We start from the raw sequence: 71062 nt of genomic DNA, 5'->3' as shown, positions 1-71062 counted from the left end.
AGTTCATTTTGCTACAAAAGCGTGTTTTTAAACTATTATTTTATTATGCACTATGACTATGTAGCAGTATCAAATAGAATTTAAATTTCATGTTTTGGTATCCAAAATTGGTTGCTGGGCTAACATTAGGGGATGTCCATAAATTGTTGCACTTGTTTCCCCCCTCCTTCCCCCTTGTCATAATTTCACAAACCCTCTCCTCCCTTGAAAGCAGGACATCATTTGTAGCCATCCCCTAGTCTTACTTGTGTTACAAGAATATTTTACTGGTGCCATTAATTCATTATAGTTAGAACACTAGAAATAAAATAGTTCAATTCCACCCTTGTGACTTATGTAACTTGCGTTGAATTTGGTTCCTTTTTCTTTTCATTCCTACCACATTCTTGATTTTTGGACTTGAGTTCTGGAAAGTTCTTCATTTTTATTCAAGGACGGATCCAGCTTTTGTTGTGTCATGTTTAAGCATTGGGGGGAGGGGGGGTTCATGATTCTCCCCCTCTGGGTCAAGGCAATCTCTTCAGTGTTTTCCAAAACAAGTTTTTCACTAAATATTTGTTAGTGTTTAGTTTCCTCTACCTGACATCATAAACAACTGAAATGCGATTCATTACTGCTTAGTTTCCAGGCAGGTCTCAGCAGAGCATTCTTAAAAGAAATAAGCATTAGAACTTATGCATATTATTCTATCCTAGATAGTTTTTAAATGATAGAGGAAAGACTGACTTCTTGCCTTGTTGAGGGCTACTTAAATGATAAAATTTTCTTCTATAAATGTGTAACCATCCTTTGTAAATAGTATTTAGATATACCTTATCTAGCGAGTGAAATCAAAATTTTGTGAAACAAATATTTATACCAGAGGCCACTCCACGGACACCCTGTACCAAACTTTCTCTGGGGGGGGTGGGGGATTCTTAATTTGATCAATGAAATTCCAATGATGGAATACGAACATGCATACATATATATGACATTTTATGAACATTAGGCATCCTTTAAAAACAATTTGAAAAGGGAAAAAGAATATCAATGTTGTGAGTGTGTAATATTGTTGCCAAACTTTTTTTTTAAAGGAAATTTTTGGGGTGTCTGGTTGATTCTGATCATGAATTTTATTAAGCAGTCTTCAGTTCCTAACTGCAAGAACATAAATTGATGATAGGAATGTTTTCTTAAAGTCATAAAAAACTCTTTCAATGAACAGTATTTAGTAAGTGTACAGAACGTGTCTAGGGTTTGTCTGAACAATGTCGACTTTTGTAACTTTTAGTTCCACAAAAATAATTTAAACGAGGTTAGAAAGTTTAAAGAGAAATGCTTCCGAGGTTTTTCCGTCTGGGAACATAGTCTGAAAACTAGCTAGCCAAGTCCAAAATTATTGGAGTGCTAAGCATTGATTAGACCAGTCCTTCTCAACCTTTTTTACTTTGCATCACACTTAAGAAATTTCTAGATCAAAGGGCCACACTGAACGTAATTTCGCAATGGTAATATAGAAGTGTTCTTATCACTCATACGCTAAAAGATGGGGAGGGGACTTTTTTCATATGAATAAAACAATTATAACTAGCGTAGTGTATTTAAATTTATTTGGAAAATAGAAATATTTCGAACGTATTGAGGTTGATAATGAACAACAAAACTACTTATATCAGACTTTACAGAAAATTATACTTCATATGTTTCAAAGCATTACTGTCAAACGTCATTAAAGTGCACACTGCAGTTAAACGATTTATCAAAAAATGTTTCAAGAAAGAAGCAAGTAAGGAATTAAAACCAAGCACCTAACTTCCGTTTGACACTAATGAGACACTTGAGCCTGCCTTGATGAGCAAAGACGTTTGATGTTTGGCTCTATGCTGGAAAGAGCTACACAAAGTTCTTGATCCAGGCTCTTTAGAGATGATCTCTTGCTGTTTTTTTTTATAAGTGTGAGGGTTGAGAAGCCGAGTTCACAAAATATGAAGTTGAAAATGGTAGCAGCACATCAATAGCAAGACAAGAGATGGTGCAATGCTCAACCAAAACCAGCAGCCGAAATTCGTCCAGTGGCACTTTGTTCAACTTAAGTTTAAGAGTACGGTCGCTCTTGAAATCCATAAATTCGTCTCGCGCCTTCAAAGAAAGGTCTTTAACTGATGCATCTGCAGATGAAGAGAATGGATCGCGAATCCAGTCATACTATTCTATGTTAGTGTTCTTGAAATAGTGCTTAACTTGAAATAGTGCTTCAACTTGCCCTGAAGTGTGACTAAATGTTCTGCCACCACATTCAACAGCTTTTCTTCCATGCCATTTCCTTCACATACCATGTTGACGGTTCATTTAAACATGTCCAACAAGCCACACTCTATTTCTTCTCTCCACAGCTGAACTTTTGATTTGAACCCGTTCAGCTTGTCCATACATGTAAGTAAATTCTCTCCTTGTTCCTGCATTTTCCGATTCAATTCGTTAAGGTATTCAAAAATGTCAGCAACATATGCTAGTTTTGCCAGCCAATATTTGTCTTGTAACAAACTGGCGTACTGCATTTTGTTTTTTAAAATCAAAAACTGTCGTACTTCGTCCCTCAATTCAAAAATTCTTGATAGTACCTTACTACGGTGAAAGCAAGCGGATCTCTGTATGAAGAAGTGGGAGTGATGATCTGCCCCCATTTCTTCACAAAGTACGGAGAAAGCGAGAATTAAGCGGCCTCGATTTTATGAAATTCACGACTTCAGCTCATCTTGGTAAGTTCTTTGCCATGAGAGCTTCGGGTTGGAAGAAACAGTATAGTTTGGACACTTGAGTTACGATTTTTCACATTCAACAGGATCCCTATGGTAGGTCCTGTCATTGCAGCAGCTCCATCGGTGCAAACACTTGTGCAATTTTGCCACTGGATCCTGTTACTTTTCAGATATTCATCTGAAACACTGAATATCTCATCACTGGTTGCACGTTGAGGAAGTTCTTTGCAGAAAAGATAATGGACTTTTATGTGTCCCTCATCAACAAAGCGCACATAGGCTATGAGTTCTGCACTGCTTCCCAATGTGTTGATTCATCAACTTGAAATGCAAATTTTCCAGCTACTCGTAATATCTCTACCAATGTTGCTTCTATGTCACCCGACTGTCATCAATTTGTCTCCTGATAGTGTCGTCTGAAAGTGGCACTCGGACCACCTCCTTCTCTGCTCCAGGTCCTAGCATTCCCCGTATGATTTCTTTGCACACTGGTAAAACAAGCGTTTCACCGATAGCGTGCATTTTTCGTTTTGGCAATAGACCGGGCAACATTATAGCTAACCTCTTGAGCCCTTTCAGAAACTTTTGCACTGGCTTTCATGAAGGAACTTGGCTTCGAGTTATCTTCCTGCAATCACTTGAAGTAACCGATGTCTTTGCTTAGGTAAAAAGGATGTTTAGTAGACAGGTGAAGTTTTAATTTGCTAGGAACCATTGCTTCATTTGAAAGTTTCTCCCCGCAAATGAGACACTCGGGTCTTGGGGATTTTACATCTCCAATCCACGAAAAACCGAAAGCCAGGTATCCTTCCTTGTACTGCCTACTCAGCGAATTAGCCTTTTTTACTTGGAGGTCCATCTGTATCAGTACAATCAGTCACAGACTTAGCAACTGATGAGCCTTCTCTAACCAAGAATTTTTCCTTATCACATTCGTAATCAAAGCAGATGTTTTGCCCCAATCCGAATAACACACTGAGCGTAAGACAAGCCAGAATGTCACTGCTGGAGAATTAAGCGTGAATAAGTGTATAATTTGTGTCTAAAATAAGCTAAGTAAATAATAATAATAACAAAGCCAATAGCAAACATAAGTTTGAAAAAAAAAATATTTTTTTGCTGGTTTGCTTTTTATAGATCAACAAAAACATCTTCAAAAGCAATACATGTCTGATCATTGGCACCAATGTATGCAACAGGTAAAAGTAAAGACAGTTGCACTCTTTGCTTTACTCTCAAAATTGTTCAAACAGCAATAACCGAAAATATTCATTCGTCCTAGATTTTGTTTTTGCAATTTAATTTTTTTTGTTATCCTTTAATTTTTATTTTGCTAAGCCTCAGAATCGAGCTTTGAGAAATTACGATAAAATGAAATTAGTATCGGAACTGGAAAACAAAAACTAAAGCTGGGGCTAAAATTCTGGGCCGGAGGGCACTATCCCTGCCTGGGGGAGGGGGCGATACTCCCATTTGTGAAAGATTTAGAAACATTCTGTTTAATTAGTTGACTTCGTAGAAATTAGAATCTGATTTCAAAAACTGAAAGTAATAGGATCACAAGAAGTTTAAAAGAGGTGGGGCAGCAAATCCTGTTTCTTACCTTGTTGGGAATGTCGCTATTCTCGGTCGTAACTTTAAAATAAAATACATCAAGGCTCTATCTTTTTATATAACTACGAAAATGCCGCGGCACACCAGTTGCGAAGCCTTGGATTAGACCTTTCATGTTACTTCAAAAGATAATGTTTACCTACATGTGGGCATGGGTTTTGTTGTTTTTCAGTTGTTTTGGTTGATTATCATGACATACGAGCCTTTATCTTTATCGGCTATACTACGTTACTTTTTTAGTGTATTATACATTTAGAATATACCCTTCGATCCACTCTCAGCTGCAAATTAAGTAACGGAGCTAGTGTTAATAATGTATACAACAGAATAAATAAAGACAAAAACAACTGTTGTGAACAAAGTTCTTTTTAATACATAAATCTTGTCAAAATTTAAAATATTCACATGGTGAAAATTTGTAATTAATTTTTAGAATACACATTCTGAGAATAATAACAAAAGAAAAAAAAGTTTAAAAAATAAATTAGACGTAAATAATAGTCTATCTATAAATCTTATCACACTTGAATTCGAGATAAAAGCTATCTCGGGAAGGAAAATATGTTCCCCTTCAATATTCATATCTTCTAGAATATACTTTGGCTTTTGATATTGGTGTAAACATAATCACGAGAACTATCTTTTAGCATTCTTACTGTATGTACAGTTACAGTGAACAGTAAGTGTTGCCACAGTTCAGTATCTAAGTGCATTATGGGAAATGCAGAGGCTTGTGATTGATTCCACGGAATACTCGATTGACGTCACTCCGAACACACACCCTTTGCGGAAGTTAAAAACAAATATACATCCATACAAGTAAATTGTATAAATTAAAACCTATACTGTGCTTTCCATTACATTACAACATTTACATACATACAGCATTCACACGAAATAAAATAGCAACTAATGATTTTACAAACTCTGTACAAAGGAAATATACATTTAAAATAGAGATCGTATTTATATTTATACAATCACTTTGAACTCATGTTAAAGCTAAACACTGACCCGTGGAAAATTATATACATTTTTCTTTATTTAATTCAGATATGGTAATAAAAAATAAAAAATTTGACAAGATTGTTTTTTTCCTCTTTTTTTTAGTATTTTTATTTTATCATAAGATATAAATGAAGAGAAAAGCGCCCCCGAAGCTACTGATGCCATTATTGCCACTTGTTGATCATAAACACATTTCGCGTTTTAGATTTGATTTTGTGTAACACACATTATTCACTGGATAAAATGGTAGGCAAAAATGACATCAGCTTATGCTACACTCCTGAACAAGAAAAGCAGATCTCAAAAAGTTTACTTTTAGCGATGAGCATTTTTAGATACAGAATAACTTTGATTTAACTATACCTAATTTAACGATTTCATCAATATAACGATACATTTCACTGGTTTGGATTTGACTGCATTGAATGTCAATTATCATCGATTTAACGATATCCTTGATTTGATAGCTTTTCCCACTCTCTTGACAGTTGTTAAACCAGAGTTATACTGTATTTGTACTTTTACCATTAACTTCTATGACCCTAGCAACTGATATTCCTATTATTTATTCTTATTCAGCTAAATGTAATGTGTTCATAACTTAATGAAATGTCAAGTTCCGGTAAAAACTTGTTTATCCAGCATTTAAGTAAACTGGAATTTCTGATTTGGTTTCCCTCGCTAAGCATATTCTTTTCAAATAGAGAAAGAAATCAAAAGAAACATAGACAAGAAATGATGAAGCGTAAAGCGATTTAATTCTTTAACTAGTTGTTTCTTGAATGACTTAGGCATCCCTTGTATTTGGAGGGAAGAAATTTTTACCCTTAGTTTTTTGCGGCTCATTTATTTAAAATCAATTATTTTCTTTCAAATGTGAAAAACTGAAGATACTTTAATGTTAATAAAGAATTAAATGTCTGGTGCCATTTTTAAAAAGTAGTTTTGAAAAAACTCAAAAATTCAAAATAACCATCCTGAACAAAATAAAAAAAAGATGAAAAGGAAAGTTTTTGAACCAAACCTGCATAATTTTGAGACTCACATATAAAAACAGAACGTGTCTATTTTTATGCAAAAGTTATCTTTCACAACTGCCATTTTTCATTATTGTTACTTCCATTTCTTAACAATAACATTTCTTTTAAAATTCTTACAGCCTAATACTTAATATTTCAAAAAGCGTTCAAATTTTCTCACACTCAACTGTACAGAACATTTGTGCACCCAGAATTAAAGGTTTTTCATACATAGTCGAGCTTTACTGTACATGATACTTACATGAAAAAGAAATGTTTCAAAATGAGTTTCAGACCTGCTTTTCTTGTGTAGTAGAACAATATAAAGAGATATGGCAAGAACTCAGGGCACAAAATGTTAGAAAGTATGCACATAGGTGATGACTACAGGAAACAAACAGGACACACACTTACAAATTTTTGGAAGCAGCATTGTGCAATTTTTTTCCTCTATGATTTAAAAGTAGTACTTCTGTGGGAAAAGTATCTTTCTGAAATAACTGCCAAATCCAATGTTAATTCCAAACAGATGGTGCTCCAGATTAATTATATAGTTAAATGGTAGTTACCAAGTGGTGTTGATACAACTTCCTGTTTCCCGGAGCTAATTCTAGGTATTTACCTCTTAGTCCAGGGGTTCTCAAACTGGGTGCCACGGCACCCTGAGATGCCTAAAGGAAGAGGCAAGGGGTGCCGTGAAGTGTCCACATTATCAATATGGAAGTTATATGGGTTTGCCAAATAAGGTCATCCCCCATTTTTTGATGAAGCATAGTAAAAATTCACTAGATCGTGACTTCATTGTCATCAGAAAGTCTAACTGATAATAAAGTGTTATCAACAAGCAGTTTTTAATAACCAGGCAAAAGAAGAGTGATGTAAAAGCTACCTGATCTTATTTTGCTGTAAGTTTTGCTTCTATATGGTTCACTGGGAGATCCTGAAGGAGAGAGATATTAGGTATGAACTTTAGAGTAGTCTTTTTTGGTGCTCTTTCACACTGATCGTAAAATATAGAGATGAACTAGGGCACCATGAGCAAATTCTGATTCTTCAAAGGGTGCTGCTAGTCGGAAAAATTTGAGAACCCCTGTCTTAGTCAGTAATTACTTGAAATATAAGAGTTGACTTAACATTGATGTTGTCAAACTTGGCTTAATCTGTAATCAAGAATGATTTAAAACACTCAGAGCAATTCGTAAATTTTAACATTTTTGGAACATTTCATTAGAAAAAATTTCGTTTCATTAAACTTCTGGTAGATTTTTTTTAAAAGTAAACATACAAAAAGTACCAAGAAATTGCTGATGGATTAGAATCAATTTCATTATAGAAAAAAGAAAGGCAAGACATATAAAGGATTTGAATTGCAAATAAATCAACCAAGGAAGAATTTTTATTTTTTCATTAAGCGTTGAAGAGCACTGTTACTCACAAGCAATATAGATTTCAACTAAAACACCGTTAGTAAGTTCCATAGCAAGAGCAATATGAAACGGAACTATAATTATGTTCACCAATCTTTACCACAAACCCTTATACTTTTTTGATTGAAATATAAGTTAGTAAATGTTTCATTACCATTTGCAACTACTAATACAGCTACATCCTAAATGCATTTATTTTCTAGTTATTCTAGCACTACTCTTTCTAATAGAATAACTTATCGCAAGTAAAGTATAGGTGAATTTTACAAGTTTGAAAGAAAAATTATAGTAATTTTAATTATTTTGTACAAAAATTGTACACAAAAATGCGGAGCGAAATTCAAATAATCATGTGACTACAGAGTACCAGATAATATTCACTTCAAAATGATGGAACTCCTTCGATAAACCCATATTGAATTAGTGAGCAATGAAAATTGGAATATAACTAATAGCAATGATCAGTTATTTCTTGGTACCTTGAACCATGTGAAACACATGTTTCACTAGCTGCTTTTATTTATTTATTTATTTTATTAATTAATTTTTTTGCCTTAGCTCTTTGAAACTTTAGTTACATGCCCTGAATTCTTCTAGAAAGAGGTTAGTTACAATAAGGCAATATAGATTCCCAACACCACATTATTACCAAGAACCAAAATCCCAGTAAGTATACAAATAGCATATAGTTACATAAATACACATGATTCAAGATTTTGCAACTTAAGAACACAACTTTTGCCAATTTGGCATCTAAAACTCATTGCTGCTTCTAAAATCAAACTTTTTTTTCTTCCTTTTTTCTAAGTAATGCCAATAAGCAATACTATCATGTTCTTTTTTTTTCTGCATACAAATAAGGACATAACAAACATAAGATTAGTTGAATGAATCTGAATAAATGTAATAATTACACTTTGTTTCAATGCATGTTCTATTAAATCTTAAATATAATTGAATATTGAAGCAAAGTGAAATGAAGATGCATATTTTCATATTTATAGTATATGAATAACAGTAAAAATCATATAGAATTTTTAAAATGCGAAATAATCAATATAAATTCAATGAACTATTTGTACACATTTATAATTTTTTTTTTAATTCATAAAAATAATAAATTGAATATTAAATACATGTTTAATTTTGACAACAATTGTTGGGACAAATCAAACCTGGCAGCATTGTGAACGTTATGCAGATGCTAATCGTAGCATTACGACACTACCAGATTAGTGTTTTTCCAACTATGGGCCGAGAATTCTCAACCGCTGGTTTGGCACCAATCCAAAAAAAAAAAAAAAAAGAATGGTCTTTTAAGAATTCTGCCTGCCCACATCACAAACCTTTTTTAATTCCAAAAAACAGAATATTTTTTTAAAACTTTGCACGATAGTTTATACATTAATTTCGTATTTTCTTATATTTTTCCCGAAAGGTTTAGTTACTTATGTGTAAAAGTTTCAATGGTTACAGAGTTAAAATATTATTGTGTGTAAACAATAATAAAAGTGTTACAAATATAACTTATATATATCAGTTCTTCAATACCTAGTAAAATTTCTCTCCCCCTCTTTCTTCCTTTAAAAAAATGAAAAAAGGAAGTAAACCCTTTACCAGTCAATGGGCATAGCTAGATAATGTAGATGCACATGGCCGTGCGCAGATACCATTTGCTGCAAATATGTACTTTGCTCAAAATTTTTGGATTAATATCCATATTGAAGAATGGTTATCTTGAAAATCTGTAGATAAATTAATGAAATTAATCTCTTGCTTTCATGAATTACATGGTCAAAAGCACAATAAGCATTGCATTTCTGAACATTTTACCTGCCCACTGTATATTTTTTTAAATACTTGCAGATAGTTTTGAGTTGTGTGCACAGATTTATATTTTTATCTTACTATGTCCATGGGTTAAAAATGTTGAGAACTGCTGACCAAAGCTTTTCTTTTCATGACAGACTACTTGTATGAGAAACTTAGTTGCACAAAAGTGACTGAAATTAATAGTGTTGAAAGGTGGTTAAAAATGGTTTCAAACGTAACCCATTTTCTAAATTGACACAGTCCTTTTTTTTATTTTAACTAACCCATACAGAAAAGGTACAAATGTTTTTCATTACCTAGGTTTTTTTTTTTTTTTTTTGAAAATAAAAATTAGAGCCCATAAAAAATTTTAAAAGTAAATATTAGCTTGCAAGATTGACACATCATGTTACTTCATACTAGTATAATGTGTATTTGCATACCAAAGAATTCACTGATGATGACTAGCGTGAAAAGTACAATATATTGTGGTAATGTATCAAGATACAATATACCATTTACGTAATAAGCCTGTTTTACAGAGAACTAAAGTACTGTTTGATAGGGATATCTTACACTAGCATTTAAAACATAAGTGGTACAATGTACCAATATACAATTTGTACATGCATGTTCTGAAGAACAATATGCCAGAGAGCAGTGTCATTCAGTAGTGCAATGGACAATATACCATTGTTAAGTGTATTACCCTTACCGTACAATGTAGTCCATCATAATACAGTGTACAAATGTACAATGCAAAAGTGTACAATGAACAATATATCAAATTTAAAATGAATTAATAATAAATCGGTATATATTGTTTAAAATAACATATACAATTTCAAAATATGGAGGGATGCAGTGGCAGAACCCCCCTCCCCTCTTTTTTCAAATCAATATATATTAACATTCTAGGATTGGTCAACAACCTCAATACCAAGGGTTTTAATGAGTTGGCCCTATTGATAATTACAGTAACCAAGATAAAAATGGAAGGAAAACAGGCAACAGTACCACAATAAAATAGGTGAATTTTACACCAAACCAACCATATCTAATTTTATAATCCATACTTGCAACACTATGTATTTTAGATGCTCTGCCTGTACATTTGATGTAACATGACATTGGATTAAGTTACTGTACTTCATTAAGTTTATTTATGTACAATGGACATGGTATATTTGTAAACTTTCATGGTACAGTTTTAGCGTGTTACAAATTTTTTAATCATGAGTTTTTACCTTATTGAAAGAAATTGTTCATATTTCCAATTTTAATTCTTTCCGAAAATTTGATACAAGATTCTATTGAATATTGTACACTTCATAGTGAAAAAAGACTAACGCAACAAATTGAAAACAAATGTAAGACACAGCAGCAGATATTGAACCACATGCCAGAGATTAATCACTAAAATAAATCACCAAATATTTCAAGCTGCATGCCAGCACATATGCAGGGCAGATTAATAGCAAAATACTTAATTAAACCAGCTAGATATTATTTGCCAGTGCCATGTGGGTGCGACGAAAGCACTTGAAAATTTAACAAACTTCTTTTTATCAGGTTACATGTTATTCGACTTATGACACAATATTTTAGCAACAAAAGTATTTGCAACTCATTTAAAAGTGGAATTTCAATACAAATGGCAGTGAAACACTTAAATATGTTGGAAGTAATGCAAAACAGCACAATTTTAAACACAAAAATTAAACCCTGATTACACAGAGCAATTGAAACAAAATACCTGAAGCTTTATCACAAGCAAAAACTTTTCAGCCAACTGGTTAGAGCATCTATTTTTTTCCCCATTCCGTTGCAGTAAAAATACACCACTTGAAGAGTTGAAACTTTTTAAAAAGTAGTAGGATTGTGATTTTCAACAAATCAGAAACAATTGTAGCGATGTCAAAACCCATATTAACTCTTTAGGGTGGAAAGATCAAAAAGGTTTTTGTTTCCAAGTGCAAGAAAAATATGTGGAACACTACTATACTGCTGTGCTAAGCACAAAAGTGGTATCTGCACTTTCCATCAAAACTGAGCTATAGTCACCAGGTGCTTCTTTGTCACATATTTCACCTAAATACAATGTTTTATGGTCATTTGCCAATCGGAAATCTTTTTTCAAAAATAGAAAATGTTGTATCCGATCCGAACCAAATACATAAAGGCACCAAACTTTAAACAGCAATTTATCATTTTGAACTCAGCTGCAGATACGACTTTTGCGCTTAGCACAGCAGTTTAACTTGCCAAGGATTAAGTAATATTTCATGACATGATTTTACTTTATCGACTCTACAGTTCATACAATAAGTTAATTTTTAAAAAGTGAGAGCCAAAAAAGTTGGCTAAAATATTTTGCTTGTGATAGTAACTCAAGTTCAACAGACAACAGAAATATATATATGTATAAGATGTTAATTTTAGCATTGTCGTACTGGAAGATACGAAACAATGTGATTATAAGAATATGATCTGATTTAATGAAAACTTTAAACATTTTAGGCAATAAAAAATTACCTAAAGTAATGAAGAGAAACAGGTTGTCTACAAACAGAAATGATTTAACTGTTACCTGATAACACATGTGACAAAAATGGAAACACAAATGATAAGTGAAAACAAGTGTTGACATTGTTTCAGAGATCTTTAAAAAATGATATTCTAATTCCACAATGGAAAAAGTGTAATTATGTTTAAAAATACAAATGAAAATCAACAAAAACACTTATGTTGATGTTTTTTTTTCTATGCAAGTCATTTTCCTTGGGAAAGTCAAAAATGTGTCTAAATAATTCAATTCACATACATCCAGGGAAAAAAATGACAAATGATAGGCAAAAAAAAAAAAAACATATACACACACATAATTTGCCAAGACTGGATGGATGTGGATGACACTTACCAAGTTTGGCAGTTCCAAATTCTAGCAACTTTTCGTTTTGCCAGAGTCAACACAGCTCAATTTTATACAGTTAAAGCTTTTTTCTTTAAAAATCTTTTTTTTTTTTTGCTGCAGCATGAGTCAAATTTTTAATAACAGAAATAATAAAGCATCAACTAAACTGAAACTGTTTACGATAATACTCATACATTAGTACCGCGATTCCATAGTATTTTTAAGTGTGCATTTCTCATTTTTCTGCTTCACATTTAAAAACAAAAAACACTCTCTTTAATAAGCAGATGGAAGTGATGGCATGAGTCTTGCCGCATAAAATGCTTCACACAACATATATTTCACGCATAAAACAAAAGCAATTTAATTGTTAAAATTCAAATTTATAATCACCAACTAAAATTTCAACAAAATGATTCAACAAAACTAATAACAATACAATTACTATCACATGTGAAAAAAACAAAATAGGATATCCCAAATAATATCTAAAAAGGAAATTCTAGTTCACCTTGGGCTCACCAAATTAATGAATGATTCAATCGCTTTAATGCTTTGCAAGTAAAAATAACTAAGACAGAATCTTACAGATAAAGATTAAAATGAATTTGCATGGACAACGAAGTATAGAATGACAACTTATTCAGGTTTGAAAAATAACTTGATAAGTATGTTTCTGCTCATTCAACTCTGTTCATTCAACAAAAGAATAACCATCTTTGTTGTAACCATCCATTTCTTTTTGATGGTATTTGCTATAGAAACACCATTCTCACTTTTTGAACGGCATGAAAATCAACTTGATGGCACTGCAACCATAGAAAGCTGGTTTCTTTGAATTGGTTGACACCCTGCCCCCCCCCCCCCCCCAAATCGGAGAACAGTATAGAATAAGGCATATTGGCGACTTGTTTACTTTGTATCTTGGAAAAACAAAAAGATTGATCACACCAGTGTCTGTCCCCAATTTTAAATTTTAATGTAACTTTTAAATGTTTCTTAATCACTTGATATATTTATTTGAAGAATTATTTTACATTTCAATGATGCTTTAAATGCCACGTAATTCAGTTGGAAGATTATTTTGCATTCTTTTAATAATGTTTAATGGCTTCATGTATTCGTTCGGATGTTGATTTTTTATCATTTTAATGTTGTTTAGTTTAGTTGGCAGATTATTTTATAATTAATGAAGCTCTTCACCTTTGTTAATGGCTCATTTCATTAAAAAATAACTACATATCACCAAAAAAAAAGTAGTTTCTGTATCACTTTGACAAAACACGGTGGCAAATACTATGGTTACCACAAAATTATAGAATGTCGCAACTAGAAAGATCTTAGTTTCTGATAGCGATAAATCTATTATAACAAACTTAGAAGAGCTGTGTTTCAATGACAACCACCAGTCAGACATATCAGTGAGGGGTTATTCTTTCATTAGATAAACATCAGACATAATCCTACCACGATGAAAGCTTTTGGAAATGAAAAAAGGATAAAATCTAATAATGTATCGATGACTTTGTGAATACTAAAATAAGTACACCATCAGTAGGTTAAAATGCATGAATTCATTTCAGTTCGAAACATAAAAATGGAATCGGTGAAACAAACTGATAAACGGCGACTAAGATTTCCTTTGCCAGAAGTGTGTGATATGTTTTAACTTCGTTGTCCAGCGCCGTCCTTAGACGGCAGCCTTGTGGGTCATCGGGGGGAAATCATTCTCATAGTCCATGTCATGTTTGGGAGGGCTGCTCATTGCTGGAAACGCTGGCTCCTTGTGCATTGGGTCCGATTCGATTTTCTCGGGAGTTTCTGGAAGAGGGAAGAGGAAGTTACTGCAAATCAACATTTAAGGACTGAAATCCACATTCAGTTCTATGCACGCTACTAATGATTCAGCAGATATTTTACAAAAGCCATACTCAACCTGCAGTTTGCCGAGTTTGGAGAGTGGCCTAGTTATAGCCCAGAAGACAATCAAGAAAGTTAACTTAAATAGATGTAGCACTTAAAAAAGGAATTTTGTATACTTCACAAGAAATTGCTGATATGTTAGGCCCTCAGAAAGATTTGTAGTAGGAATTCAATGACATTAGAAAAAAAAAAGGTTTGTACATAACTCAAATAACCTCACTGCTTAAATAATAATTTGCATTAATATTTATGTAGCCGCCCGCAAGAAATAGTTGCCATGCTCGCCTAAAGAAAAAAAAGTTGAGCACAGCTGATCAAAAACTATAGTTAGTATTTATATTGGACAAAATTTTGGGAAAAAATATTTTTCAACAATTGCAGAAATGAAAATAATTAATACCGCTTATGCAAGTGTTTAAAACACAAATAACCAAAAAGGCCACAAGGTAAATACAGGGTCCATTATGAAAGTAATGAGCATAATGTTATTGCGACGAGACGATAGATGGCAGCATGGTAAAACCGGCTGGGAAATGTGGTGGGGGATATGACCTTTCAATGCATCCGGTCGTCACTTGCTTTCGAGCAGTGTGAGAGGAGATACGTGCCTCCGCTTGAAGTGTGTTTTCAACGCTTGTAACATATCGCGATGAAGCGTTCGCTTGAACAACGATCGCCATAAAGTTTGGGGTGAGGCTTCGAAAAACATGCAACCGAAACATTCCAGATGCTGCAAGAAGCCTTCAAGGACGATTGCATTTCAAGCCACACAGCCTTCATGATTACCAACTTCCTGGCCCGGAGCAACACCCCGGTGATCCCTCACCCCCTTACAGTCCCGACTTAGCTCCATGTGACTTCTTTTTGTTTCCGAGACTCAAGAAAGAGATGAAAGGAAAACATTGGGAAACCGTGGAAAACATCCAACACCATGTTACAACGTTCCTGAGAGGCATTCCCGTCAAGGAGTTTCAAGGTGCCTTTCAAGCGTGGCAAACACGTCTTCGCAAGTGTATTGATGCAGGAGGAATGTATTTTGAAGAATATTGAACATTTGTAGAAATTACGATCAATAAATATATTTTGCCAGTAAATGCTCATTACTTTCATAATGGACCCTATATAAACTTTCATTTATTTATATAGCGGCTCAAGAGAAACAGCACACACACACAAAAAAAAATTGAATTATGACTTAGTACAGCTGATTTAAAACAATGACCAATATTCAGATTGGACAGCTAAGATAAAATTTCAATGAAAAATATTTTTTGGCAATTTTCAAAAATAGAACAATTAACATGGTTTCTGTAATAAAGCTGTTGTACTGGAAATCTATAACTTTTCCAAAATTATTAAAAAATTCCTTTTGAATTTTATAATATTTTTGAGAATTAAAAACTGAATCACTTAAATAATGTATAGAACTTGCCCTTTGGAAAGGGTAAATAGTCAGAAGGAAAAATAGATAGATAACTCAGGCCTTAAGTGTGCCTCCAGGGTCAGTGCTCTCAGTGTGCATGTTCAGAGGCCTTAAGAAATGAGTGCAAAAGCACATTTTTTAAGTTTTGCAATAAAACTCACAGGAGCAAAAATGGTCTAGTCAGAAATTAAAACTTCTGAAAACTTATATTTCAAGTTTAACACTAGAAATTTGCGCAACTTGGGACCCAAAGTTTTTGGGATTTTAGGATTCGGCAGAGTTGAGGCACCAATTTTACTGCATGGGTGATTTTTGTCTGGGGCCTGTTTTTTCAAGGCGGCCACTTTTGATAAACGATTTTTGAATGATTAGTTTGTATCAGTTATGCTAAGTATAGGTTCAGTCTTGGGACCTAAACAAGCTGCACCTGATTGAGGAACATGTTTCTCAAACGGAAAAAATGTTTCCCAAACAATCAGGAGAAGAGAAAACTGAATGAAAATAAAAATAACAGCTTATTATGCAGTAATTGAAAGTTAAGATAATCAAGGAGCTTAAAAATTAATATTAAAGTACTTATAAGCTTAAATCTACTTTAAAAAATTTATCTGCAAAATGTAGCTGAAAATTTCATTTTAAAAATAAATACGCCAGAAAGTCCATTTTAATTCACAGTGTTAGCATGCAAATTTTTTTATCACCCTGTAGATCTTTTTGTTATATCACAAACAATGATCTAGAGTAGGGAAAACATAAAATACAGCAAATTTCCAAAAAAAATGTCACATTTGTATTGGAGTAACCAAAGAGTCACTTCTTTCGCCCAAAAGGGGTGCATATTTTAGACAAAGATCATAAGATCATTACACTGAGGAAAGGTACACTCCTAATTCCGAAGACACACATATAACAATTTTTTGTAAATTTGAGCCTCACAACTTTGGACTTATTATTAATTAATTAATTAAACTTAATGAATGGATCATGAAAAAAGTTCAAAAGGAATGACACTCAAAAAAAGTTTCCTCAAATGGTTTATAAAATGATTTGAATTTTGAAGACATATTCCCAAAATTTACTCTATATTTAACGGTTAAGAAATAGCTTTGCTAAGTTAACTTTGTTCGTATGTCACTAAAACATGGCTGAAATTTGACGTAGAAAATTTTGCAAAAGGTAAAAAAAAAGTTTTGAACTTCATTCTTGAAGAGCCAAGATAACTCCGTCATACTATAAAATTCAACTCTCCCTGTAATTTACAAGAGGTGTATTTTACAAAGCTGTAGTTGTGAAAAAATATTTGCGGGAATGCACTTTTTTATAGGGTAGATGTCATGGTTGGCAAATTTTTGTTAGTCCAAAAATGGCCAGTTTAGATGACTTATGTGTGCTTAAATTCAAAAGGCAGACATTTCATTAAAAAAGGTCCTTTGAAGCCCATTTACTTTAAATTTGCATCAATTTGCATAATAATAAAACTTAATATTTTGGGTGCCAACTACAGCACTACATAATGAATACTTCTTGATTATTAATTGTATTTTTGTGAGACTTTCATGCGCACACAAATACTTCATCATCCAGCAAAGCATGAAAGCACAAGAACACTCTAAATGCACATAAATGTTTCGAGGCAGTATTTTGAAAGCATGCGTTCATCTAAAACTACTCATCTCAATTACGGTCAGAGAGAAATTCAATCATTATGCCACCTTATCACAAACCATAACAAGAAATTAAACAGTGAAACAAAGATTTTTCTTCACACAATTAATAAATATTTACCTGTTATAAAATTTGATTATCAATTGCATTACAAACATTATTAGAATGAAAATAGATGATATTTCGCAATATCATTTTTGAATACCCTGACAATTTTGATTTTTCGAAACATATCTTTCTAAAGGTGTTAAACAGATAATAATAGTAGTTCAATGAAGAGATGTACAGTAGACCCTCGTTTTACGCGGGGGTTACGTAACAACGGAAATGCCGCGTAAATCGAAACTGCGTAAATTGAGACCTAATACTAGTGTTAAAATAGGGGTTTGGTTCTGTAGATAGAAAAGTACTTCATTCTAGTGATGGTTAATTGTATAATAAGTTTAATGTGTACTTATATCGACTTTTATGCACAACATGCATAAAGAAAACATAAATTAATTTTGTGTTCTGTTTATAAAGAGGAGCTGGCTAGGATAGTCTTTTGGCAGTCATTAAGAATATGGTAATTCTTTGCAGAGTATTAACGCATCCATGATCACTTGCGTCATTTCCATGATATAATCTTCCTTCACTAACAAATCAGAAAGATCATTTCTATTGTCTAGGAATGGCTCAAAATTTTCAATGTGAACTATTTTGGTTGTGTGCCACCGATGTCAATATCCTCATTGGTTTTGGCCTCCTTTGTCACTCCTAAAAGCTCTTCTTCCAGTGAGTTCTGAACTGTTCGAGTTCAATAACTTTACTTCTGGAAAGAGCTCTGGAGCCAATCGCATAAAATGTCTCCAGTGGCCCAAGCTCGATTATTAGCACACCAAAATGCAGTTGATTACATGTAATCTGATATCTTTTAGGGGTTTGAGTTTTGGAAAAGGGGATAGTTTCATCTGAATGCATTGCCGCATATACGTAAAACCGAATATCATACGCGTAAAATAAAATAAAGGTGTCAAATCTTCAACCACGTAAAATAAACCCGCCTAAAACCATGGTCTACTGTATAAAAAAAATAACAAATAGTTGTTTGGAAAAGTTTGGTGCAATTGTTTTGTGTGAGAAACAAAGATTTTTTTTTCACACAAATAATATTTACCTTTGATAAAATTTAATTTTCCATTGCATTACAAACATTAGAATAAAAATAGATTTTGCAAAATCATTTTTGAAAACTCAGACAGTTTTGACTTTTCGAAACATACCTTTGTATAGGTGTTAAAGAGATAATAACAGTCATTCAATGGAGATGTTAAAAAAATAATAATAATAATAATAAGAATAAATCCTTGTTTGGAAACGTTTGGTGCAATTACGATACAGCACAAAAAATTGCACTTGCCTTAGTCTTTTGCATCAAAATTAAAATGCATGAAAACATATAACCTTTAGTTGCTCAAAAATGCTACTTTACCACTCTTTTTTTTTCATTTAATCATAAAAAATGAAGTTCTCTAAAGTTATGCAAGATAAATTTATACCACTTCACTACCACAAAGTTAAGGCAGTTAGACTAGTTGAGTAAAACCAAAAAATAGTTATATTTGAGATCCTGATTATGTTAAAAAATTCTAAATCCAAGATTTCAATCGAGTATTAAAAAATGTTCAGATAAAAATCCAGATTATGCTAAAAGAATAGTTAGAATTGAGATCTTCATCATTGTAAAGAGAAATGTTAGACGTAAAATTCAGAACATATTAAAAAAATTGTTAGAATAAAAAAGTGGATCATCATGGAAACTTAAAAATGAGATTTGTTGAGAGCATGATCTTGTCAAAAAATAGTTAAGAGTAGAAATCCTGAAGCATCAAGTTTTCCAGTTATGAGTTTACCTCTGGAGAAAAGAAATATTCCCAACCAAAAATGGCATGGGATTCATGGAAGAATGGGGCATTATGCGTCAGTTCTGGTAGCCTTAAACCTAGCACAAGGACTTGGTTATTTATCGGGATGTTTGAATCTACAAACAACATTAAGTCAGCATTTCAAACACTTGCTATCAGTTGAAAACATTCAAACATGACATGAATACAAAAAAACATGACCACTGACAGCTGGTTTGAGAAATGCCCCCAAACTATTGAAATACAAATACAAATGTGACGACCAGCAACAGGCTCTGGGTCCAGCTAGACTGGTCCTAGTCAATTTACAATCCCTAGTGAAGATCAATGGCCCTCTTAAAACTATCTACTCCCTTGCTCATTACCACCTCTTCCGGTAAACTGTTCCAAGGTTCCACTACCCTGCTAAAATAATAATTTTTCCTAACATCCATGTTAGCTTGAGATTTAAATAGCTTAAAACAATGACCCCTTGTCCTGTTTTCAGTGCTAAACTTCAGACCCGTAACATCTTTCGTTTTAATAAATTTAAACAGCTGAATCATGTCCCCTCGGTCTCTTCTTTGCTCAAGACTGTACATTTTAGGCCTTCTAAGCCTGGAATCATAATCTAAGTGGGAAAGTCCACTTATTAGCCTTGTAGCCCGCCTTTGAACCTTTTCCAATACATTAATGTCTTTCTTAAGATAAGGAGACCAAAACTGAACAGCATACTCCAAATGGGATCTTACCAAACTTCTATATAAGGGCAGAAGAACTTCTTTAGATTTGTTTGAAATAGATCTATTGATAAACCAAAGCATCTTATTGGCTTTGTTGCTAGCAATGATGCACTGTTGGCTAAACTTTAAATCCTGACTTATTAAGACCCCCAGATCAGTAACTTTGTCTGCCTGACTAATGACTGAACTTTGCAAATAATAACTTGTACACTTATTTCCATGTCCTAAATGTAGCACTTGACATTTCCCAACATTAACAGCCATACCCCATTTATCAGCCCACTCCGTAATATGATCTAGATCCTCTTGCAGCTGATTTGCTTGTTCTTCATTTTCTACAGCCCCCATAACTTTGACATCATCAGCAAAACAATTCATGTTCCCAGAAATATTTTTGTGAATATCGTTCATAAAGACAATGAACAAAACAGGCCCTAACACTGATCCTTGAGGAACCCCGCTTAAGACCTCACTCCAATTAGAATAATTTCCCCTTACAACTACCCTTTGTTTCCTTCCGGTCAGCCAGTTTTTTACCCAAATGAAAGTTTTCCCTCCTATTTCTATATCAGCTAAGTAGAGCAACATGCGGTACCTTATCGAAAGCTTTTTGAAAATCAATGTAAATAACATCTACAGGCTTCTTATTGTCCAAAGCCATTGTAACTTTATCATAGAAATGTAATAAATTAGTTGCACAAGATTTACCTTTCCTGAAACCATACTGAAAACTAGTCAATAGATTATTAGTCTCTAGAAAATTTAAAAAAAAAATTATTCAATTAAAATGATTGAACCAGCCACTGAATTTTCAAATGGAACGGTAAAGGGGATCAAAACGTGCAATGCATAACTAAAATCAAAATTATTGATGCGTTTAACCAAACTGTGCACCAAACTTTTCAGTAAACAATTAAAAATAGCAAAAAACAGACAACTAATTTAGAAAAATTATAAAAAAGTAACTTTTTATTTTAAAATCAAGGGTGCAATAAGTACTTGAAAGCAATGCAATCTATTCTAAATTATGTTGAGCTTTAAGAGATTCTCAAACTAATTTCAGCAGAAATATTAATAAAACCTTAAAACAGTTATTCACTATTTGCTCAGACATTATACTTTTATTGAGATTTAAAAAAAAAAAAACAATTCAATAATTAGGGGCTTAAACTCAAAATTTTAAGAGGAGGGAGACTCCCCTTTTCATAATGTATGGTGTATTTATGCATGGGAAGATCACATTTTTTGAGAGGAAAAAAACATAGCAATAATATATTTCTCAATTTAAACCTTTTGTGCATGTGCCTACATTATAATACTTTTCATTCAAAACCTTACTTTTTCCCAGAACACCTTATCCCAGTTCTTAAATTGCTTACTTTAAGCCCATTGAAATTCTCAAACATTAAAAAACTTTTAAATTCTTAAGTACATAGTGTGCATGAGTTTTTAGGAATCGTAAAGAGGCGTGAGTATCATGTCTGTACTATTTTCAAAAAGAGAATCGGAGGGAATCCTTACATCCCACCAAGTTTCAGCCCCAGATAAAATGGGTTACAAACTAATGTAATATTACGTTAAAATAATTTCTTGATTACTTATAGTTACATACAAAACTTATTGTTTTTAAGACTGATAAGTGGCCATCGTGGCAGCTTTTAAGAACTTCTATGGCTATCATGAGTAATTTTATACAAGCTTATCAACTAAAATTTAATTATTTCAAAAAATATGATTAGATTTTGAAAAAACATAATTTTTTAATATTCCCTTTAAAAGTGCTTAAGGGGATAAAATATTGTAAAATGTATGGTGAAATCAAACCATTTAGCAGGCATACATGGTCAATTCAACTAATTAGCTTCCATATTCAGTGGGGACCAGTGGCGCACACAGGAATTTTGTAAGGGGAGGGTCCAAGATCAAAAGTCTTATTCTCCTATCATATCCCAATATGCCGTCAAATGTATTGGCTTGATTTTATCCATTCCCGGGAATGAAAAACAGTAAAAAATAAACTATTGAAATTGAATTAGCATTGTAAAAAAATAACCTGAGAGCAAAATAATTTATGCTTTTACTTTTCTTATAATTAAAAAATTGATTCAATTTCATAGACTCTCATTTTATTCTCTAATTACAAAACTAAAAACATGGTTATTGCGGTGTATTCATTTATAATCACCATTCTGCTTCTTACAAATAATTCGTTATAGAAAAAGAGCACAACTGTTTTTAAAATCTTTTAACATGAGGATTGTATTATTTGCCCTCTACTTGCATTATAAAAAGAGGGAGGGGAATGCTGATTAGGTAGTTTGAGAATCTCTGCTGGACTAAATCAGTCAGCAGGTGACTTTTTGATTATGTACTGAATAAAACACATGCCTCATGCAAGAAGGCGTGAAGGCATCCATGCATCAGAAAATCTACACACCTTGGGCCGAAGAGGCTTCGTTACCACGAACTATGGCGGCGTAGCTCGAACTCCCTTCGGGCGAGAGAAAAAAAATGAACGCATTAAAAAAAACTGAAACACACGCACAGTCGCTTCATCAAACAGATATTCTCCATCAACTGATGCACACCCATTCAGCATCAATTAAACCACACCCAGAAACCATCAAGCATGCATTCTCCTGAAATGTTCAGTCACTCCAACAAGTCATCTTCAACTGAACACATTCCCAATATCTTCATTCAATTGAAACACATTCCCAATCTCTTCACTGAACATATTCTCCTTCAATATCTAAACTCACCAGTCTTGCAGTAAAAAATCATTCCCTGTTTAAATTTACATTTCCCATAAATTTCATTTGAGTTTTTATGGCAACAAGATGGTTTGGAGACTAGGAGGAATGCAGTGGTAAAATTTTGTACTGTTTTGCTATTTGTACTGTGAGTTCTCACATTATTCCTAGCTAAAAGGTTGATTTTGAGTTGGTGCCTCAATTAAATTGATATAACAACAATAAAGGCTTCTTGTCAATGAATGCGAAAATGAAGGACATTTGGGTGTTATTTGAAATGAGGAAAAAACATTTATAAACTTGATAAATAAACTGATGGGTTGTTAGTTGATCACATATTTAGAATAGTTATTATCACCAATTTATTAAAATACAAGTACAAAAGGCAGAACTAGCGGCAGACTCTGTGAGTAACTATACTAGTACCAAAACTATAGAAGCCTAATGAGAAACAAAATTCAAACCAGAATAAAAAGTTGGTTCTTCACTCTTATCAAAAAAAAAAAAAAACTTTAAAGTGTTTGGATTTGAGCACAATTTCATACTGAAACATAATAAGACATTGAGAACCAATCAAGAACGTACTCCATGATCAACCACACAGATTGTTTGAGGTTTTTCTTTATATCAAAATTAATTTTCCTACTTAAATTTTCCAATGAAAATTCTATATATAGTAAAAAATTAGGCTGTGTTTCAGCAAAAAAATGTAGTTAATTTTTCTTTTGAGGATACTGTTGACAGGTTTGTTAACAAAACAAAACCAGCAACCTCCTGTAAGATACAATTATGCAGCAACGCTTGTAATAAATGACTTATTTTGATGCAAATGTTTATTTCTTGAAAGTATGTCAGTCTTCAATGTAACATTTAATGTTTCTGACAGAAGGAAAGAATAGCATACAAATGCAACTACAGATCAAATGATTTACTGATCAGTAAGAATTGCAGCAGATAGGATCCAATAACTAACAGCAATCCTAATTAAGGTATGGAAATTTTGTCCTGAGCTTTATTTGAAAAATCAAATGAGCATAAAAATACTCAAAATGTTGTTGCAATGGTGAAGTTTATCTTACAAATGCACCCCATTTTTTAAAAAAATCTTTTCATCACCATTAAATATGAGTAACTCAGCAATTTCTGAGCACACCAGCTTTTGGAATCAATACTTTACCATAGGTACTATCTCCCCCCCCCCCCCGCATTTGGATTAATTTTGATCAATCTTTCTAACAGAGAACTCCTAAAAAGTACAAATTCAAAAGTTTCCATATTTAGAAACTATTTATTTCATTAGCCATGTAGAATAATGTGCTCAATTCACAGGAAAAAAAGAGCCATGAAACACACTTTCTACAACAGACATTTAAGGAAAAGAAAATATACAAAACTTATCTGTTTTTATCAAGATGAAATATATTTTGGGAAAATAAATAAAAAGAATAAGTGTTAATAACCTAAAGGGTTTATTGATAGGTTGGTTGTCATCAAGAAACAGATAATAAAATCAAACTCAAAACTATAACCACATTCTACTTAATAAAGGAAGAAGAGACAAATTTTTGTTTAAAACATAGACTCACAATTTTTGACATCCAAAAATAGCAGAGCGGAAAACAAATTTAATTCAAACGGAGTACTTTAAAGTGAGAAAATTTTGTATGACCTAATTCTAGCACCTAACTAATACACTTCCTTGACATAATAGTAAGAACAAGTTCGAGAAAATACAATACAAATACAACAAAGTCGGGCAGGCAAAGGCTCTTCAGAACCAACAAGACTGAGTTCAACTTGCCTAACAATCTCTAACAAATAAGCACCATAGGCTCATAAACAAAATCTCATTTAAGTTGAATTAAACAGTAAGAGATTTGCAAAATTTTCTAGTCTCCAAGTCTTGTTGTTATAAAAAACTTCAGACTATTATTCCCCTTAGTTTACTTACTGTAGTGTCTGTCTACTTAGTAAAGTCATTGTGAACATTTCAAGCTTAAAACATTTAAGTGTACATAACATAGTAATAAGAACAAAACATTGAGCAGATGGCACAAAACATAATAAGTTAAGTAATATGAAAATAACACAACCATTGAAATTTATGTAGTTTACAGATATCTGTAGATGTTGTAATAGCTGTCTCACTTAATACAATGTATGATAACATATATACTACTTATTAATTGCAAAATGCTTTAGGAATTACAAATATTTTTTATTTCACTTTTAGTTTTCAGATTAAATTGAAGGACTCAATAAACGAAGGACTTAACTAGCCTAAATCAAAGCTACAAGCCAAGGTTCACAATTTGAAATTTGAACTTTTTTACTGCATATAACTTAGTTTCTTTTATCTCTAACCACAAAACTCTTATTAATAAACTACCAAAGATTATCAGGTTTGTATGCACGAAAAGCCACACAAAACTTCAATCTTAAAAAAAAAATAAATAAATAAATAAAAAAAGTTGTAAGAAACACTAAAATCTTTCATTTAATCAATTCCTTTCTTACAATTTTCATTGAAGAAAGTTCTGGCAATGATTATCTTTAAATCGACAACACATCACACGCACTGAGACTGGGCATAATCTTCTCAAAGTATCTGAATTTTTAAAACTGCCATTTTTATAGAAGACTCAAAAGCACTTCTTTCATAAAATGAAACCATTTTACAAAAAACTTCTCCTTACTTTCCAGAAAAGTGCAAGCAATGCAGAAAACAGGGATTTTATAAAATCAAAATGTCTTATATGCAGTAAAAATCTACTGCATTTAAATTTATTTTGCTTTACCTATGTTTATTTTGATGACTAGCTTAGCACATTTACAGGAGGAAAAAAAACATTTACTTCAAAATATTAATGATTTTAATTTAAAACTTATTTCAGCATATTTATACACAACAAAACAGAGCACAGTTGAAAGGCGAAATGTCGTTTTTTTTTCTCTTTGAGTTGAGTTGAGCTCAATATGGCAAAACTGAATGCTTGAATAGAATTTATTTTCTATATAAACAAGTAAGAAAGGGAAAACCTCCCAAAAACCTCCCAAAAGTAAACTGTACAGTGAAGTGTTTTGAACTTTAAAACATAATTTTCTCACACTGGAAATTTGACACTTCACCTTCCTCATCTGTGTTCTTCAAATTTGATAGGCTACTAACTGGAAACACCTGCTGACTCGCACACAGCTATGCAGAACTTTCAATCATCAAACAATTACACAACTCACACACAGGCAATTTCATTTTAATAGATTCATCATTTGTTGCATAAAACACCCTACAAGGAGTTGTTCAAGAATATTGGAGTTTTGGTCCATAGTATGAGCTTTATGAAGAATATGGACTCTACTTTTATACTATGCAATAAAATTTTGGAGGCTTCCAGAAACATTATTTAAGTAAAAAAATTTTGAACAGGAAAGAAATAATCAGATTTTTTTTTTTTAACTTGGAGGATATTTTATTAATATTTTGAAGTACATGTAATTTTTTCAAGTCATTTCCACCAGAAATAGCGGAATTAGAAACTGCAGTCCATGGGCAGTTGTCATCAGTGCCTGTTGCTGTTGGGCATTACCAAAGACACAATTTTTGTCTGTAATCACTCGGAAACAAAATATTTCCTAAGAATATGAACCTAATTGTGATCAAAGAAGTTGAAAACTGCATATGAAGAAATAACATTTCCAGGCTTGTTGGCTGTGGTCCAAATGGAAAAGACCACGGTCAACAAGCCCCGAAATATTATTTCTTCATAATGACGCCGGCAGCGAAAGCCTTAAGCAGTTTTTATTGAAAATTGCAATGTTTTTGAGGTGTTTGATTTCAATGTAATTTATTTCTACCATTTTTTTACATTTCTTGCATTAAAAAAATATTTTTATTAATAATATCATTCCAAAGTTAAGTTTATTTAGAGTATAATTGAACATAACAAAGAACATTCAACGTAAAATTTTAGAATGGTCGAATGACTCTTCAAGCTAGAATGCCCACCAGTTGAAAAAAGTTGTTTCAAGAAAAACGTATCTGAAAAAAAAACTTCTGTGAACCTTTTTGGATCTCCACAGTCATTTAAGTGTTCATAGCAATGGAACTAATCAGAATTTTTCACTGAAATTTTGGCAGCACATTCTCGAATAGTTTTTACTAACATTTTATACCATAAAAAAAGTGAATTTTTTGACACGTCTAAACTGGTTCCTTAATAGCATCACACAGAAGTAAAATCCATATTCTAAATCAAGTTCAAGCAATGAAACAAGAATGCAACATTTTTGGATGCCTTGTTGGGTGTTTTGTGCAACAATTAATACATCTGTTACCGTAGAATTGCCCACACACAAACAGTACATACTACAAGATAATGAGAGTCATTAAAAAGTATTTAACAGCGAAGCACCTCTGATTAACAGTTCAGTAAAACTTACACATAAAATTAAAATTCACGCAAGCACAAATACATAGTACATGGCACAAGATAACGGAAACATTAAAATACAGTTCTCACAATGAAGCATCACTGATAGATACTCCAAACTCATTAAACCCACATAATGCCTTTAATTGTTAGCATTTCAGGGATTCTTCAGCACAATTAGAAGCATGAGGTTAATGAGTGCATTGAGTGGGATATGTCAATATCATCAAAAGATAGCATAATGATTCATATCTTTCAGAAATTAATAGCATTAGTTTTAAATGCAATGTGACGGCAAAAGTTAGTACTTTCAATACAAAATTGGTCTGCAAGTCTGTAAAAATAAATGTTTATCAAGGTCCTGACCACATATTTCTGCAGATGCTCCTTACAGCTAAAAATTACCAAAATAGATATTTTTTATTACTATGATTATTTGAAATTGCAAACATCTTTAAAAAAACATACTTTTTTTTTTAATATCAACATTTAAATTTTTTCAACAAATGTGTAAATCAGAAGAAGATGTCAAGATTTTTTTTTTTTTTTTGGTGATCATTAATCCTTTGCATTTGACTGTCGCAGCAAGCCTGACATTAAAAATATTCGATTGGACTCGCATATTGGTCACTTCCCGACTCGCTCAAGCTTCTTGTAATAACTACTAACTCTTATGTTGGGGTTCTACACCTTTGTATTTCTTGCACTGAAATGTTTTGGTATTGGCATGGCTGAGTTCAGACATTGGTGAAGGGTAAAAGGAAATTGAGCAGAAATGGTTAAGAAAAACAAAATTCAAAAATTTACTTTTTTATAACACAAAATTCTTTTTATTTAGCATAATGGAAAATTTTGCATTTTTCTATGCAAGAATAATATGTGGCAGACTAAATATCAGGCTACTTAAATATACTTTCTTTTTTAATACATTTTATACATTTTGAAGACTTATTTTGCAAATAGCTCAGAATAGAAAAAGCTTCACTAGGAGACATGTTTCTAGATGGTCAATGGCTGATTTACAATGTTTTGCAACAGAATGAAGAAGAAAAAAAAAACCCTAATATAATATTCAATTGACACTTTTTTTGTACTTTTCCTGAACCCTAAAAACAAAAATATCAAATTATTTATAAGCTCCAGCATTATCAGCATCGATCAATAATAGGTTTATTTACAAAATTGCCGTTTATTTAACAGTTTTCTTTTACCAGTGATACATCGAGTGACACAATAAAGCGCTGGACTATCTAAAACAACAGATATACCTTTACTGGCAGTTTAAATAGAAGAGGAATATGACAATTTTGCTTAATTTAAACTTCCCACAAACATTCTCTTGCACTTAAATTGCATATTTATTCCCAGCTGATTACCAAGCAAATCAATTTCAGCATAGCATATGTTATAGAATGGCTATTGTGATAGAGAATCTATCACAACAAACATATTCCCTACGTATCTTCTGTTATCACATGCACAGATGGAGCAGAGAGACCATTTAGTAGCAGATCTGGCAGTGAATTGTACTTCGTTTCTGCCCTCACACTACAAACCCACATGACCTCATTCGTCACGGGAACAGTAGCGTGAGGGTTGAAACAAAGTTGAATTCACTGCAGATTTGCCAGTAAATGGTCTCTCTGATCTATACAGGGTTTCTCCCAAAAGTAATGAGCCTTATTTTTTTACCACGCGAATATACCACGCACAGCTTCACGATCAGTTGGAAATGGTGGAGGGGACTCTAAGCTTTCCAGAGATGCCTGGTTCCGAGACCCACGTGATAACAGGCCAGACAACTCCCCTCCCCCCCCCCCCCGCTTCGTTACGCCACCAATAGTCGATCTTTGAACTTGGCGCGAAACTTGGAAAGCAGTGCAGTCTACCAGTTAAACAATAGTGCTTCTTGGTCTGGTTGAAATAGATGAAATAGGAAATATTAACTTCGGCTGCACATTTTTGAATACAATACTGTTGGATTTATCTCATCCTTTCCACGTACCGGAATGTAGAGGCAATTAAAAAATATATATATAATATAAGTGTCTGCTGAGTGAATTTGAATCAGCGATTTCCGCTTCCGAACAACCTGCATGTGAAGAAAAAAGCTGGGCGTCTCATGGAATAAATTTTAAAGTTCGGAGGTAAGTACTTTTCTCAGATAAACAAATTTACATTTTATGCAGTTAAGATTACTTACGTTTTCCTCCATTACACGAACAATTGTCAGTTTCCTTTCTGATATCTTTGTCTGTAATTTGTAATTTTAGTATACTGCTTTAATATTTGAAACGGTTAACTTGCAACTTTTTATGTCTTTATTTTTTCAACTTTGTACACGCATTTATTCGAAATGGATTTTCCAAGCTGACAATATACATATGTCAAAATTTTCTGCAAATATACTTGTTGCTATCAGAAGCAACGTAACTTGGTGTTGATATTCAGTTAATATGCAAACAAGTTTATTGAAACAGGCTTTTAACTGAACTAATCTTATATTTTCCGTTTCGATTAAATTGTTTCATACGCTAGCATGTGTTATTTTGATCAAAAAACATTCCTTGATGGGCTTCCGTAGTTCTGAGATAGAAGATTAGATTTGAACGCCGGAGGTCGTGGGTCCGATACTCAAACATTTCCCCCCAACTACGCCCCTGCAATGTTATTCAAACAAGCTGGTTCTGTGCATAAATTAAAAAAATATACCGTATATACTCGCGTATAAGTCGAGAAATTTTGTCCAAAAAATGAGATCAAAGGAAGGGGTTCGACTTTTACGCGGGTCAAATTTTCCGAAAAAATTTTTCCGATCAACGAGAGCTGGGAAGCTACGAGAAATGCCGATGTGCGGTTACAGGTAGTTGCTGATAACTTGATCGTGTGAAAAAGTAAACTTATTCAAAAATAATAAATAAAAAAACCTAAATAATACACATAAATAAAGATACCTTTATTCCTCTTTATTAAGGATCAAATCAGCGATTAACAAATATCGTGAAACGTATGAAAATACTTATCGTCAACAGTCACGCCATTCAAATAATTAACTGCTATACTTTTTGTTTTAAGAGAGGCAACATACTTGCTCAATCATATCTTTTCAAAGGGGCCGTGGTAGCCCGATCGGTAGAGTGTCGGATTTGGAGCCGGAGGGCCTCGGGTTCGAACCTCGATGGCCGAAGACCCACCGTCGTCATTAAAGGGGACTGGGCGACGTTAAATATGCTCGTGGTCTCAATGTCCTCCAAGTGAAACGATACCTCTGGGGGTGCTAATTTCAGGTAGCTATTAGCTCCTGGATTAGTTCAAAATTCTCATTAACTGTTGGATCCGGTGGTGGTGCTGCCATCTATCGGTATAAAAAATAATGGAGGCAAGGCACTTAGTATGCAGATCCCTCGACATAATACAGTTGTAGTCAGTTATGACTCGGAATCGAATCTTTTCAAAGCACGTGCGCACTTCTGCCTCCTGGTTTTGATATCATTGTCGATTCTGCAGCCGCCGATGTATACGATGACGCGGTGATGACGGAAGCGGACTTTAATGAACTTTTTTTTGCGTCCGACTCGGAATCCGAGTTCGAAGGCTTTTAGAAATGTTTTCCTATTTAATTTGTAAATAAATGTGTTCATTATTTTGAAATTTCTTTAAAATAATTCGCGATGTTTTTGGAAAGTATGGGAGTCGACTTATACGCGGGTTTTAGATTTTTTCTGGATTTTTTCTCTGAAAAAGGGGGGGGGTCGACTTATACGCGAGATCGACCTATACGCGAGTATATACGGTATACGGTTTTTTTTCACTGTTGTCTTTAAGTTTTATGATATTTATGCACACATTGTGGTTAAGTTAACGGTATTCATAATTTCTGGGCTTGCGAAAGATTAGTTTTGAGCAGTGGATACACAACGTGTTTTTGCCAAATACTCTGTGCTTGTTTGTTTATGCTTAAAAAGGGCAAAATATCTTGAACTACATATTTTTTGAACTCCTTGGGTTTTCTGTTAATAAGCTTTCAGGAACTCTGAAACTGTAACATAAATTGAATTAAGGGGCTGTCTATAAAGTATTATGCAAACTTTTGAACAAATCCCCCCCCCCCTCCTCCTTGTTACATGTAACGCTGTTCAACATGAGCATATTGTTATAAACAACGCGTGATGTCACACTTCTTGTTATCCCCTCCCTTCCCCCTGTCACAAAACTGTCACATTGATTTCCTAAAAGAGCATACTCAGCAAAATGTTGATCTAAATTTAACATATATGAGGTTTTAAGTATTAAAGAAAGTTGCTAAAATGGTCATTCTATGAAAAGTTTTTTGAAAAAGGTTACTTTGTCATCAATTAATGCTTTTTAAAATAATTTTTCAAAAGCCTAAAATGATGAACTATTAAAGCCCCCCCCCCCACACACAAGAATCATTAGCAGCAGAAAAAGCTGAAAATGGAAAAGTAGCCGAATTCCAAAAAAAAAAGGCTGTTTAGATATTGAATACATTTTTTGGATGTACAACATACAGTATTCATGATGTTGTATTATACATTCTTTAATTAACGTTTTTCAAGTTGAATTCCTGTGTAATTTTTCGAGAGTGCTCACCGAAGGGGGGGGGGTCGGAATCATAGTCTCATAGTAATGATAGCTTTTCAACGGCTATAGTTATAAATAACTGTGCCCTTGAAATTTTAAGGGAGATGGAGATGTTTTGGGTTTTTTTTTTTTTTGAAGTTTTCATAATTGAAGGGGGTAGGGCACCGTCTACTTTGGGGAATGGCACCCAAGCATTCACGTCTTTTGAAAAGCATAAATTTGCTCAGCTAAGTTAACATTAATAATATGGTATTATGTACTTTAATTTGATGTTATGTCTTTGAAACATATTGCAGTCATGTTTCCCGTTTTCTTAAGTAAAAATGTTTATTTATTTTTTAAAATTTCATTTAATTCTTATTCAAATACAATAGTAATATTATTTTTTGTTTTGATGTAATTGTAAGATGAAAGTTCATTTATTTATTTGAGTACTTCTTAAGACTTAATGTTTCAATACAATATACGAGTAGTTAAAATGCGATTAGTTAAAAAACAATTTCCAATGAAAAATAAAACTGTGTTTATTTATCATTTTGTTTTAACATGATTGTAAAATAAAATCGTGTTTAGTTATTTGAATACTTTGTAATACTTATAAATGTTTTTATGTCAAATATAATGAATTAAGCTCAGTGTATTTTTTAATGTATGATTATCGGTTCCTTTTTATGTTTTCAAATGAAAAAGTAGAACTTGTAATGCTACTAAAATAACAGAAGTCAATAATAAATAAACCAAATAGTTTTATTTAACCAAAATATTAATCGAAGTGCTCACTTCCTAATATCATTGTGGATCGACAAACGATGACGTCATTTGCTAGTTGGATGGCCTTCCTATCTCGAAGGCCTCGCTGGTTCAGTCGCCTAAGAACTCTCGAATTGATGGGAGGTTGTTTTTAGTGAACCTCTGCACAGAGAACTTGTTGTGATCTTATGAATGTTGTTCAGGATTTCCAGATGCTTTCATTTCAGATCCTTTTTCACCTTTGGGAACAAGAAGTATACCAGGGCTATAGGGGACCCGTGGCACCGTTAAAAACACCAATCCGGGTCAGATAGGTGTTGACAACGAAAGCGATTGGACAAGACTTTTGGCACAAGTTTCACGCAAATGTTATGCATGGCGAAGTCTTCCGTAACAATCTGATGAACATCTGCTTTCGACAAATTTAACTGTTCTGACATCAAACGAGCACTCATTTGGCGGCCTTTGTTCAGCAAATCTTACACACCAGTGACATTATCGTCTGTTCGTGATGATGATGGACGCCAAGAAGTAGCCTCATTGGCCACTTCCTCCCGGCCTTCCTTGAATGACTTGTGCCACTTTTTGACCTGCTAGTACGACAAGCAATCACCCTTAAAGGTCTGAGTTGACACATTAAACGTTTTCATCCCCGTCTTTTGGAGTTTGAGGCAAAATTTTATCGCAAAGCGTTGCTCCAAAGTTCTCTTCATCGTACACACCACAACGAGGCTCTGAGTGGAGGTTCACTAAAAACGACCTCACACCGATTGGAGAGTTCATAGGCGACTGAACCAGGCATCTCTGGAAAGCTTAGAGTCCCTTCCACCATTTCCAATCTCTCGCAAAGGCGTGCATGGCATATTCTTGGGGCAAAAAAATGAGGCTCATTATTTTTGGGACAAACCCTGTATGTGCATGTGATAACAGAAGATACGTAGGGATTATGTTTGTGGTGATAGATTCTCTATCACGGCTATTAGCTTGGGCTACAAATTCTGAGCACATCCTCATCCCGAAGAACATTTAAAGCATTAACTGTATTGCATTGGTTCATCACATGCTACTAAAATTTCAAGACTCAAAAATGCATTTATTATATTCATAAATCCCCCACCCCTTCCCGTACAGCTATTTTGATTCGCTAACTTCTAAAGCATTGCTGATTCTGCTTAAGGACACCACCTTTATTCATCATGCAGAAAACTTTTATTGTGTTTAAAATAGTAAAGCATATATTTTATTAACAGTATATTTCTGAAACACCTTCTATGTAACAAAACTATAAAAATAAAAGAATATGACAGCAGAGCATATGTAGGTTAAAAAAGCATTGCAAGGAAAGGACATTAGTAAAAGCATATTTACGTTTTTAGAAAATAGGTAAATGATCCAACTTGAACTTGCAAAAATTTTTTAAGTATCCCAAAATGATAAACTACAGCATCGTTTTCAAAAACAAACAAAAAATATGATGGACTCGAATGACATGGGTTCAGTGACGTTGTTCAAAAAGTACATTTTATCTTTCCGTTTTATTCTTTGCCAGAGACAAAAGAACATAATGGTGATAAAAAAACTGAGTACATAATGGCATGTTCATCTTGATACTAAATGAGCTAGTACTATTATTCCTAAGTAACTTTTAAGTTACTAGCTTCCACTTTCTTTGTTTTCACTAATAAAAGTAAATAACTGTAACCCAAACTTATTTTTAACTGAAGAAGAATAACTTTTAGTATAAAAGCAAACAACTAGTCAAACAAAAAGTTGCTTGATGATTAAGATAGGCAAAATGTGCAAACAGTGAAACATTAAAAATACATACTAAAAATTTAATAAATATTTATATTAATAAAAGAACACAGCAATTGACATGCCTGTTTCCAAAAATAAAATTAAATAATTTGTATACTTTGAAGACCAGCACTGACTAGTGCTCCATCAGGCATATATTACTAATATTATTAGAATTACAACCGCAAACTTATAAACTTGTAAATTAGTGGATAATCTTTTGATTTATTTTCTTGAAGTTTCAACAATCCGTATTAATTTTACAATCTTTACATTCTATAAAGGCAATCTTTAAATAAAAGAAAATAATCTTTTGTGGAAAACCAAATACAAAGCAAATTCTGTTGGCAATGCACAAATAAAAAAAAAAAAAATCACAGAAGTAAACAGTTGCATTAAGGTTCTGCAAGCTGAGTTTGAGTACAAATTTAGTAGAGACCAACAACAGATCTCAGGTCTGCTAGGCTAGCCCTAGTCAATTTATCATCGCTAATCAAGGTCAAGGGCCCTCTAGAAACCATTCACTCCGCGCCATCTTAAGTACCGTATTTTCGGGATTAAGCGCCGCGGCGCATACAAGAAAAAAAGTTTCAAAAATGTGGATGCGGCGCATATAATGGGAGCGGCGGGTATAGTGTTTTTTTTTTTTTTCCCCGATCAAGTTTTAAAAAAAATCCGAGTTTGCAAAAAAGTTGAACATTTTACCAATAGATGGCGCCACACTTTTCCCTTTCGTTTTGCGAAATGAGCGACAAGCAAAGCAAAGAGGGGTAGCCATGAGGGGAGGTGAGTCAGCGATTGCTGGTGTTGCACCATAGAGAGAAACGCTAAACCACGTGAGCGCTGAATGACGTGAGCGGCGAGGAAGCCTCATCGAAGCGAAGGGGGACGGAGGGTCAAGGAAAGGAGCTTGTTAGCAAGACTAGCAGGGGAGGGGGGTGGAACTTCCAGTTTTCTAAAGGGGAATCACCCCTTTCAACAAAGTGGGTTGCTCGGGGTGGTCAAGTGACCTACTAATTGAAAACTTGTTTCTCCGTCTCCCATCCCCAATTTTATTCACTCACATCGTCGCTTTTGCTGTCGTTCGTGCGTTCTTTTCTTTCTTAAAGTTTTTACATCGAGTTTCATCTGAAATGGCTCCTACTAAACGACTTAAGAGTTACACTGCAGCTTTCAAGTTGGAAGTTATCGCTAAGGCTGAAGCGATCGGAAATCGTCCTGCTGCCCGGGAATTCGGAATTGATGAAAGATGTGTTCGGCGTTGGAGGTCCGAAAAATCAACGATCGAAGCGATGCCGAAGACAAAACGTGCCCGACGAGGAAGATCAGCTCACTGGCCGGATTTAGAACGGGACCTGAAGAAGTGGGTAGTGGAGCAGAGAGCTAAAGGAATTTCCGTTTCGACTGTCCGGATTCGAATAGAAGCCAGGTGCATCGCTGCTAATTTGAATATTTCCAACTTCAAAGGCAACGCGAATTGGTGCTTCAGATTCATGAAGCGGAATCATTTGTCCGTCAGGCAGCGAACAACTGTGGGGCAGAGTCTTCCAGCTGATTGGATGGAGCAGAAAAAAAAGTTTTTAGACTACGTCGAGAAGCTGAAGAAAGAAAACAACTTTCAGCCTCATCAGCTTATCAACATGGACGAAGTCCCTTTGACTTTCGACTGCCCTCCCAACAGGACTGTCACATCTACCGGTGAGAAGAGCGTCGCCATTACAACCACGGGGCATGAAAAAACATCATTCACGTGTGTTTTGGCTTGCACGGCTAGCGGAGAGAAGCTGAAGCCTATGCTGATTTTTAAGCGGAAAACGGTCCCGAAGGAGTCTTTCCCGTCCACCGTTGTCATCCGCTGCAACGAGAAGGGGTGGATGAATGAGGCCCTGATGTCAGACTGGTTTAACGAAGTTTGGAGAAAAAGGAAAGGCGCTTTTTTCCAACCAAGTGGAATGTTGATTATGGACTCCATGGCGGCGCACAAGACCGACCCTGTGAAGGAAGCGGCGCGGCAATGTTTGGCGTCCCTGGCCATCATACCAGGTGGGCTTACAAAAAAGTTGCAGCCCTTGGATTTGGCCCCCAATCACAGTTTTAAGAGCCACATGCGTCAACAATGGGAGTCCTGGATGGTGAACGGACTGCACGAATACACGAAAGGCGGCAACCTGAAGAAAGCGTCGTTCGCGGAAGTGGCGAAGTGGGTAGCTGCAGCTTGGAATGCGGTAAAGCCGAGCACCATAATTTCCGGCTTCACCGAGGCGGAGATCATTCCCCGAGTCCCGGATGTTGCTGCGGAGGACGATGGCTCCGATGACGAGGAAAACAGCCCGGAGCTCGATGCAGACTTTCTAGGACTATTTGCGTCCGACAGCGAGGACAGCGATTTCGAAGGATTTTGAATCGCCGATCCATAGTGGATGCGACCCACTGAAAAAAGCGTGCTTATAGTGGCGCCGACCACTTAAAAAAACGTGGAGCGCCATGAGGAGAAGGGTCCGCGTCCCGCGCTCTGGATAACCAACCAATGTCTCCTCCCAAAGTACGAAAATTTTAATTATAGTAATAATAATATAGTTATGTTAATTATATTCTTTTAAATTTTATTTTCATTTTATTGCAAGTTTCTGAACGTCTAAATTGCGCTTTTAAGTTGCGTTAAGTTGGATGCGGCGCTTATAATGGGTGCGGCGCGTACATTAATTTTTTTTTTCCGGCGACGATAATTTTCGATGCGGCGCTTATACTGGGTGCGGCGCTTAATCCCGAAAATACGGTAATTCAATCAAGTACGACCTTCCTTTGCTCAAGACTACCCTATTAAGCTTTTTAAGCCTGGAATCATAATTTAAATTTGAAAGTCTATTTAATAACCACCTAGCCTGCCTTCGAACCCTTTCTAATAAGCTAATATCTTTCTTACAATGAGGAGACAGAACCTGAACTCCAAAGGAAGAGTTATCAAACTTCTGTACAAAGGTTAAAAACATTCATAATTACAGATCATTTGTCGATAACCTTTTTTATTTGGACATTTTGAATTCGTTAATGAATGTTTAATAATTTATTCCATTTAAAAAGCATTTGGCTTGTAAAATTACTAGAACCTAGTGACCCTCTATTGCAGTGCTTCTAAACTTTTTTACTTGATGGTGCACTTTGTAGTTGGCTCAATCCTTGCGGCACACTGAACTTAATTTTATATGTCAATATGAACAACGGTATATCTTTACTAATAATAAAGCTGAAAGTCTGCATCTCTGTCTGGATCTCTCTCTGTCAGGATCGCTGTGACGCGCATTGCACCTAAACCGTTTGGTCGATTTTTATGAAATTTGACACAAAATTAGTTTGTAGTATGGGGGTATGCACCTTGAAGCGATTTTTTGAAAATTCGATTTTGTTATTTTTCTATTCCAATTTCAAGAACATTTCCCCAAGCAAAATTATCATCAGATGGACGAGTAAATTACCAAGTTATCATAACGTGGAACCGTAACATGGGCAAGCCAATTGGTCAGAAATTCATCATACATTATTTGTAAATACACAGGCGAACCAAAAGACCTTTTAGTTTTCTACTACGGGCAAAGCCGTGCGGATGCCACTAGTTAAAAATAATACTTTAAAATGTTAATGATCAATTTTTTTTCAGTTTGACAAATTATAAACCTATGTGTGACAGCTTAAGTAAAAAATTTTGTCATTATCCTTTAAAATCATTACTTTTTAATCTTTACTAATAATAAAGCTGAAAGTCTGTCTGAATCTCTGGCTCTATCCCTCTCTTTCTGTCATTTCTCTATGACCCGCATAGCGCCGAAACCATTAGGCCAATTTTCATGAAATTTGCTACAAAATTAATTTGTAGCATTGGGGTGTGCATTTCAAAGCGATTTTTCGAAAAATCGATTTTTTTTTCTTTATTCCAATTTTAAGAACATTTCACCGAGCAAATTATCACAACGTGCACGAATAAATTACGAAGTTATCATAACGTGGAACGGTAACATGGGCAAGCAAATGAACATAACAAACTGGCGAGAAATTCATTATTTGTAAATATACAGGCAAACCAGAAGACGTTTTAATTTTCTACTAAGGCCAAAGTCATGCGGGTACCACTAGTTGAAAATAAAACACATCTCCGCTCTTCCTTTTTCTACAACTCCAAAAATACCGGGGCACACCAAGGATCTTATCGTGGCACACCAGTGCGCCGAGGCACACCGGTTGAGAAGCACTGCTTTATTGAACAGTTCCCAATATGTTAATGTCTTTTAGAGAAGGGGTCCAAAACCGAACAGGATCTTCTAAATAAAGTTTACCAAGCTTTTGTATTGATTTTGCAGGATCAGATAAACCTCAGTTTTTCAGGAAGGAAAAATAAAATGCCTTTTTTACACGAGTAGAAAGAAGGGCAGAAGGGCTAAAACATAGAAACAGCTAGTTACTTCAAATCACAAAATTCTTATTTGTGCATTGTCCACAGTAGATTGGTTCTTTTTAATTTGAGTCACAAAATTATTTAATAGATAAAAGAGGAAACTAAATATGCAGCCTGACTTATATTTTACACTAGTCTCAGAATCTATACTATTTGCATTGCAGCAAGAAGCTAGTCATGAAAACTTGAAAATACAGTCTCAAATAATGTTTTTTTTTTAATGTTATAAATACCAAATCTAAGTAGTAAACTAACAAAGCTGGCACAACTTAAGTAACCAAAAAATACATATATATATTTGAGCAACATAATCAGACTATCACAAAAAATCTCACCGACAGAGTTTCCCCGAGATCAAATTGTGTAAAGTACCTGTATTTACAGCTCGCCTATTCACATCGGATTGTGCAGGGGATTCTGGTGGGTTGCTGTCAGTCGATTTGCTGCTTCCGCTCTCTTCATTCAAGTCCAGAAGGCTGCAATTCGTTAAGACATATTTTTGTTAATTTTATGTAGCTAGTTTTTTGCATCATGTCATACAGTGTAACAAGAGATGAAGATTAACTCAAACAGAATTAATGTGGGTCTTCCGTTTATGTATCTAAAAATATCTACCAAAAGATTTTGCTTGCAGCAAAATTGAACAATATTTCTCCACAAAATTTAAAGTTTCATAGCATGTTCTCATTATTGGATTGAAAAGAAAAAAAACTTATAAGATTACATTAGTGCAAAGAAAATTTTACTATGCAGAGATTGTATTTATTATACATTGCTTTTTTTCTATATACAGAATATGATAATGTACTTTTATTTTTTTTAACATTAGTTTTAAGCTAAATAAAAATATTTTGTCTTTTTGTTTTCTGTAAGTATTATGTAACATTGAAATGCTGACCAACCATTTCGTAGCAATTTTTTTAAACTAAAAATAATAATAATAATAATAATTAATTAATATTTTATCTTACTTATAAAGCAATAAATTTAAAAACTGATTGTAGAAAAATAATTTTAAATAGTTACACATTTTTTAACATTTATATTAGAGTACACTAATAATCAATATTACAGAAAGGATGTGGGAACTGTTCACATGCATTCCTTGATGTTGTGTTCACAAGTGTCCCATCAGTTATCTACCTTAGAACTAACTTGTAAAAATAAAGAATTCTAAATTTAATTTTTTAAAAATTGAACATTGTCACATACAAATGTACTTGAATATTCATGTAATGGTATGTAATAATTAAATTCAGCTTATTAGTTAATTTAAAATATGTTTTCATGAGAAAAAGACAGTGACAAAATTATATACAAGACCTGCTAAATCAAAGAAGTTTTCACCACACTGGATCATTGCTCTAAAAGTCTAGCCAAGAGATAGGACTGGTACTGCCATTACTTGATATTTTTTAAAGATTTTTTGCTAGAAGTTATCCTAGTAAAACATACCATGATTACAAGTGCCCTGTGCTCACAATTAGCCCTCTTTTCCCCTACATATAACAGAGAGACAGAGAGAAAGAATCTGTTTCTTGGAACTTCGCACACAATTAATATTTTTGTTTCTATAAACTCATAATAACACTTCAAAACATATTCAGAATTATTTTTCAATCATAAACAAGAACATTGATAAGCATATGATCTGCTGAAGAAATTTCATTCAACAATTTTCTTAACTTATCAGCAGATATTTTAGTTTTGATCTGATGGTTTACATGTTTCTCTGATTCCACAATAATCATGACTTAACAGTGGCATATTTAAAACTTCCTTGAAGAAGGTTGAATTGAGGCATCTCTAAATCGGGTAATTTAGAAGAAATAAATACTTTTCATTCATGTTACAGAGCTTTAATAAGTCAAACAAAAAAACAAAGAAATTTATATTTTTAAATCAAAATTTTCATGTACAAGGCTAATTAAAAATGACAGGGATTGTGAAACAGGGGTCGAAAATATCCGATATTTTCAATCAGCACAAACTAAAGTATTCAAAACAGCAAAAGCATCCTCAAATCACTCTTTATTTTCTTACATTATTATTACACTATGTAGATTTAAAATTAAGGTTTCTTTCACTATTTATATCTAATATTTACTTTTGAACTTTTACTAATTTTAAACGAGTTGATTTAGCATTAGCTGATTTGCTCATTTTTCTTCTGTTAGTTACTTATACACAACTATATGATTCAGAAATAAAAAATATGCATTAGTCAAATCGCAGGCATCAACGTTTAACATTTAATTAGCTACCTTTCATATGAATTGAAATTGTTACATTACTAATAGTTTTATGAATATAAAATACCACTAAAAAAAGAAATATTATATTTCTTTGTTACATTAATGATGTATTAATACATCAAAAAAATATAGTACATAACTTCTTTGTTATTTTTTATAATAAATGAACAATATTACTATGATTAATATAATTTTTGTATCAAAAATACTTCAGTTGAAGAAATAAATATCGAAATTATCAAAAAATCATATTTTAAAATAAATATCTGATAAATATCATGATATATATCATGATATATATCGGTGAATACTTATGAAATCATAACTTTAAAGGAATATTTAGTAGTTCACTTGGTTAAATAGCATGTAATACTTTGATATTCTATGAAATGTAAAAAAATTGCTTTCATAAAAGAAGGCTAAGCAAGAGGAACTCACTTGTGTCGTTGTTCAAAGGCGCAATCTCCACCTTCAACAGTTTCCATGTTATAAATATACAAAATGCCTTCGCCAGAGACCACTAGGACCTTCGGACTTTTCTTTATCCTGTAAAGAATATTTAATGATTATCAACAGTTCACTAAAATTTAGATATGAAGAATTTTTCCCTTCTCACACATATTTACCTAAAAAGGAAAAAAATGCATATTAAATTCAAAATATTTTTACTTACACCAGTTTATTCATTAATGCATTTTTCCCTCTGGATAGTGATGGGAATAATCAACTCGTTCAAGATCATTCAAGAACTCTATTACAATGTTTTTATTTAAAACTAAAACAATTTCTTAGTTAAAGAAACATATTAGTGAGTGATTCTTTCAAACAATATCACAGTTGAATACTCGCTTATGGAGCTACCCTTTCAAGAAGTTCAATTAGTTACTCAACAGGTTTATTTTACCTTGAATGATTTATAACTAGGTTTGATGTTAACTAGGTATATGTTAGGTTTGAATGGTTTTGAGACTTTTTTTTTTATCTGAACAAGATTGAGTGGCAATAAGTTGAATCATCAAATTGAAGAATGGTCATACAATTTTTTGGATACTCTTGAACTGATCAGTTGTTAATGATATCATTTGAAGGAATCAATAAGTTATTACAGAAATAAATTATGAATTTTCATAACATTGGAAACTTAAACTTACAATAACAAATGAAGCAATAAAAGACATCATTTAAAAAATGAATAAATAAAGAGAGAAACCAAGTTTGGGCCATAACTGACTAAAGTCCCAAAACTGAAAAAGAAAAAAAAAAATGCATATAGAAACCAAGACAGAACAGGTGCTTGGTCAAAAGCGTACTACTCTCCCTCTTCCACAACTAAAGTTTTTTTTTTTTTTTTTGCTTAATTCCTATTCTGCAATTAAAATACCAAATGAAAACTTCAGCACTTTTCCTGAAAAAGAAAGATTTTAGACAGCCACTGGAATAAAATAAGCACTGATGGTAAGTTTTATGCTGCATTATTTTCAGCATTAAACCATGTCATTACTAATTGCCAATTTGAATGGTCATTGATAAATTATGGCAAATATTTTAAAGGCTTCTCCTGCTTGAATTTGCTAATTAAAAACCATAGAATTCCACCAGGAAAGTTTCACTACTGCAGATAATGAAAGGCTGAAGTTTAAGAAAAATCAAAGCAATGAAATTTGCATACATTTGTTTAAAAGTTATGAGAAGACTTTTTTTTAGTACAAGAAAGTGGATCATTTTGACAAACAGTTTCTGAGTTGGCAGCAACAGATTGTTGAATAAAAAATTCAAACCAATTTCAAAATCTGAGATCTCACCAGGGATATTTTTCTCGCTACCTATTTTTGTGAAAGTTTTTTTTTTCAGTATTGTTTTTGTGAACTTTTAGAGACATCCTAATTTTTGTAAAAGAGAAGTAGAACAAGTGAAATTTTAGTTTGAAAAGTGTAAATGTCATCTAGTATTATTTTTAACAGGTTTCGTTTTTTTTTTGGGGGGGGGGAGCTAAAAACCTAAGAAGTACCGAAAATACCATCGTAATTTCAGCTTAATGCACTATGTACTGTGTACAATATTGGAAATTATGAGAAAAACGGTTCCCCAAAACATGTTAAAATATTGCGATAATATTGCATAAATACACTTAGGCGAGAAACAGCTAAAAATTAGTTAAAATACCACAAAAAGGTTGCTATTTAAGCGATTGTTCATATAAACCGGCTTAGAATTTTATTTCATGCATAAATTTTGTTTTAAACATAGAAACAAATTTTATGTTTTAAAATGTAAATTTTTGTGAAATTTTCGATGTTTTTGTGAAGTTACTGACTTTATTACTTGATTTTTGTGAAAGTACCTATTCCAAAACAAGATTTTTGTGAAGGTACCGAAAAACAGTAGCAAAATCAGCCTATATTGGGACCTGCTCACTGTCAGGTATTAGCAAATTTCAAGCAATACTTTGCTCTGATAAGGGATGGTGGTGGCAAATTGTGTCAGTTAATGCATTGTAAAAAAGACAGAATTGAAGATTAAATTAATTTACTTACATGGCCAAAGCACAGATGTTCCTGAGGCCAGAGAAAGGTAGGTGGACAGTGGCAAAAGAACGTCCTTGACAGAACATATCTGCCACTTGTGTGGGTAAGTAACTAGCTGATTGGATGATGGCCTTTCCAAAATAGCCGATCCAAGTCTGGGGCTCTTCTGAAGGTTTTCTGCAGTGAGAAAATGACACATGAAACTTCAATAGTAAAAATAATGATAATAATATATGACATTTAAAGTTAAATAATAAAATAAATCACAAATTTAAATTATTCATCATAAACATTTTTCAATGTTTTCAAATTTTTATTTCTCTAAAATAGCTTTATCAATTAAATGTCAACACAAGATTTGGAGGCCATAAATCCCTCTTTCAAAAAAAAAAAAAAATCTAAATACCTTTGCACATGCTGTGCCATAGTTAAATAAAATTTGCTATCAATTTAAAAATTACACATTTCATTGCAGTGCAAGAACAGCAACAAATTTTGCTAACAATGATATTTGTATCTATGCTAAAAAAATTGTTTTTTAACTAGCTCGATATTATAATAGATTTTATTTTACAATAAGTGTATCGCAAACATTACTTGCATTATACAGTATCATTATTATATAATAGCGGGGAGATCAAAGAGGAGGGGGGACACCAAAAATATTATTGATTTAAGTCTTAACAATTAACAACAGTCACTGCACAAATAGATAACTTTAAAAAAATATAAATATTGGTGAAATATTAATGATGGCATGTTTTACATGCATTCATTTTAAAAGATGACACCTGGAGGGGGGGAAGGATTGATAAAAAACAAAAAGTACACAAACAGGAAATTAACTTACATGTCTTTGAGTTCATCTAGTCTAAAAATATGTACAGTTTCTGTGTTGCTTGATGCACTCAAAAAAGTAGAATCTTCACTGAAGGATAGGGAGTAAATTCGAACACACCTATAAACAATGATGAAAGTCAAATCAAATATAATAATACATTCCCCTTTAAAACTTGTTTCAGACAGCAAAATCAGAACTCTAGACATTTACGCCCAGGGTTGGCTTTCTGCCGGCAGATACTAGTTATAACCGGTAAACACTGGCAGAAATTAAAAAATATCTTTAATAGTTCTAGTTATTACTTAATCATATTTGTTTGAGTAAACTAAAAAATGTAAATCCATTTCATTATTGCAAAAAGTAAAATCTATTGCTATTGCCCTTGATTTTTTTAGTTCAGAAAGAGAATTGTTCATTACAGATGCTTGTAACATTTGGATTAGTCGAACGAATGACAAGAAACTTATTGAGGCTTAAGAAAAAAATGTGACGTACAGATTTAAACAGGGAGTTACTGATTATCATTTGATAGCACATTATTGCCTCAGAGCAAAAGTAAGTTATCTTACTCTTATTTCTGGGATTTTTACTGTTGCTCAGAGGCGATGATATATGCTTCGTCCAAAGTGCTTGGGATGAGATTATCATGTGCTCAAGAAGAAAGTGAGAGTTTTACTTGCCAATATTAATACAGATTTTACACATAATATAGCTTTGCAAAACAAAGTAGGCTCGTTTCCTGAAACATATTTTTCTAGCCAAGTTAGGTGAAACAGCTTTTAAAAAAGTTCAATACATGAAAGTCTCGTTAATCTTGCCTGGATTATAACACCCGTTAGTTCGGTTGAACTTGATAAAATCTTCTCTAATTTGAATGGTGATAATATTGTAAATAAATTGCATTTTGGTTAACATTTAATTGTTTTTCCCGAGCATTTTCTAAAATATGTGAGCAACTACTTTTACATCATTTTGTGAGTTTCTGCCAGTTTTTGCCACAAATGTGGCAGAAAAGGGTTTTTGTCATGCCGGTTTTAACCGATTTCTGCCAGTGGTTTTAAAACACCTTGGCAGAAACTTGCTAACCCTGTTTATGTCATCCATTCATTAAAGAACAATACAGTATTAAATTTTAACTCAACATTACCAATAAATAAACAAAAATTACATAATGAAAACTTTAAAAATCAAAGATACATACGTTTCTAGAGAAATTAGTACAGTAATTTCCGGAAGAAACGCCGCGGCGCATACGTGTTTAAAAGTAAAATTTTATTCAGCTGCGGCGTTTCTAGCGCTGCGGCGTTTAGAAGCGAAAAAAAAAAAAAAAAATCCGGCCGCGAATCCAAACAAGCAAGCTGGGAGAAAGGAGATTTCAATTTCAGGTTTCCTCCTCGTTTTTCCCCTCCTACTCATTCCATGAAATAGACTGAACTACACCTCACCCGTTCGGTGAAATGGATTGATCCATACCTGTTTCGGCGGGAGCGTGCTAGGAGCGAGCACGTGGCGTGATATTTGTTGCATTCTTTCGCTCGCATATCTCTCGCTTGTATCTTTCTTCGCTCTCCTCAACTCTTTCGCTTGTATTGCAGCTTCTTGCAGCGCTCGCTGAGCGAAAAGTGAATTTTTGTCAGTCGCACCTCTAAATTTATTTACGATGGCCCCTAAGCGACATCGCAGTTACACTGCAGGATTCAAATTGACAGTCATCGGTAGAGCTGCTGAAATTGGTAACAGGGCGGCTGGAAGAGAATTCGACGTAGATGAGAGATGTGTTCGTCGCTGGCGCTTGGAGAAGGAAAATTTGGAAAAGATGCAAAAATCGAAACGTGCGAGACGGAGCGGAACTGTGAAATGGCCCCAACTAGAAACGCAACTTGCCGCATGGATAAAAGAGCAGAGGGAAAAGGGCTTTCCCGTATCAACAATAAAAGTTCGCCTGCAAGCCAAGAAAATGGATCAGTTAATGAACGTGAAAGATTTCAAAGGCGGGCCATGCTGGTGTTATCGTTTCATGGCTCGTCACAAAATTTCCGTTCGCTGTAAAACGACGACTAGTCAACAGTTACCTAGTGACTGGCAGGAAAAAAAACTGCCTTCTTGGATTTCGTCAAAAATTCAGTCGAGAATGGGAAGTTCTCGCTTTCGCAAATCATCAACATGGATGAAACGCCTTTGACGTTCGACTGCCCGGCAAACAGAACTGTCGACCAGACTGGTGTAAAAACTGTGTCCATCACTACGACTGGTCACGAGAAGACCTCATTCACTTGCGTGTTGGCTTGTGCTGCTGACGGTGCAAAATTAAACCCTCTTCTAATATTTAAGAGGAAAACAATACCAAATGGAAATTTCCCCAAGGACGTCATCATCACGGCGAACGAAAAAGGGTGGATGAACGAGGCCGTGATGATGGAATGGTTCGAAAGTGTTTGGCGGCGCCGGAAAGGAGCCTTTTTCCAGCCTAAGGGCCAACTGGTGATGGACAGTATGCGGTCCCACCTGCTGGATACTGTCAAAACAAAGTGCAAAGCACTCTCGGCCACGTTAGCCATAATTCCTGCCGGCCTGACCAAAGTTCTACAACCATTGGACTTATCGGTGAACAAGGCCTTCAAAGCTGAAATGCGACGGCAGTGGGAGGCTTGGATGAGTGACGGTTTACATTCCTTCACTAAGGGGGGGAAAATGCGCCGTGCCTCCTATGAAGAAGTTGCCACTTGGGTGTCAACCTCGTGGAATTGTGTGACAGAAAAAATAATCATGTCTGGATTCAGCCAAGCAGGCATTTGTGTTAGTGAAAATGACTTTGTTGAGGATGATGATGAGGTTGATGAACCTGAACCTCACATAGTGTCATCTACCAATACAGATGAGGACATGTTAAAATTGTTTAATTCCGATACGGAAGAATCAGATTTTGAAGGTTTTTAATGTGTGTAATGCTTGAAAATATATCTTTTTATTTATGTCAAAATGTGGGTTGTTTAATTTATAGCAAAATTTGTTTATGTGTTTTTATTTGTCAGAATATGTGTTAAAACTGTTAAAATCACTTTCCATCAATGCATTTACTTAATTACTACCGGCGTTTATCGTTTTTATAAAGGTAAGTTCATTGATAATTAAGTTTTTAGCTTCGTTAGTATGCGGCGTTTACGGTGATGCGGCGTTTCTGTGCCTTTCAAAAATTTTTAAAGCGTTTTTTGGGGAGTGCGGCGTTTACGCCGATGCGGCGTTTCTTCCGGAAATTACTGTAACTGTGTGTGACATGACTTTCAGTATTCATTATCCCTTGCTGAATGCAGACAAAATATGCGTGGATCGTATTTTGGCAATGAGTGGGGTTTGCTTACAATTAACGACAAATTACAAAGAGACAATGCCTAATTACCCAAACGGCTAGAATTTTACTTCAGAATTTTCCGGCGTCCAAAAATAACCTCTAAATTTCAGTTTCTGCTTTTAACCCTTAACAGGGGAGGTGCGGTCTCACACACAGATCACTCAAAAGTTCATCCCATCACCCCTATTTCATTTTCATTCCGATAGAATGGTTTTTCCCAATAGCTTTTTGTTTTGTGATCTTGAACATCCCCTTGCTTATCAGTATCTTTAGGCAAGTGCATCTGGTTTGAATTTCATTGCATTCTTTAGAAATGGTCTGTGAGAAAGCACCTCCCCTTCAGTGCTGTTACAATTTTCAGCAGTAGTAGACATGGCTCTTAAGGTTAATACCGTGAATATAAGTTCATTTATCTTATCCTCGTTATGCGGAAGCGATGCAAAATACTCTAGAGGAAGTAGAGATTTGTTTGAAAGGTTCACAAACATTATGCAATGATGTTTTAGGGACAGTAAAGTCTGCATTATTCCTCGAAATACGATGCGAAATACTAATAGTTAAAGGGGTGTCAAAATTTTCCCGAAAAGTGATATAATCAATTTTCTGGTGCTGAAATGTTCTGTATATATTAAAGAACTGAAATGAAACCATTAATGACTAACCCTTTAAGCCCCAGATTACACGATCGTGCGGGTCGAACATCATTCAAATGTTAGCTTCATAGATCATTTTATGTAACAAACGCCGGAATCGGACGATCGTGCTGGTTAGCCAAAGATGTGTAGTATCCATTTTCTCGACAGATGGCGTCACTAGTATCTTTCCAGGCTTTAGGAGACAAGAAAACCGTTGCTTGCATGTGCTCTCAAGAAAATATTTCAGGTCTTAAAGGGCTAATAGATTCATTTTTATTTCAATTAGTTAATTATTTACTGCAGCATGTGATTTTATCGAAAAATCTTAAAACTCTTGCAAAATTTCCTCAAAAAAGGTACATTTCGATTAAAAATTCAAAAATATTTTTCCCCCATGCTAATAAAAGTTCAAAAAACATCTCAGGAAAATTTTAGGAATGTATAATAATTACACAATTTTAAAAAAAATTGTAAATAGAGCGGTCTCAGAGAACTGACGTCCCCTATTACATCCTACTTTTTCACCTCCCCTGTTACGGGTTAAATGTATTTTTAAAGATATTAACAACTTCAGAACTGGATAAAAAAATCTTTTTGGAAGAATTTTAAAAAGTGAGGACACATGTAATATAGTAACAAGATAGTTTCAAATGTGAGATTGGTTCCAACTGTGGCAAAACATTTAGTTCATAAAGGGAAGTGATCAGTGGCGCACACAGGAATTTTGTAAGGGGAGGGTCCAAGATCAAAAGCCTTATTCTCCTATCATACCCCAATATGCTGTCAAATGTATTGGCTTGATTTTATCGATTCCCGGGAATGAAAAACAGTAAAAAATAAACTGTTGTAATTGAATTAGCATTGTTTAATAAAATGTACTTAAAAAAATAACCAGAGAGCAAAATAATTTATGCTTTTACTTTTCTTATAATAAAAAAATTGATTCAATTTCATAGACTCTCATTTTATTCTCTAATTACAAAACTAAAAACATGGTTATTGCGGTGTATTCATTTATAATCACCATTCTGCTTCTTACAAACAATTTGTTATAGAAAAAGAGCACAACTTTTTTTAAAATCTTTTAACATGAGGATTGTATTATTTCACTTATAACAACTGAACGTATTGTTACCTTTCCTTTGTTGCTTTTTTTATCTATAATAATTGAACTCATTCCTAGGACAGGGAGAATGACATGAAAACCTGGGGATAAAGTTTAAAACAACGTACCTTGATGATTTAAGTAATTAAATTTATTTAAAGAATGCTATTTTACACCTTTAAGTATGCTTAATTTTGTACTACAAATTGAATTTGTGGAATGTTGATATAAAATTTTTAAATAATTTAAGTCCATTTGATAAATGGATGGGGACACGCCAAAACTTTCGGAACACTGTGACTTTCGGATTATTCAAAAATTTTTGTAGAAAAAAACTAAATGAGTTATAGTTTTAATAAGAGTAGAATAATATCAGATAAGTTATTTCTAACTATTAAAAAAAATTAAAAACTTTCTGGGTTAAACAATTTTTATGTTAGGCTACGGGGACATAATATTGTTAGGATTTTAGAGAATCGCTCATCTATTCTATCTATCTGACAAATAAACCAACCAAAAATATTACTGATATTGTGACAACTGAAATTGGAATGTTTAAAAGTAAATTTCAGCACCTTGAAACTTCAATATTGAGTACACTTAATAATCTTGAATCTTGTCGAAATTGGAAACTGACATACTTTGCTAAATAAAAATGTAATCTTAAAAAAAAAAGTTTTACTTTCAAAATTGTTTCCATAATTTGTCTTCAGATACAATAAACAAGTGTCTAAAATAAATGTACAGTAAGGCAATATCCAATATAATAAACAGATATGAAATTGGAATTTATGTTATTCACAAGAAGTAATCATCCAATTTTATTCGCATATAAAATTCTAGCATCCAACTTAAAGAATGTTACAAAACAACTAAACAAACCTTTTAACCCCTCTACGGAATTCATATAATTTTGTTCCATCTAAAACATTGAACACTCGTATAACAGTTCCCTAGAAAGGAAAAAGAGCAATGAAAGCAGAACTAGTATAAATACAAGATAGTGTATGAATTTAAAATCATCAAAGAAAACATTTTTTTTAATGCAAAGAAAAACCATGCATTTAATAAATGTTAGTCACAATTACAGGTAATCAATGCTCTTGCTATTGAAAAGAGTAGGTATTTAACTACAAAGTAAAACATGAAAAACATGAATTTCAAGTTCTTAAAAACCAAAACTTTTGATTTAAAAAAAAAAGTTCCTGTTTCTTAAACTTTGTTTTGATACAAAGTCATCATAAAGTGATAGCCAGTGATGTAGATTCAGTAATATACATCCCTTTTTACTTTATTTGTTTTCGTATAATTTCCTCTATGAAATCTATAATTATATTCCTTCAATTTTCTAGACTTTTAACAACAGATGCAATTCAACTTACAGGCTTTTTGTCTATTATTCTGAAGTTTTGCATTTTATCAAAAGTAATAATTGCTATTGAATTCATTAATTCACTTTCACTGTCATCGTTATTTAACTAATTTCCATACAAAAGCCAGGATGGATAATAGATGATTATAGATTGTAAGATTGTAGGTTACAGAATGTTGACCGTACTAATGCTTTAAACTTCAAAGAAAAACTACAAACCTTTTCAGATGCAGTGGCAAGCTTCTTTCCTAATGGATCAAAAGCCATTGCAGCTAGGGGGTTGTCGTGAGCAGGGATCATGGACTTTGCTTGCTGGAAGGTAATAAAAACTGCTAATGTTACAGTAAAATATAGTTGATGCTTTTAATCACTACATTTGGTCAGATAGGAAAGTATAGGTAAGTGCTCTCCGTTCCTTTCGACTAATGATTGAACCCTGTAAACGACAACTCTTACGTTTATTTCCATGACCTACGTGTAGCAGTTGACACTTCCCTAAACTAACTGCCATACCCCACTTATCCGCCCACTTAGTAATATGATCTAAATCCTCTTGAAGCTGTTTTACTTGTTCTTTATTTTCTACGATCCCCATAACTTTTACATCATCAGCAAAACAATTCATGCATCCAGAAATATTTTCATTGATGTCATTCATAAAAATAATAAACAAGAGAGGCCCTAACCCTGAACCCTAAGGAGCCTCGCTTAAAACATCACTCCATTCAGAATGATTTTCCCTCACAACTACTCTTTGTTTCCTTCCAGTCAGTCAATTTCTAACCCAAAGTAAAGTTTTTTCCTCCTATTCCTATTTCAGCTAGTTTGTTGAGAAGAACAACATGCGGTACCTTATCAAAAGCTTTTTGAAAATCAATACAAATAACATCCAGACACTTTTGTTATCCAAAGCCAAGGAAACCTTGTCGTAGAAATGCAATAAATTAGTAGCAAACGATTTATCTTTCCTGAACCCATAATGCAAACTAAGTCAACAGACTATTAGTCTCTAAGAAATTCATAATCTTAATTTTGGTCAAAGTTTCAAAAATCTTACAAACTACTGAAATCAGACTTACAGGTCTATAATAAGGATGCCACTGTTAATCCTCCATAACGTTTTGAATATTGGGTAGTGACTGTGGCAAAACATAGCTCAAGGCACTTTCAATGTCCAGCTCAACGTTCTAACTTTAGGTACCTTAAGGCTGAAAATCCAGCTTTAGAGAAATGTGGATGAAAAACACTCCCCACCCCCCAAAAAAAAGGATGATAATATTAAAAACATTTAACCCATGACAAAAAAATTGAGTTAATTTTAGCTAGTTTCACTAGTTTCATTATGTTCATACCTCCCTTGAAATTCTTCTCTAACCCCCCTAGAGAGGCCTACCCCAGGTTGAGAACGGTTGCTTTAAACGGTCTTCTGTAAAAAAGCGAGTGAAATTAATCACTTTCAAGCACTTTGAAGCACTCCAGGAAACCATGTTTTAAAGGTCCTTCATTTTTTTAACACGCTTTTATTAGCTTCACCTGTATGTATGTATGTATGTATGTATGTATGTATGTATGTATCTTGTAATGGAATCTTGCAACTCAAATTTCGCTCACTTTCTGCGATCGGATTCTTTTGAAATTTGGCACGCGACATCAGACCCAATGACAATGCAATATTCTATAATCAAATTAATTAATTAACTCTTTTAATTGTGAGTTTCCTCCAATTTTAATCAATATTTTGGCATAAATCCAACAATGTGAAAAAGGAAAAATTTAAAAAAATACATTAAAAAATGCTTGCAAAAATTATTTAAAAATATCTATAAAAACCTTTAATTTTTCTGCATCAGATAAAATTTGTTCCAATGTTTCAAGGTAATTAGAACATGAAATATAATTGTTTTTAACTAATTTCATGCCAAAATTTAGGTGAGCCTTCAATTGGAAATTCATTGCTGATCAGACCATTGTTGAACAAAACTTTTATTCAAATGCATCTCAAATTTTCAAAGTAATATAAATATGATTTCCGCAAACATACTTCGATGACTCACAATAGCTTTCCATCGGGGTGCCCTTGTCTTAACTTTAAGATATTGCCTCGCACTCGTTTTATAAATAATTTCAATTCAACTTTTACGAAAAGAAATAATTGCAATTTTGCCTGATAATTCTCCAACATAAGACTAAAAAACAGAAAAATAAAATAATAGTTTAAAAAACTAAAAAAACACGCTTTCGTAGTAAAATGAACTAAAAAGTGAAAAATAATCTTTGGATGATAGTAGTTGACCAATCACTTAATTGTAATGGAATACAAAAAAGCGTGGGGTGCTTCTTATCAATTGTAATGAATTTCTGCCATTTGTTGTCCAAGCAAAAATGTGAATAGACAGCACCCCACGGTTTTTTGTATTCCATTAAAATTAAGTGATTGGTCAACTACTATCATCCAAAGATTATTTTTCACTTTTTAGTTCATTTTACTACGAAAGCGTGTTTTTTTAGTTTTTTAAACTATTATTTTTTTAAAAGCAAACAAGACTTTTTTTTTTAATAGATTTTTTTAAAAAATGGCAGGCTGGTTAAATTTGATGCATACAATACATTTTGAAAGCCACTCACCAGGTTGAAGGCGTCAAAGATCTGAACCTCCCCTATAGATGAGCTGCCGGGATAGGCCAGGAAGCTGCAGTCTGAGGAGGAGGAGGAGCCTCCCCCTGTGGAGAGGACACACAGGCCCCTGGGATTGGGGGGCGTGTCTCGGATCGTGTGCAGCACCTTCATGTCTCGGATGTTGTGGATGTAGAGGCTCTCCTCCAGGCACACCACTAGCCGCTGGGGAAAAGAGGGAAACTTGAAATAAAACCACAAAATGAAAACATTCTCAAATAATCAAGGCAGATTATATGAATGCTAGCTTTTGCCATTCTTATGTTCATCAAGAACAAAACGTCATCAATTTTAAAGGATTGCTTTATGTGTAGTAATTGATAATACATTGATATTTATTACAATTGATCCTCATCAGGATTAGGAAAATAAAATCTCAAGGCTTAAAATTGACCTTGAAAATACAAAAAATAATCATTAAAAATCTTCAAAAATGGCTTCAAAAGAAAAAATAGTTCCTGTTATAATTTCAAACAAAGTAAATGCAAATAAAAACCACACAAAGATGAAGAATTGGAATGAATTAATCCTCATCTGATTATCACATGCAGTTTTAGCAAAAATTTAGGACAGAACTACAAGAGGTTAGATTTACAACTCATGCTTGCAACACATTTTTAATACCATTTCTAGAAAATCTATTTAATCAGAAAACTGCAAATCAGAAGCTTTATATGAAAAATACAACAGCAAAAATGGGTATCTGAAAGATCCTTAACTGTCCAAGCCAAAATCAAAACATCAGGGTATTTTTTTTCTTAATTATTATCAAAAATGAGGCCCATAACTAGAAAAAAAATAAATATGATGTGAAAAACCAAAATTAATAACTGGTTGTTTCCAAAAAAAAAAAATAATAAATAAATAAAAAATAAAGAAAGAACAAATATTTCATACATGAGCATAGAAGCTAGAAACCTTGTCTGATGTGCAAAAAGGAGTTCTCCATTTGGGTAATTACTCCTTGAGACATTACCATAAATAACTGTTGGGGAAATACTTCTTGCATCACTATTTATGATGAATGCATAACATAAACTGCCTTCACATTCCAAAGTTTAACTTCCTTGTTTAATGAATGTGTAACCTTCAATCAAGTAAGCGAGTCTTTGTGCCATGTTATATTTCATTTTGCAACACATTAATTATAATGCTTTTTCATCTATGTGAACATTGCAGTATGTTAGTGTTATTAAAGTAAGTTTACTAAACATAATTGCTGTTTCTTGCGAAGCTGTAGTATAGCTGACAGACTAACAGACTAATGGCCAATGAAATAATGGAAAAAGAAGGTAAATGATTATTTTATTTCTATATTTCTAATTTCTCCTGACCACAAAACATGAGGATCCTCAGAACAGAATACTTCAGGGTTCATACTCTATTTGGATGAAAAAATTCCATGACTTTTCCAAGACTTTTTCATGATTTCAATGAAAATTTTCATGACCTCGATACACGAAGAGAATAGCACTATTTAATCTCAAACTTGGTAATATTTGGAAATGAGCATTAGCAAAACGTCTATAGGAATGCCACAGCCTCATTGAAGCACTTACTTGTAATGAAAAAAATATAAGTGCACACTTAAAAAACTATTCTTATTTCTCTTCATCATTTTAATTTAAGTAAAGTAAAAATGCAGTGAAGCGAATATGATGATGCTTAAATGTCTGATATTTTTTTAAAAAACAGGCAGAATGATATTGAATGGGACAAAGGTTGAATGAGTCATCACTAAGTTTCAATAAATTTGCTTCAAAAGTTACTTTTTGGTGTCAACAGTGCCTTTAATCATCCACGTAACTTGACAGTATTTTGGTTCTTTAAAGTAAAGCCACATAATTTAGTTCCTTATGTTTCTAAACCAGATCTTTTTTGAAAAAATCATTCAGTTATGAATCAATCTTCTGATTCAAAAGTATATTTGTTTTGTTTACAAATTTGCATAATTTCAAATGCATATAAATTAATAGGTTCAGAAATTCCAGAACACGTTTAATTCCTGACATTGAACGTAGCAGTGGGTCGCATGGATTAGTTTTGTGTGCCGTATGTTGGGCACTACTGTTTTAGAGCATTAGAATTCCTCTTTTTCTGTATTCTATCGCCTGAATAAGATCTTTATTTTCTAAAACTTTCAACAAATTAAGATAAACTCTGATTAATTTAATAATAAAGTCCTTACGAATGATGGAATTGAACTTGCAAGCAATTGAATTGCTTTTTTTTTTTTTGAGTGGACGTGGCAAAAATAAGAACGTGAAATTTTGCTACTACAGACTATGAAACGTAAGAAGTGTTGAAAATAACAGAAAATTCAAAATAAGTGATGTCCAGGCAGTAAAATCACATCTCAAAAAATGACAAGCGGCTGCGACAGAAGTGGATGCAATGAGATTTCAAAATTCAGATTTGATTTTGGGATCGTGCAATTTTCCACTTTTAATAGCTTTTATGTGCTATACTGTTAAATCACTCAAGATTTCTAATGCTTCTTTAGCTACTGTTCCTTTCTCTTTGTCCAGGAGATTTTTCCATGACTTGAAATAAATTTCCATGACTTTCAATGAAAATTTCAATTTTACATGACTTTTCCAGGTCTGAAATTCTGTTATTTTTTTTCCATGACTTTCCAGGATTTCCATGACCCGTACAAACCCTGATAGTTGCAATTTTTAATGACCTTGATTTGATTCACTTTTTCTGCAAGCAATAAACTGATTTTTTTAAAATTATTTTCGATTTTACTTTGATTTAACTTGATTAAAAGAACCCTTCTCATCAATGTTATAAAAAGCTAAATATAGTCGGATCTTGATATAAGGTCACCCCTCAGGACCTCGATAACCTGACCTTATATCTGATTCATATGTATTTGTCAATAAAAAAGCCTGTATATAGATCAGTTTTCTTGGAAAAATTGATATGTTCCAACATATAAGTTTATTGGATCATAATATTTTAATTTGTATAAACAACTAGTTTAAATTAATTGCTTCAATAAGAAATCATAAAACATTCTTTTTTCTTTTTTTTAAATTTCTTTAATTCTTTACTGACATACAAAACTTACCTTACTTAAAATAATCTATAATACAGAACTACCTTTTTTTTTAATCATGTTTGTAGATTGTTCTCTAAATATTTTCTGAAAATTTTCTTCAGCTCTCTCATGGCTGGGGGGAAAAATACCTCATGATGACATATCGTCGCCTCAGAGCAACTGTAAGACATCGAATCCCAGATATAACAGTAAGATGTCCTACTGTTGCTCTGAGGCGACGATATATGCTGCACACTTCTGCTTATGTCCCTTTCTACTGTATTACCTGCACTTTATACAAGTTAGCAGGAGAAAGAAACAGATAGTGTACTGGGGGAAACGCTTGCAACTGAATCTCTGTACCACTGAAATCATCTCAAGAAAATCAGATAAAAGTGACTTTATATGCAATTATGGTATAAAGGTCTGACCTTGATACCCATTAAATAAAATTCAGATTTAATGAACAGAGACTTGAGAAAAGCAATCTTACATGCAGGGTGACCTTATAAGCAGATGAAGAGCTTATATCGAAGTCTGACAGTAATAAGATTCAAAAGCCTTAGGAACAAATTAAGCTATAATTGTGATATCTTTTTAAAATGCAGGAATTTCTTTCTATGGGCCTCAACTCATTTTGTCTTCTCAACCCAAGAACATCATGATGCACCATTTGAAAAATATAATGGGAGGGTGGGGGGGGGAACCCTCGGGATCTGTCAATGAAATTAATCTGGGCTTTCTAGAATATGCCCATTAAAAAAACCTTGAAGTCCGAGAGAGTCCCAGAAAATGTTCACCTGCAATAAGTTTTCTAAGTAAAACTTAACCAAACTAACAATACTTACAGCTCTATTCAGTTTGACTGCAAGAATAGTGTTGGAGTAGCTATAGTTACAGATTTCCGATTCCTTCTTGAAATGGCACACTTTTAGCTTCCTTGGGTTATGCACCGTGACCATGGCAACCAGACTAGAGGAGAAGAGTCTTTCGATAATGCGGATCTCATCCGTGGCTGGGATGAAGAGAAATAATAAATGATAAGAAAGTATTTAAACAAGACAGGGTTGGGAAAAACCCGGGTTTTTTTTTTAAAAGCCCATGGACCCAGGGTTTTTTGGGTTTTTTTTAAATAAAACCCAAAAAACTCAACTAAAGCTGGGTTTTTTAAAAGAAATGTGGGTTTTTGTTTTTTTTTATTGAAAATGTGTAAAATATACTTGTAGCATATAGTAGCGTAAGTATATGGACAAAGCACAAAAATTGTCTTGGGGTAAAAAAAAGCTGGAAAATTCAGCGTTTTCTGAAGAAAAGTATAGAGGACGACAAAACCCAAGAATGCTGAAGTTTCAGATTTTTTAGTTTCCATGATTACCAACAGTTAAGGCAAAGTTACTTCTTGAGTGATAAAATCTATTGTTTGTCCGTTTGTTTTTAATTACTACATTTTTTTTGTGTGTTTTACTTTATTGTATTTCATTTTGTTATGCAAAAATACTGTAGAACCTCAAGTAGTTTAAATCCCTTTTTACTGAATTCCAGATAAAGACATTTATTTGAATTTTATGTTGCCTTTTTTTCTATTTCTGGGTACAGAGTAAGAAATATTAAACTTTTTCGTAAGATAATGAAAATACTATGCATCCTATTCTGTTTTCTGTCTGATTGTTTGTAAAACCTGTTAATTTCTAAAAAATATGACTTGTTTATTCGAGATTTGTGACGTTGTGATTTGTTGGTTTGCAGAAAATAATTCACAAGAAAGCCTTTTAGCTACAGTAGTTTCCTCTGTACAATTTACAAATATTGAGAAAATCAGATGTGACAGGACTTAGTCAAGATAATTTGAGTTATTTATTGACCAGTTAAAGAGAAAAGTTAAAGATATTTATTTAAAATCTTTGAAGTATTTTTTAATGCCGTTAAGAGTTAAGAAATACTATTAAAGTTAAAAATTCATTTTTTACGTCCATTGCCTGTGGTGAAGAACAAATACAAAAAGTTTAAAATTTGAAAGTATTTAAATTAATTAAATTTTGAAAAACTTCTCAGAAAATTATGAAAAAAACTCAAAAGTGGGATAAATAATGGCTTTTTAAATGGGTTTTTTGAAAAAAACCCATTGGGTCCAAACTGGCCAACCCTGACCAAGACTGCTTTATTTTATTCAAAAGAATGGTATAGGTAATGATAGAGATTAATTTTGCATATTTTTGTTACATGCATTTGATTCCAAAAGAAAATCTTGAAGATCCAACTACTAACTCATTGATGGTTTTGAACTTCTTATCATGCCCGAGTGAGCATGTTTCAAAAGCATTTTACACTTATTTTTTTTATGCTAAATGTTCCTTGTCAAACAGTCAGAGGTGCAGGGCAATAGCTAGGCATTGATAGAAGGTAGGGCACTTGATTTACATGGCAAGTTACTCCAAAAAAAAAAACATTTCACGAAGAAGAATTTCACACATCTTACTCATGACCCAGTACCGTCAGAGGGTTGAAAGAAGGTTGAATAGAATATAAAGGATGTTAATAATGTATTATTCAAAATTTAAGCTTCATTGCAGTTGCTACCTAGAATCTGGAAGCTCAAAACCTTTTGCAATAAAAAAGGACTTTGTGACCTTGGATCATAAAAATAGGGGAGACCGGGGATACTTGATCCCCACTTTAGTTTTCAATTTTTTTTCTCTCTGATGCAAATTACCAGAAAAAAAAATGCATGAACAATCGCAATTGTTTCCTCTATCTAACAGTATTGTTTTCGCTTGAAATTAAACAGATAGTTTAGTAAAATAAATTTTTTCCAATATTTTTATAAAAGGATCACATATCCCTACATCATCAAGGGATACTTAATCCCTTCAATTGGGGGATCCCACGGAGAATATACGTAGACTTTTCATTAGATCAGCAACTTTCCTATAAGTTTTAGTTTTCTACATAATGTTTCTAAAAAAATAACAATATTTCTTATTTTCTTTCTTAGATGATAATAATGTGAACACAACTTTAATGAACTTAGATGCTTTTGATCAGGTACTTCTTCTTCAATGGTTAGTTGTAAACAATACAGCAGTAAAATCGATGTAAAATTTAAATGTATGGATGTGGTTTTTGCTGTTTTTTAGTACAATATAGTTCGATTATATGTCTTTTTCCCACCAACCTCCCTGAAAAATTCTAAATGAGCAGGCTAGTGGAGTCTGGCTAGAGTAGCAAAAGATAACAATCGAGAATAGTAAGGAAGCCTAATAGTATTTTTTATTTTTATAATTCAAAACTTTTAATGAAAGATGATAAAAATTACACCTAGCATACTTTTTTTAAATTACTTTTAATACTTTTTCATGTGAATTAAACTTTCTTGTACAACAAATAAAATAGAACAGAATAAAGGAGAGTTACATACTGTTTTCATGGATGACTTCTAATTCGTCCCCTTTACCGAAAGAATAAAGTTTGAATCCTTTCTTTGAACCAACTGCAAGAGACCTGTAAAAAAAAGAAACTCATTATAAATTGTCACTACTTTATAACAAACTAAGAATTAGCTAAAACAGGTTCACTTCTAACATTTTACTAAAAGTAAAAAGCATTCTTTTTAAAAATCCTTTAATTTTTATATCCAAAAATTAAATGGTCACAAGCAATATTTTGTTGTCCATTTATTTATTTATGATTTTATTTTTAATACTCTATCGTTAACCCTGAACTGATGAGTTAGGGTGCATTCAAACATTTGACAATTACTTCTGCATTCGAACCTTTTAATAATGTTGACAAATACATAGCATGCTGTACACTAATGATGCTGTTTATAAAATGATACAAAAATCCTTGTCACTTTTCTACTTTAATTTGCTAAATTTTTTAGTGCACTTGAAATATAATGTGAAGGTCACATGCACCCCACATCAGTACTTATATTGAAAAAAATGAATCGCCTAGTTAAGGATTAAACATTACAAGGTTCTAGTCCAGGGTTTTTACAGGGTCTTATTATTACAAATTTAAAAAGAAAATAAAATGTGAAAAATCAAATATTTTTGTGAAATTTCAAAATGTAAACCAAAAGTAATTCAGATTTCAGCACTATTTTATTACTAAATGACTTTCTGAAAGGTTTGATTTAGTGAATTACAATTTTGAGTAGAGTCTGCTTTGGTTGATCTGGATTTCATAACGAACTATAACTGTAGTTAGGATTTTTTGAGGGTGCTCAAATGAGAAGAAATTTTCTTCGGCCAAACCCTTGTATAAATACAGTAAATGTTTGAAGATAAATATCAACACATTTCTTTTCCTCCTCAATGATTACAACAGCACCTTACCACAGATGTAAATTACAAGCACTGATCAATTTTGATTTTAAATATTTTTTCACAATAAATTTCATAATATACAATTATTTACTCACACTTTCTTTCCTATTTCAAAAAAGTTACAAATACTACTTTTTGTTGCTAAATTATTTTTAAAATACATCTTGTTTTTTTTAAATTAAAAAACCATACAGCTACCATTACAATATATTTCAACTAAAGACAAATAATATTATTTAGTTTTTCAAACTCTTTCTTAATTAATGCGCCTTCCTATTATTTATTTACTAATGTTAACTAAAACGAAATTGGCTTCAGGGCGACAATAGGAAATAATTAGCAGCGTCGAATGAACGTGATTGTTCTTTTTTCAAAAGTAAACACGAAGCCAAGGAAGAAGACAGGTCTTGTTCCTAAGGACATTAGAGACAATCACAGCATCTGACATAACGAGCGTAAAAGCATCTACCGTTAACTTCCTCGATAACTTGACAGATCCTGTATCTCAAGGCTGGAAACACACCCAATAGCAGAACTAGTCATTCGTCATTACAAAATAAGGCATCACCTTGACTTCATTAAGTGCCATTTTATTGCATAAACCGTTCGGGAGTCGAGCAGATCACAACCAGCCACAGAAAGCAGACATTGTTTACAAAACATAAACATTTTTTTTTTTTAAATCGCCCGATCGATCGCGACAAGAACAAAACAATAAAAATATATCACACAAAGGATAATTTATTTATTTTTTTTTCGAAAGCGATCGCTACATGAAAGAAGAAAATGAAAGAAACTGTTATTACAAAATAATGTTTTGTAAATAACCTGCCATAATTGATAATTGTTTTGGTTCTCCACTTACGTGCAGTCCTGGTTAAAATTGGCGAATAAAACATCGGCACTGACGTCTTCTGAGGGTTCGAGAAGGTTCATGACGGATATATTTAGGAAAAGAAAGCTTAAAATACTGTTTAACAGTTGACTGGAAAGTGATTCAGGAACATGAAAAAGGATTTGTTTCTAACTTCGCAGTTCTGCCATTACATCAGCTGTCTTGCTCGTCTTGTTTGGATGTGATGAATGCAAAGACGCGCATGCTCTGTCAGGTTTTGAACGGGGTTGCCAGAAATGACTTTTTATCTCTCGAAAGGAAGATTTTTTTTGAATTTCTCGGGCACCGCACGTGAATGATTGAGTGATATTGTACTTCTGAAAATGATTTGTGATGAAAAATATTGCAAATACATATGAAATGCTGATGTATGTTGTGTAGATGGTGCTTCGTTACTGGAAAACGTCTACATTCTTAGTATCTCACTGAAAATATTTTAACGGGAACAAAGTACAAATCTTTTGATATTCTACCAGTGGCGGATCCACAGGGGGGGCGATTGGGGCGATCGCCCCCCCCCCCCCCCAACAGACTTCGTGGGTTTTTTTTTTTTTTTACTATTAGGTTGCATACCAAAATAAATCGTTTTTGTTTGAACACTTTCTGAAGAATAATCTAATTTTTTTTCAAATTCAAAATTTATACATTAAATTTTTTTCATTTATGCTCAAAATTTAAATGATAAATGTTAAAAATTGAAAGCGTATTTCCTTCTCAGCGTTTGTTTTATATCGTTCGAAGGTGTAATCATTCCTGCATATTTATAACTGGTGCCATACATAAGTTTTATTTTTGCTCCAGGGGGGGGGGTATTACATATTCCCTTAATTTGCGGTTTTTTAGTTGATTGATATGAAAATACGGTTTTTTTTCTCCTTTATCTATTTGATAAATTTAATTATTTTATATATAAATGTGAGTTGATGAAGTCAGTAGCATTGCTACGGTGGCGCGGATGGGTTTGCCCCAGGTGGCACCCGAAATTGATCTTCAACTTTTTTTGAAAAATTTAAATGCTTCAATTCTAAAAAAAATTCCCCAACATTTCAATTTATATTAAAAATTATTTTGCAGGGCGGGGCTAAGCCGGGTGACACCCCCTAGAGTGTGACACTAAAATGAATATGAGAAATTTCGATGTTTCAATTCTGAATTTTATTTCCAACATGAAAAAAAAATATTTTTTTTCTATCAAACATATTGGTCTCACTAGAAGGGCATTTGAGGCGGCTGGTACTCATATGGAGTGGGGCGGGGGGGGGGGGGGGCGGAGACACCCAAAACGCATGTAAGAGTTCCGGAAAAATGTAAATACCAACAGAAATTCGCATATGTTTTATAATCTCCCAAATGCATTGGTATCAATACGAGGGAAACGTTTATTTCGGATGATATCCCTCTCGGGGGGGGGGGACACAATTTCGTTTTGTTTATGAATATTGTATGAACTTCGTTTCTTTCATCGAACATTGAATAAGGTTTTTTTTCGCCTTCGGTTGATTTGGAGGGGTGAGGGGTGATAGCCCAGATTACCACCCCAGTTGACATCCAAGTTTGCTACGCCACTGATTAAGTGTAATTTAACAATGCTGTAACAGAATATGGTTTTTTAACAGATCAATTTTTTTTTAATTGTTAAAAGATCTTTTCTGTCTCTTGTATTTCGCATTTCCTAGTAAAATCTTATTCAAACAAAAGTAAACTACACTTAAAACGTTTTATTTTGATCCTAAATTTATTTTAATACTGGTTAAATAGTGGAAAATTATGTTTTGTATAACGAAAATTAACCGCTTTATTTGCTTCTGGTTCTATCATAAAAGCAATTTTTGTTACAAGATGTATTTCGATATATCTTTATTTAAACTTTTGTTTCGCGTTTTTTACGGCCGCTATTTGTAGTTATAGTGAACTTTGGTAGTTGCTTGTTTTCATTTTTTCTGCAATCATTAGACATTATTTTTATTCAAAAATGTATTACCGAGGAGATTCATAGAAATGCCTCATAAATCCATGTCATATCGATCTCTGAAAATCCCACGTTACATTAGAATGGTATTTTTTTTCATTCCATAATAGGATGAGAGAAAATATATAAAAAATGGCGATATAAGGGAATGTATTTCCTTTATTTGTAAGACTCAATTTAAAAGCTCATGAATGATCTTCACAACGAAATAGCTTTTGTGAGTCCGATACTTTTGAGCGCATGTGAGAACGGATGGGATGGAATCATAGGCGGCTCGTTGGGGCGACTGCCCCTCCTTTTCAAAAACAAAGGGGCACTGCCCCTCCGTTTTTCTAACTTCAAAGTTATAGATCGAGTGGAAAATGCTGGTGCTGATCGATTCACGTGTTTAAAGAAAGAAGAATTGACTTAATAAGGGTACTTTAAATGTTTGTCACGTTTTTTGATGAAGATTAAATTGGAGCTTTGAATCGAAAGAAGGAAGTCTACTGTTGATATTTGTCTCGAGATTTCAGGTCGTGTCCCTAGGTTTTTGTTTTTTTTTTTTTTTTTTTTGAGACGATCATTTAACCAACAACAAAAATACCATAGCCCAATTTTATAAAATTTAAAATAAAATAATAAATAAATAAATAAGGGCGCTGCCCACATCCCCCCTCCCTTGACTTCTCTGACCCCCCCCCCCCCCCCAATTTTTTGTGGACCAATCGCCCATGGATAAAATCGCCCCCCCCCCCCCCAAAACAGGCCTCTGGATCCGCCACTGTATTCTACCTTATCTATTTGAACTGTCAACGTAAAAATTCTTAGGTGCTTTCCCTTTTTCACTTATTTTTTATCTGTTTATTTATTTTTTTTTTTTTTAATTTTCCAATTGCGAAATTGGATTTCCATATTAAAGTTCAATACTTTTATATAAACAGTATTTTCGCAACAGCACAAAACAGGTTTTTTTTGAGCAATCACGATTGCTTATTGTTCTCACTTGACTGTTTTGATGACTCGACGTTAAATCCCGGTTATCACAAATTTGCCATTTCAACTGCGCTTGCGCGTGGACTTAGCTGTTTTCAAAACTCTTGCTAAATTAACTACAAACATTTTAAATTTGGTAATAAATATGAGATGGCAAAAGATAAAAATTAGAAATCACAAAGTTTTTTCTGATTTAGTTTTTAGGCCTCGGTAAAGATTGAATTTTGCGTCTTAATTATTAATGGATTCGGTGTCTGAATCGTCTGTCCTTTTTCAGGACCAAATTTTTAACCTCAGAAGAGCGTACTAGAATTTAGCATCACTTCTAATACAAAGCCGAACCCTCAACCTAAATAAAAATGTATAATACTAAGTTGTTTACGCCTAACGTAAAATATCCGCAAAAGACGGATTTCTGTACTAATATTCCAATCATTTTTGAAGTACACAACGTGTTTTACATTTATGTAAAATAAATATTTCCAAACTAATAAATATTGAAGTGTCATTTTTCTCTTAAGATTATCAGTTATTCATATCCGTAGTTTCATATAGTATATCACGAAGTCGCTGTGAAAATATTCTAATCGCATTCATTAATTTGGTGGGACTCTCGCTCAGCTTAAATATAAACAAGCAAAACGAAATCTTAAAGCAGACAGCCCAAATAGCTAAGTCCGCGCGCAAGCGCAGTTGAAACGGCAAATTTGTGATAACCGGGATTTAACGTCAAGTGTTTTGATGTCCTATCATTTTATTTTCCCACCGCCACCCTCCGCAGCATCACCGTCGACCGGCTCCTCACGATGCTGCTCCTCTGGCGAAAGCCGTCTCCAGACTGCATCCATGTCCTACACACACGTGCATACATACACAACTACACACACACATACACACACATAAACACATACACACACATAAACACATACACACATACACACATACAAACGCATACATACAGACACCCACACATACACACACAAAAACATACGCACACACATACACACAACTACCCACACATTCATGCGTGCCCACAGACACAAACACATGTGCCTACACACACATACACAGACCCCCCCCCCACAGACACAAACACACATGCCTACACACACATACACATAACCCGTACACACAAACACATACCCATCACACACAAACACACACGCCTACACACACACACTCGTGATTGCGATAAACATAATTTGAATTCAAGATGTCAAAATTCAAATTAATTTTTTTTTTTTTTTTTGTGAGAGAGAAAGAAGAGAGAGATTGCTTATTAATCTTTCTATGATCATAACCTGATGTGCATTTCTATTGTCTTTGTGATTGGTAAGACCAGTTACATAACTCTTATTGGTGTATTTGAAATCATAATGCGCAAATAATCACGATTTATTTATTTATTTATTTTCATAAAATATCATCAGAAATTCAACCTCATTTTTTGATATAAAAAATTTGAAATTCCGTCAAGAGCTTCAAGGATTTAAAACAAATATAGTATCTTTCAAAGTTTAACAGAAGAAAAACACTCTTATATCTTTTACTTACCACACCATTATAGAAAAGGTACACTAAAAAAATTCCGAAACATTACTGGTTATTTCCGTGGAACGTTTCGGGATTTCACAGGTTTTCAGCCATTACCCCGTAAAATCAAGTATATTTGCAAAAAGGTTTCCTGAATTGCTACAAGTTGCACGAATGTAGACTTTTCACTGTTGTGAAAAATATTTTCAGCTTCCCGTTTAAAGATTGACTGAGCGTGTTTATTAAGTGTATCGGCTTTAGTTTGATTACGGCCCATCCAGATTGACTAAGCTCCCAGTGCAAGCGAATAAGTCACTGGATAACTGCAACTTTGCGAGGCAAGAATTGCGGTCAATAGGGAGAGGCTTGGTTCTCACTTGCAATTCTGTCTTAGCTTTAGCTATGCCATAGTTGCATTAATGCCTCTGGAGCTTTCCTGGCTAATCAAGAAGATTATAATCAATTACTTTAAACCTATCTCATTTTTCTTGAACGTTCCCGAGACATGATTGGCTTTAACAGGGGAGATTTCCCAATTCTTCAGAAAGTTTCAAAAGGATGATTTCAGAAAGGTTACTGACTTTTAGCGGAAAACGTTCCTGGTTTTTGCAAGATATGTCACTGGCAGAAATTAGGCACATCAGCTGCCGGCTTATTATTTTCCAGGAACGTTTCTGAATTGTTTTTACAGTGTAAACTTTCATTTTTCAAAATATCATTTCACAATAAAACTGTCCAAGTTTATATAAAAAAAAATTGCAAAAATTCAATCAATCAGGACATCCAATTTTCAAGAAAATAGCTCAATTTGTGCTGCAGATATTTTTTGATGAAATCATACATTTTTGACAAAAGCACCAAATTTCATTCTTAGCTAATCAATTTTCATTACCTTCAAAGATAAAGTTCGGGCAAGCGGGAAGGCTCACGTTTTACTAATAAACTACTGCGAGAAGCATACAAAGGTTTATGTCGGTCCACGAACTAGTAACAGTGTTTATTCTAAGAAAGAAGGAAAAAAATGTGAAAAAGGAAACTATTTTTTTTTTTTTTTTTTTTGCATGTCTATTGGGGTTGCTTACATCAGTCACTGAAGTTGATAGAATGAGCAAAAAAAAAAAAAAAAAAACATGGAGCTAGTAAAAACTTTTATTTTCAACACGTTTAACTTTTAATTTTTTTTTAAATGTCCGATTTTTCAAATGAGGCGTGGTTTTTATGACGTCACAAATGATAAACTTTGCCACACTACTCCACTGGCGCGCTGAATATTTACGCTTGCTGTCTACCGCGTATTCACAATATGAAAACTAAGAAGTGAATTGAATATTGCGCTCTACGCTTGCAATCAACCATTTCGCTGTCAGTACATGTGAGTAGAGAAGCAAATTAAATATTGTGCTCTGCGCTAATGGCCATTTCATCACTTGTGATGTCATGTGCAGAAGCATAAAAATGAAATTAAATCTGCTCACCGATTAAAATAATTTTGAAAAAATATTAAACTTTTTCAAATGGGGTCGTTTCCAAAATTTTAAAAGTATTTATTTCTGAAAGAGCATGCTTAAACACATAGGATCTGACCATTTTTTAAATTACAGTAAACTCCCGATTATCCGCGGAATAGGGTGGCACGATAACCACGGATAAGCGAAACCGCGGATAATCCGAATAATAGGTAAAAAACGATACTTAGTGTATGCAATAGATAAAAAAAAATATTAATAACACTCACACATTCATTCAAATTATAACTAAAAACATTGCTACATTGCATCTACTAACATTGAATAAAAAAAATATGTGTAAAATCTAAAAGCGAACAACAACACAATCACAAGTTTCAAAAAAAAAAAAAAAACAGTGAAAGGACCCGCGGATAATCCGAGCCGCGGATAACCCGACCGCCAATAATCGGGAGTTTACTGTATTTGTTTAAGTTTAATATTTTTAAAAAATTACTTAAATCGGCGCGTTTTCAATGTTTATGTTTCTGTCCGATGACATCACAAATGATGAAATGCCATTCTGTGTTGCCATTCACAGACCAAAATATTTAATTCGCATCTTTACTCACGTGTATTGACAACGGTATGGTTGATAGCAAGCGTAGAGCGCAATTTTAATTCGCTTCTTGGTTATCATAACGTGGAATCGCGGTAGAAAGATGCGGCAAAGTGCATCATTTGTGACGTCATAAAGACCACGCCTTGTTTGAAGAATCGGATATTTTAAAAAATTAGTTAAAAAATAACTATTGGGAAAATGAAAGTATTTTCTGAGTCCATGTTTTTTTTTTTTTTGCTTATTCTATCAATTTCAGTGACAAAAAGTACTACTTTTGACTGAAGGAAACAACCCCATTATATTAAAAATAGTCATATCCTACGTTTTTAAACATGCTCTTTCTGAAAACAATACTTTTAAAATTTCAGAAACGACCCCATTTTAACTTTTAGAAATACAAAGAGCACGGCATTCTATACTCTTTCCGTTATTTTCTTTTTGTTCTACGAGATTTTATGCGTTAGTACTCTTTATGTTCTGAGTAAATACTGCATGGGCGTCCATATGCAAAATTTTAAGCGGAGACTCCGATATTTCCCCCGTGGTTTAGCGGGATATTTTCCGCATGGAAACTGATTTCAGTACAGATTACAGTTTTTCAAATTTTACATTTTTGATAACGTATACTCGTACATTGACGACCGGAGAAGAAATGTTTTTACATTTTTGCAAAGAAAAAAAAGTACTAAAAGCAATGAAGTTCCAATTTCTAAGGTGGGGGGAAGGGGGCTTGAGTCCCCAATGGCCCCCTCCCCCCATGAGTTCCCGTGAAATACTATTTTTTATTTCTTTCTTTTCTTTTCTCTTCTTTTTTTTGAGCAATCACGATTGCTTATTGTTCTCACTTGACTGTTTTGATGTGCTATCATTTTATTTTCCCGCCAGCACCCTTTGTAGCACCACCGGCGACCGGCTCCTCACGATACTGCTCCTCTAGCGAGCAAAGTCTCCAGGTTGCGTCACTTACTTGCCTACACTTACACCTACACACACACATACATCTACACACACATACATCTACACACACGTATACATACACACACACTCATACTTGCACACAGACACAAACACAAGCGCACACACATGCACACACCCTCATGCCTGCACACAGACACAAACACACACACATACACACACCCTGATGCCTGCACACAGACACAAACACACACGCACACACATACACACACACTCATGCCTGCCCACAGACACAAACACACACGCATACACACTCGTGATTGCGAAAAACATAATTTGAATCCAGATGTCAAAATTCAAATTATTTTTTTTTCTTTTCTTTTCTTTTTTTTAATTTAATTTATTTTATTTATTTATTTATTTATTTATTTTTTGGATGTCAAATTATTAGATTCTAGAAAGTCGTCCGTCAAGGTATGTGACGGATGAAAATTGCTTCTACTCTTCTATAACTGAACGAACGAAATTACCTGTTTGATGATATTTTGATACTTGAAATTTTAGCCCTAACTCCAGTGGAGGAACCCTAAACTCCAGTGGATAGCGTTCATTTTCAACCACTTTTTCGTTTCTTCATTCCCTTGAAATGACGCAGTCTTACCAGTGAAACAGTTAAGTTGCCGGATCGAGTTCAGCCTTGTCAGAATAAAGCCTTTCCCCGCATGGTAAACATAACAAAACATATTATCAAATTATATCATGCCGTTGCGCAAGTTTCATTGCAGAAACACGCGCGTTACTCGTTCACCGGCTATACGAGGATTGTTTTTAACTTGACTGTTAAATGTCGTCCTACGATTTTTGAGGTGCACCGACCTCAGGTGCTCGGGTAGCTCCTCCAGCTCCTCGTCCATGCAGCCCGGAATTGACTTTATTTATACTCGATCAACTCGACTTTACACAATCCTCTTAAGATAAAAACAGCATTTAGTTTCAGCACACAACATCTTTCATCTAGCAACTGACATCAACTAAAATTTTTACGCCTTGAATTCAAATTAGAATGTTTTTCACAATTATAAGAGAGAGCAGTCGCCCGCTGCTGGCTTTGAGAAACAATTATTTTTGCATAAGAGTGAGCGCGCCCCCGAACTTACATTTTTGGGAAGGCAAAATTCTCAATTTGAATAGAACTCCAAATTGTACCGAATGATTAAAATTGTGCCGAATGATTAATATGCAGTAGGCGCCGCTTAATGTGATCACTTTGGGACAAATATAATTTGATAAAAATAACCGACTGATAACAATGACCGAAAAGAATCCAGGAGACACAAAATAATGATTTTTTTTTTTTCCAATTAAGGTGCATTTATTTTGGCAACCTCAAATTAAAACCACAATGACTCAACTGAACGCAGTTTTAAATTATAAATTATTAAATTAACATAATGGAAATATCTGAATTATAAAAAGTTCAAGTTAAATTATGCAATTTTTAGTCACATAGTAATAGGTGAAGTAAAATATGACCATTTTCCTTGACATTCGTAAACCAGTTTCAAAGCACATTCAGTTTTCTATCTTTTCCAGCATGGTTTTGCTTGTTGTTTAAATTTTAATTTAAC

The 71062-nt window shown here is 33.5% G+C and overlaps 1 protein-coding gene across 2 annotated transcripts; it reads right to left on the bottom strand.

Moving 5' to 3' along the window:
* Positions 1 to 13368: 13368 nt before the first annotated feature.
* LOC129228726 (WD repeat domain phosphoinositide-interacting protein 2-like) lies at positions 13369 to 62106 on the bottom strand. Of its 2 annotated transcripts, XM_054863410.1 has the most exons (12): positions 61946 to 62106; positions 60168 to 60250; positions 57601 to 57767; positions 53659 to 53871; positions 51253 to 51345; positions 50544 to 50614; positions 44582 to 44689; positions 43741 to 43908; positions 41645 to 41752; positions 39324 to 39427; positions 22610 to 22663; positions 13369 to 14356 (listed from the first exon to the last, which is right to left on the bottom strand). In XM_054863410.1, exons 1-12 carry the CDS (start codon positions 62014 to 62016, stop codon positions 14226 to 14228), a joined length of 1371 nt encoding a protein of 456 aa, XP_054719385.1. In that variant the 5' UTR covers positions 62017 to 62106; the 3' UTR covers positions 13369 to 14225. The 2 variants fall into 2 exon arrangements, with proteins under 2 accessions (XP_054719385.1, XP_054719386.1); XM_054863411.1 differs by lacking the exon at positions 22610 to 22663.
* Between the last annotated feature and the right edge of the window lie 8956 nt (positions 62107 to 71062).

Source organism: Uloborus diversus, chromosome 8 (assembly GCF_026930045.1).
Source record: "Uloborus diversus isolate 005 chromosome 8, Udiv.v.3.1, whole genome shotgun sequence".
Lineage (NCBI taxonomy): Eukaryota > Metazoa > Arthropoda > Arachnida > Araneae > Uloboridae > Uloborus > Uloborus diversus.
This window is presented reverse-complemented; position numbering and strand designations above follow the sequence as displayed.

Excerpts from the sequence above, each read along its gene's own strand:
- LOC129228726 (XM_054863410.1), bottom strand. The coding sequence starts at position 62,016 with ATGAACCTTCTCGAACCCTCAGAAGACGTCAGTGCCGATGTTTTATTC. Across the intron at positions 60,251-61,945 it reads AATTTTAACCAGGACTGCAC|GTCTCTTGCAGTTGGTTCAA; the intron begins GTAAGTGGAGAA and ends TTTTTTTTACAG. Across the intron at positions 44,690-50,543 it reads TTCCGTAGAGGGGTTAAAAG|GTGTGTTCGAATTTACTCCC; the intron begins GTTTGTTTAGTT and ends CATTGTTTATAG.